This window comes from Notothenia rossii (assembly GCF_949606895.1).
Source record: "Notothenia rossii genome assembly, chromosome: 7".
In the NCBI taxonomy this organism is placed as follows: Eukaryota; Metazoa; Chordata; class Actinopteri; order Perciformes; family Nototheniidae; genus Notothenia; species Notothenia rossii.
In genome coordinates, this window is record NC_136905.1 from 7,021,695 (window position 1) to 7,073,092 (window position 51,398).

The 51,398-nt window shown below is 40.9% G+C and overlaps 1 protein-coding gene across 3 annotated transcripts; it reads left to right on the forward strand.

Annotated features, from left to right (window-relative positions):
- Positions 1–29,956: 29,956 nt before the first annotated feature.
- Positions 29,957–43,307, forward strand: tbx20 (T-box transcription factor 20). Of its 3 annotated transcripts, none has more exons than XM_079691477.1 (8): positions 29,957–30,366; positions 31,496–31,733; positions 32,885–33,049; positions 34,000–34,108; positions 35,927–36,085; positions 36,455–36,585; positions 38,799–38,911; positions 40,057–43,307. In XM_079691477.1, the coding sequence occupies exons 1-8, from the start codon at positions 30,237–30,239 to the stop codon at positions 40,365–40,367; spliced, it is 1,356 nt and encodes a 451-aa protein (XP_079547603.1). In that variant the 5' UTR covers positions 29,957–30,236; the 3' UTR covers positions 40,368–43,307. The 3 variants fall into 3 exon arrangements, with proteins under 3 accessions (XP_079547603.1, XP_079547604.1, XP_079547602.1); XM_079691478.1 differs by having other exon boundaries at positions 36,455–36,531; XM_079691476.1 differs by having other exon boundaries at positions 30,091–30,366; positions 36,455–36,530; positions 38,795–38,911.
- Positions 43,308–51,398: the final 8,091 nt, after the last annotated feature.

The following is a 51,398-nucleotide window of genomic DNA, read 5'->3' on the forward strand; positions in this document are numbered from 1 at the left end:
CAAGCCTTTTATTATTTTAATATTGCTGATTATGGCATACAGCTTAAGAAAACTCAAAAATCCTATCTCAAAAAATTAGAATAGTTCCTCAGACCAAGTAAAAAAAAAAGATTTATAACAGCAAAACACAATCAAACATTTGAAAATGTCCATTAATGCACTCAGTACTTGGTTGGGAATCCTTTTGCACGGATTACTGCATCAATGCGGCGTGGCATGGAGGCAATCAGCCTGTGGCATTGCTGAGGTGTTATGGATGCCCAGGATGCTTCAATAGCGGCCTTTAGCTCATTAGCATTGTTGGGTCTGGTGTCTTTCAGCTTCTTCTTCACAATACCCCACATATTCTCTATGGGGTTCAGGTCAGGGGAATTTGCAGGCCAATCGAGGACAGTAATGCCATGGTCAGTACACCAGTTACTGGTGGTTTTGGCACTGTGGGCAGGTGCCAGATCATGCTGGAAAATGAATTCCTCATCTCCATAGAGCTTTTCAGCAGACGGAAGCATGTAGTGCTCTAAAATCTCTTGGTACACAGCTGCATTTACTCTGGGCTTGATGAAACACAGTGGACCAACACCAGCAGCTGACATGGCTCCCCAAACCATCGCTGACTGTGGGAACTTCACACTGGATTTCAAGCAACTTGGATTTTGCTCCTCTCCAGCCTTTCTCCAGACTCTGGCGCCTTGACTTCCAAATGAAATACAAAACTTGCTTTCGTCTGAAAAGAGGACTTTGGACCACTGTGCAACTGTCCAGTGCTTCTTTTCCTTAGCCCAAGTCAGACGCCTCTTCCGTTGTCTTGAGTTCAGAAGTGGCTTGACCATGGGAATACGGCTATTGTAGCCCATTTCCCGGACACGTCTGTGAACAGTGACTTTTGATACCTGGACTCCAGCTTCAGTCCACTGTCTTTGAAGCTCCCCCAAATTCTGGAAGCGACTCTTCTTCACAATGCTGTTAAGGCTGCGGTCATCTCTCTTGGTTGTGCAGCGTTTCCTGCCACATTTCCCCCTTCCAACAGACTTTTTGTGGATGTGCTTTGAAACTGCACTCTGTGAACAGCTTGCTCTTTGAGAAATTTCTTTTTGTGTCTTACCCTCCTGATGGAGGGTGTCAATGACGGTCCTCTGGACAGCAGTCAGATCAGCAGTCTTCCCCATACTTGTGATTTAGTTTACTGAACCAAGCTGAGTGTTTTTCAAGGCTCAGGAAACCCTTGCAGGTGTTTCGAGTTAATTAGACGATTCAAGTGATTCGTTGAACACCCTACTAGTATACTTTTTCATGATATTCTAATATTTAGAGATAGGATATTTGAGTTTTCTTAAGCTGTATGCCATAATCAGCAATATTAAAATAATAAAAGGCTTGCAATATTTCAGTTGATTTGTAATGAATCCAGAATGTATGACATTTTTGTTTTTTTAATTGCATTACAGAAAATAAAGAACTTTATCACAATATTCTAATTTTCTGAGACAGTCCTGTATAATATATATAAAATAATGTATTATATTACATATTTGCCTCAGTATTGGAATATCATCAGATAGGGTGAAAACTTTATAATGAACTACATTTGAAAGCAGAAGTCTGGGGCAAATAATTGCAAGTCTTTTCAGTGAGCATGTCACAAAAAGAGATGCATTGTGGGACATGTAGTTTATTGGCAACGTGCTCATGTACCGTATAATAAACATATTGTATTCTTTGCAAGCTCTTCCGGGCCACATAAAATGAGGTTGCGGGCCGGATTTGGCCCACGGGCCTTGAGTTTGAAACCCCTGCCGTAGTCGATTTCAATATCGGAATATAAATTGTAAGGTTTTCCAAGTGTCTGAAAAAGTTGGACGTAGTTGATTGTTGGTGACAAGACCAAGACCTTTCCAGAGACCACTTGCTACAGCAGTAGCTCTAGTTGAAGTTAGAGCTATGATGGCAATATTATGAAATCACTAGACTCCATCCATTGATCAAATCCATTTCAATTATGTAAATAAAATGACCAACAGTGTTCATGTTTTACAAGAGGCACTGTGAGTTTCTGACAAACAGAGATGACATTGTTCTGTATTTTCTCGATACCAAGGAAATGTTTTGTTTGTTTGCGTTTCTTATTGTCAGCAGGATTATGGAAAAACGACTGGCTTTAAATGTATTACACTTTGTGGAACGATGTAGCATGGGCCAAGGAATAAACCATAATATTTCAGAGCAGATTTGTGAATCACAGACTTGGAAAACAACCATTGCAGAAGTATGGTTTACGCTGAAGGTCAACAGACATCAATTACTGCGGTAATAAGACAACAGGATTTTAAACAAGTGTCCCATCTTCTCTACTTCTTCTTCTTCTTGTAACAACAAATACAAGTTGGCGATAGAAACTATAGTGACATTCAGTATTCATTATATTTCCCCTTATCTGTGTTGTCTCATGTCTCTTATCTGGTCTGCTAATCACATCAGGACTGACAGCGCCATGACAATCTGCAGCGCTGCTCTCTGATTGGCTGATGAACAGGAAGTGATTTTTGCGTCTTCTAAAAAAACAACAACATTAAAGTACACAGCGGGGTTATTGGGTTGTGGCTCAGTAAGCATGTAACTGAGCAAAGGCAAGAAACACAGGGCTTACACCTTGAGTATGTGAACACACACACACACACACACACAATGTGAACACACACACACAATGTGAACACACACACACACACCATCCAGACGTGTCTCCTTATCTCTCAGCTCCTTGGCCACATCTTAACACACTAACCATGTACAAATATGGAGAGAGCAAAACACTGTCAACACCATCCCAGTATGGACCAGACAGACAGACAGACTCACACACACACACACACACACACACACACACACACACACACACACACACACACACACACACACACACACACACACACACACACACACACACACACACACACACACACACACACACACACACACACACACACACACACACACTCATCCAGTCTCCTCCTGCATGAAACACAGACTCAGTCGGGTTTACTCACTGCTTTCTCTTTCCTACTTAAATCCTCAGACACTTTCACTCTCACACACACACACACACACACACACACACACACACACACACACACACACACACACACACACACACACACACACACACACACACACACACACACACACACACACACACACACACACACACACACACAATCACCCCCCCTCCCTGGGAAAGGGCTGAGAGGACAGCAGGCCGTCACTGTTAGCGTTACACACCACTCACAGCGCTCTGATAAGACGAGTCCTTCAGACCCTCGACCAGATCCTGACTGTCTGCTGACAAGGAAGTTAAAAATATGAAGTATACTTGCACCACACACTAGAAAAGTCTCCATTTATTATTACTTGTCTGTTTCATAATACTTAACACCAATCCCTAATCAAAAGCCAGTAAAGACTCCCCTTCTCCTACTTCCTGCTGGTTTGAATAGTGTTCCTTTTTGATTCATCAGTCAAATTAGGAGCTTCACTGTAATGGCAAATCACTCTAAGAAGGAAATATAAAGCACCTACAAAATGAAGCATCTATAACTACTGGTAATCACTCCAATATCATCAAACCTTGTCTGGTGTTCTAGCTATTGCAACGTTTAAATTACTGTACATAGGGTTGGTTATTTAAAGCAGCATGGTTGATTATAATTTCCCCTTAAAAGCACTAAACTTCAATGTTGTAATTAATGCTTTTCGAAGTTATCCTGGTGCAGAAGAGCATGTATGGTGACAATCAGACACATATTAGAAAAGTATTGATCACTTTCCCAGATCTATACATTTGAGGAGAGGGTTTGGATTGGACAGTAATGACCTGAAAGAAGGAGACGTGTTGTGCTAACTTGTTCACTAATGTAAGCCGTTCTATAATTATGGTTCACTAATGGACTGTAAGGAGCCGCTATTAGGATGTGAGATAGTTTATCTATGAGCTGACCTGCACTGAATCACTGACATGACACAGACTCTGAAGTACTTTAAGTTTAATCTGAGGCTAATACTTTTGTACTTAGGTACGACTTTGAAAGGAGGAATTAAACTAAAATGAAGCATTTTCTGTCAGCTCAGATTTTATTTCTGCTTTTTTAAAGTTAAGTATGTGCTCATGTGTTTCAGTGTTGGTGTAGAGGCTACTGCTTGAATATGTTAATGAAAGGCAGGCTCTCCTATAAATAAAATCATTTGTGGTCCTAAATATCTTGGTTTCTTCTTTTCTAAGGTCACGTTGTTCTGTTGTCTGACATAATACACTCAGGTAAGAAACCCCTTATTGTTAACCCTCCTCACCTTGACCATTGCACACCAAAGCTAATGTGTTGTATGTGTTAACCTGCTTGGCATTGAACCTGATTGTGATGTCTTTGTGAGTGAATGCTGATGTGAGACTGAACAATGAGGTGGAGATGAAACATCAGACTGTTAAATCTGTGGTGCAGAGCTATGGGGGGTCAGCAGGTCACAGTGGGAGGCCTGAGGGTTCAGGGGCAGGCTGTCTGTCTGTGAGCTAATCCTGCAGCACACACACACACACACACACACACACACACACACACACACACACACACACACACACACACACACACACACACACACACACACACACACACACACACACACACACACACACACACACCACACACACACACCCTAACGAAATCGGCCGTTTTCGTTAGTCGGACGACGAAGCGTCCCCTGTCGCCCAAACTCAATTTGGTGTGTCCCGCACCGTTGGCCGTGACACGCCTTATTTGGCCTTTCATGGCCGACGCACGGCCGATTCAACATGTTGGCCACAGGCAGTCGGACAAAGAAATCACTCTGATTGGCCGTTCAGCTAGCGAATCAGTGCATGAGAGGCGAAACGGTTGCTTGAGAATGTCTTCCACAAGCAACACTCCAATGGCTGATAGCTCCAGTACCGCACGAAACATGTTTTCGATGGACGAGAGCAGTGGCGTTTTTACATGTACAAAAGTGGTGGGGCACAAAAAACATAGATGTCTATAAGCTTCTGCAGTGAGGTTCATGGCTGGTGAGGCACTGGCACTGACTCTTCAGGTTTACAAATATTATATTTTGACCTAGATCAAAATATAATATTATTTTCAAAAACTTTTTTTGTCTAATGCTTCAATTAATTTTAAACAGACAGTTCAACAAAAGGACACCCAAAAAATGTAATTTTATCATTTAAATATTTAATTGTTCTCTCTTAGTAAGATCCCATTTTCAATAAAATGGCGGTCTTACCTTGACTTAGTTTTTTACTTGAAGATGAAGTCTATTTGCCTATCCTTCTGGACAAAAATCTCTATTACTTTTTTGTAAAAGTCCTCCTTATCTTCTTGTAGTTTCAAAAGTCTATCATAAATCCAATCGATAGATTTATGATTAGAAAATTAGAAAAGTAGGGGAGACATGTTATATTATCCGTCTGAACAAAACGTGCATTTATCTAACAGGTACGTTTCCCACAGATCTTATTTTGAGCTATTTTCTAAAATCCTATATATGGAGAAATCTCATTGCTATTTGTGGAGGGAACCCATGCGCAGCTTACTTCCTGGTTTTAGGACGCGTCTCTCGTCTCCTCTTCACACACCACACTTTTCGCGGCACACGTACTTACAGCCAGTCAGCTCTGAATTATGTGAGATGACGTATGGTGGGGATGGCCCCTATAGAGCTCCTGCGGATGATGTCACATATGCTGGTCACGTGACGAGAAACGAAGGGGGCAGCCATTTTGGCAGTAATCGCGTCAGTAAATTCATTGGCAGGCACTGGCAGACTGTCGAGGATGGTGGATAACTGCTGTGCACCAGGTTGCACAAATAGGCGTGGGAAGAAGAAAGGTGTATCTTATTATCGCATTCCAAAAGACGCGGAGAGGAGGGAAAAGTGGATCGCAGCGATTAAAAGAGCCAGGAGCCGTCTGAACAAGACTGAAAGATGGGACCCCCCGGCCGTTTGCTTTCGCTTATGCAGTGATCACTTCATATCAGGTGGGTGAAGGAATACAGTACAATGCTAAAAAAAGTTTTCAAAAAGCAAAAATACAAACTAGTTTCAGACGCACTGCAGTAGCTATCCAAGCTAATAAACAAACATGCTAACGTGACACTGCCGTAGCTAGACAAGCTAATAAACAAACAATGCTAACGTGACACTGCCTATCAAACTGGAATAATTTAATACTTACCCTTGCAGTGATGATGCCGAAGTTTTTGGATGTAAGACTCCACAGTTGAATGTTGTTTACGAAGCCGGACTGACACCATTTGTAAGCCTCCAAGCTTTTGTAAGCTCTGAGGGAGTCTCCTGAGTACACTGATGGAAAGCTTACAAGATAGCTGTGGATGTCCGCGTAGCGCAAGTCGGGTACATCGTCTTCAGAGCAGGAGGTTATGCTCTTGAAAAGCACACCGGGTGCATTATATGGGTCGCTTATATTTAATCTTTCTAATTTTGTACTATAAAGCCGAATTTCACTTGAATTAAAATGAGATGTATACTCGCACGGTAGGAAAACGCTGGCGCCGGTCGTCATGTTTACTGCCAAAATGGTGGCTGATAACCAAAAGTCACGTGACCGCAGGAGCTCTATGGTCATTATTTTTTTGCTACACATAAATAGGACAATACTCTGAGCATGTGCAGTGTAGTTTTTACAGTCACGTTCACAGACAGTGAGAGGGAGGGCATGATCGGGTTTTGTCCCACATGGCTCTAAACAGCTCAATAGGCACACTGTAGACACTAATTAGAAGAACACAGACTAAAACAGCAATGTACAAACGAATCAGAAGATTAAAGATGATCTTAAAATATATTTTATTTATTTTAATTTTCTTTTTGTATTTTTTTGTAATCATTATTTTTAATACTTTCTGCTGACACTAGGTAGGGCTGTGAACGCACACGCTATCTTTTGTTTGTTTATATCACGTAGTCTCTTCTTCTTCTCTGTCTTCCGGTTGTTGCCTCTTTTGAATGACGAATACACACTACCGCCGCGTGCTGGTAAGGAGAGTTATTGCCACTCACACATGCGCAGTTCGTACGTCCTCGGCTGAAGTCTTTGCGGTGTGTTGGTTCCAGTGCGACGCTTGGCCGAGACGTAGGAGAACACGCCGACGCAACAGTCGGCATCGGCGAGTTCTCTGGTGACTGCTTGGTGTTTCAGGGCCTTTAGACCTCACCTGTCTTCCACCAAGAAGCATACTTGCCAACCTTTAGACCTCAGAAATCGGGAGCATTTCAAAATGCAACATTTGGGGGGGGGGGGGGGGGGGGGGGGGGTTGCTAGTGGATCGCCGGAGCTGTTAGATTAACATTAACATTAACTAGTAGACTAGTTGTCGATTCTTGTTCTGTTTTCTGTGAATATCTGCCTCACCCTCTCAGACTTTGAGTTGCGCGCGCTACTAAAGAGACGTGTTACCATGGAAACCAAACAATGGTGTAGCTGTATTAAAGTCCGAGTGGAAACAGTCGTGTGTAAATCTGATTTTGTCAGAAATCGGGAGATATGCGGGAGAAATGTGACCCCGGGAGGAAACCGGGAGAGGGAGTCTCCCGCGAAAATCGGGAGGGTTGACAAGTATGCCAAGAAGCCAAGTTTGTGTTTACATCTGTGTCTCAGTTTTGCATTCATCTGTCTTTGCATATGCTTGTAGCATCTTTGCTCTAACACACATATTGTACTGTGTGTGTGTGTGTGTGTGTGTGTGTGTGTGTGCGTGCGTGCGTGCGTGCGTGCGCGTTCGTGCGTGTGTGTGCGTTCGTGCGTGTGTGTGTGTGTGTGTGCGTGTGTGTGTGTGACAATGTCCGTGATCCACGGCCACAGACAGGGAGGCAGGGCAGGGGCCAGAGGTCGCTCAGAAACAGAAGTCTTGATCACATCCATCTCTCGTCACTCCGTCGTTCCTCAACTTGTTTTTCAGAGCTGTGCAGGAATTTTCAGCGATGAAGCAACAGAGCTATCAACACTTCATATATGGAGAAAATATATTTATGTTGATCTGTTTACATGTTATGTTACACAAGCTGAATTCCTTCAGTTTTGTATTTGTTTTATTCATCCGTCTTTTAATATTTGTAATATTTTGTTAGTGGCTCATATTATATATTATGGCTCATATTATGTACTGTTTCTCTATATGTCACAAAGGTAAGGTCCAAATATATATCAGGGGATAAGTATACGATTGTTTTTACGCGTGTGCATTTGCCTTTTTTAAAAATATTTGTGTAATTGGTGCAAATAAAAAACAGTATGGCTTTACAAGTGGTACAATAATGCCAAGAACAGGAGAGGAATAGAAGAAAATAAGAAGTAAAGTCTTAATTTGAATAATAATAAGCATATATTTGGCAAAAAATGTAACTGATCAGAACTTTTGACAAAAAAAAACATGTCCAGGTTCATATTGGTCTTTCAGGCAACGGGGGGAGTGTGTGGGAGAGAAACTTCTTCTGGAGGGAACACAGGGATTGTAGCCTCTGCAGACCATTTACATACACTAAAACGTATATATCACACACCAGGAGAGGGAAAACCCAAAAAGCCTATGGGCCTCTTTAAACTCAACACTGAAAAACAGATGTAGCCAGTCAATTGATCCGTACAGTCTGAGCTAAGTCACAGGTTCTAATGATGACGAAAGGCAGATTAGAAAAGTGTGAGTTAACACAATTTAAGAGATTAAAACAAACGCTTAGCCAGGAGTCAGTCATTTCAGTCATTTCATTTGAAAGTAGGATTTACTAATTTGATGGATTGATTTATCTAAAAATCTCCTCTCTTACACTCACAAGGCTCTGTATCTATAGAAGTGAAGCTGGAGAAATCCATCACGCGTGTTTTAAAACCTGATAAAACAAGACTCTTGTGTACGTGATTGATTTTCATTCCTCAGCTCGGAGAATGGACACAATTTTTATCTGTGTGCGGGGATGTGTGACAGTGTGTATGTGTCATGTGACAGACTCTAAGTGTGTGTGTGTGTGTGTGTGTGTGTGTGTGTGTGTGTGTGTGTGTGTGTGTGTGTGTGTGTGTGTGTGTGTGTGTGTGTGTGTGTGTGTGTGTGTGTGTGTGAGATCATTCAGAGGTGATACTGTGTATGTTCAGTCTTCCATAGGTTTTAGCAGCAGTGTGTCCACGGGGCATCGCTGCAATCTTTAGTGCGTTTCTCCGGAGGGTTGGAGACAAAGTGTGTGTACATGCATGTTCAGAACAGTGTGTACAGAGTGTGTCCCTCTGGACTGTTAGGATTTCTAGCGATTTATGAGCCTATCCAAAGAAGTGTGGGGTAAAAAAATAGACCCAATCCCGAGTACGCTTGACCTGAATAGACCCTTATAGAGACAAAGCGCCATGATAGATAAGAGCATCAATACAATAATGTTAACAAATATTTAGTTTGCATGCTTCAAAACGTCATATTTCTACCTGCTGTAGGTGCACCAACAACAGCAAACAAACTCTATCAACTGGATGATACACAGACAGGAAATAATAATTGTCTAAAAATATATTTTAATTCTGAAAAAGTTATTGTTATTTACTTAAAAGTTTCCCATGATATTTGGTTGGGGATCACAAGGGGAGACTTTTAACACCAGGCCTTATTTTGAGGTTACCTGCATTTCACTTTACTTTGCAACCGGCAAATACAATTCGGGAACTTGGGTTGACTTTTTGAGGAGCTGCAGCATTTATTTACTGACAATCAGGAGCTCACACTGTACATTTACAGTTGTTGGATTACTTTCTCTGCTTCAATCTTTTGCAATATAATCAAGATCAGTTTCATTCAGACCCAGTCGGTTAGTAATCATGTTAACACACAGACAATCATTCAACCTGTCATAATGTGGTGCAAAATGAAAAAGACCTTTGATCTCGATGCCAGGGAGCAACTTCAACATCAAATGTTTACATTCTGAATGTCTTTATTCCTCTGAGTCTGGAGAAATAGGACAAGCCCTGCAGAGCCTCCATTGCCTCCACAGTTGTGATTGATCCGGGATAACGGTCCCGACCTGAGGCTGTTTATCAAGCTTTAATGTTGCCATGTGGTGCAAGCAAACATGATCTGTGTTACTCCGGGTATTACACATTAGCAAACACGCTTAGAGTCAGTGGTCAAAATTATTCTGACATGCTGATTTTGTATTCATGACGTTGAGAGGCATCATGCATCATTTCATGACATTAACACAAACTGGAGAACCCAAATGCACGACCCACGAGACAGTCTTGAATGTAGCAAAACAATTATTTTTTATTTCAAGAAAACAGTAGGTACTGGATTTAACAAAAGGCGCTCACAAGGAGGCAAAAACAAGCGTAACAAAAAGAGAATTTAAGATTAACTTAATGGTGGGGTAGGTAATTTTGAGAAACCGACTCGAGATACACTTTTTGTTATATTCCATGGAATGCTCTTAACATCCCGATAGCAATGAATATCTGAAGTGCTTTGACAAAAAATCCATAAAAAAATGTAATCTGTGGAAGCCGTAGTACTATAAAAAGCACAACCAATCATTTTAGCCGGCCCGATCATGTGCACGTTCATGTGTGTTGGAGGAGGGGCTCTGTGAGGAAGTGGCAGATTTTTTCCAGCTGTGTATTTTCAAATTCTACCGCACTCAAGCTGGTTTCTCCAAAATTACCTACCCCACCTTTAAGTTTACAAAAATAACAAAATAACAAAACCTGACTAGACTGGAAACAATCCTCTCTTTGTTGAAGCCTGGCACGACCATCCATGGAAACAAACAAGACGAACTGACACAGGACAGGGGAAGACAGGACTATTTAAACATGAGGTGAGTGGGAACAGGTGGAAACAATCAGGGGTGGGGCAGACGCTGACGAGGGCGGGAAAACACACAAAGGAAGGAAGTAACAGGGCCTGAAATGAGACAAGAGGTAAGTACAAAATAAAACAGGAGTGGAAAACGAGACATGACATGAAACACAGGGATTTGACCAGAGATAAATGACATAAATAACAGACATGACATGACGTGAAATAACATGAAAACCTGACTAGACTTGGAATGACAGACATAATACATAAACAAAACACATTTGACGAGACACAACACATCAGTGGTGTCGAACACAACTCCCTAACTAGATAAAGGAAGGAGCGCACACAAGAGATTTGCCTAAAACTAAAGTAATGTATTAAAAGTGAACAGTTCAACTAATGTGGAATCATTAATGCATGGCCAGAGCTAATATAAACACATCTTACTGAGACCCGATTGATACGAGACCGCTCGACCCACTGGAGGCGCTGTAATACATATGCCGGGCCTGTAAGTGGCGCTGTACTTCCGCCACAAAATACACCAAAAGCAGCGAAGAAGACCCCGAGCATGGTTTCCATGGTTGCCTGGTTGTCCTTCTGTTTATTCTCCGCGGTGGATTTAGCAACATGTATTTCTCCATGTCCACTTGTTGCTGATGGTTGGGGTAGAGGAGCGGGGAGAGGCGGGGCTATGGCTTCATCGTTATCAGGAAAATGATCGTATAGGGCGTACACACGGAGCCGTTTGCCCCCCCAGAGCGTTCCGCCCGTAGATCTATCCACCTTGGGACCCATTATCGTTTGTGGGGTCCGTTTCCGCGGTTCCATTACGGCCTCGTGTGATCGAACGGGCTATACGAAATAGAAAAGTAGATACAACCTCTTTCGTTCGCGCGTAAACAGCACATGAGTCTGTAACTCAGCAAGATGCCATTAGTCCTCATCGATCAGTTGAGATTGGTGACATGATGTACGTTTTTGTCAGATAGGAACATGGTCCATTTTGATAAACAAGTTATATCTTATGAAATAAGCAGTAGAGAGAAATATGGTATTTATGTGTGTGGATTTTGATCGGCTCCAAAATGTAATGGCTTCCTCATTTGTCTATGCTCTTCAAAAACGTTTTCATAAAAATTGTTGCAGTAATTATTTTTCGTTTGAACCAAAACCAAACTTCCTTGGCAGAGTGAATAAAGACGTTTAGTTTGCAGGCCTTGGACAGTGTGCAGAACTTTTTGACTGTGTATACTTTTTTAAATTTGAAGTTCACATTTTTTGTCATTGCATTCATGTGTGTTTGCTTCTTACTCTAACACAAACACACGCACACACGGATTCTGGTCCACTCTCTTGGGCCCGCTGCACTTCTTAGCAGCTGCTCGGTGTTTATGTGACACCTTTTCAGGGGCGCTAATGCTGGAGAGCCGTTTAACAGCCGAGCGTCCGATGAGCTGCTGCAGGACTCAGTAATGGACGGTTGGCTAAAGGGGGTTAGAGGACAGGAAGAGGAGGAGGGTGAAGAAGGGTGAGGGAAGATGTTGTTATGAAGGGGTGTTTCTTATCCCGATCCCATGGCGGCTCCCCTGCTGCGCTGGATGAAAGCTCCCCGACCAGCCGTCGTCGCAGTAACTAATTTGCTGAGATTTTCTGCTCGACTGGAGGCACGAGGAAGAGCCCCCCCTCCTCTTCCTCCTCTTCCCTCCCTCAACACTCACAATCTTTCCATCTCCCTCACACAGGAAGACCTTCAACTTCAGAAATCTTAATTAGGATCATGACTGTGCAGCAAAAAGGGTTCAGAACAAATAATAACTGCATGTTTTTTCAATATAATAAAAATGAAACGGTCCTCTAACAGTTTAGTTTTAGTGCACAGAAACAAATAAAAGGGTTAAACCTGACTAAACCTTTTGTAGGAGAAGTAAGAAGCTAAAAATGGCTTACGGTGATTCATCATTAGTCATACTTTTAAGGAAAAAGGATTAAAAAAAACATTGATTGTATAATTTATTATATTTTTGAGACTGAGAGATAGATATTGATATGCACTGCAATGAAATTCACTTCCTTCAATAATTATAAATCTTTGCTAATTAAAAAATGTTTCAGATAAACCACATTAGGCACAGATAACACACTGTAGGAGAGCCGGTTTTGTTTATTGTTGTGTTGACAATAGTTGTTGAGACTTTTCCGTCTTAATCTCATGGTGGCGCTAGAGGAAAAGTCACCAAAGTCTGTAGGATTCATTGTCTGGGTAACATCAACGTTTGTTTGAAGTTTCAAAGCAATCTGTGATGTAGTTTTTGAGATATTTCCGTCTGAAACAATGTCTGTCCAACTTTGCCATCCATCCAAGTGCACACAGCTACTCACACACCCTGGGTGTTTCTCAATGTCGAGGATGCTTGCTTGATAGCACACGTCTTCCGAGCTACTTGCTTCAGAAGCGAGGCAAGAATACTTCCTGGCATTCGGAAAACAAAGAGTGGAACAGGCGAGCAAGTGTGCGTCATAAGAGAGGCCCCGCCTTACATTTTCCTCCACAGATTTGGGGAAATTGGTCCGTGGGCAAAGCATTGTGGGGATTTTAAAACCGCGGAGTCTACACCATGGATGTATAATAAGGTCTACACATGTGCAGCCTCGAAATTTCTCCAAACGCAGTACGCCGGGCTCGGTAGAATTCCAAGTATGCTGGACATTTGAACAGTCCTTCGGCGGCACTCGAAGGCGTAGTATGACAGGGCGGTGGTGAAGTCAATAGGGAGTTGGCTTGGCAACTGGAAGGTGACCAGTTCAAGACCAAGTGCTACCGAGGTGTCCCTGAGCAAGGCATCGTTCCCTACACTGCTCCCCGGGCACCGTTCAAAATGGCAGCACACTGCTCCTAACACTAGGATGGGTCAAATGCAGAGAAACAATTTCCCCACGAGGGATTAATAAAATTCCATCAAAAAACTATGCTTAAAATAGTGGCTCTGGAGCAGCTTTACTCGACATCGAGAAACACCCCCTCTCTCCCCGAGCCATGTCCGATAATATTTCCTGTGGCACCCTTGAGGGTTCAAACGGGTTATTGGCAAGAAGCCATAATCCTCTTCTTGAACTCTGGCCCGCGACGGCCATTTTAATGGGGTCAAATACTGAAAGCGGATAACATCACATCCTGACCAGCGGCAAAAACTCTGACGCTGCCGGAGGTGAGAGGACGACTTTCGGGAACACAGCAATGTACCTGGAGCAGCTGATAAACATGGGGATTAAAGGCTGGAGGATCGATAATATTGATGGGTGGTTCATGAGCAGGGAGGCAACATCTGTGTGTGTGTCTGTCTGTCTGTCTGTCTGTCTGTCTGTCTGTCTGTGTGTGTGTGTGCGTGTGCGTGTGTGTGTGTATGGATTATCAACAAACGCATAGGAACATGTGTGAAATCGGTAAAAGTAGCTATTTAATGCGAGGCTACTTTGCATTATGGTGTAACTAAGCGCAGGTAATTCCATGCAATAACAACGCATGGACAACAATAGACCTTTTCTTGGGGCTTTCTGGCTCTTTTCCAGCTTCCTCTGTGTTATTTTTGCAGCGACGCTAATCCCGCTTCTAGCAGCGCTCACATCCAGACAAACACTGGCCATGAGTCTGCAAGATTACGGCTTATAGTGTTTCTTTTTTATCCCACACCTAGTCTATGAGTGTGTGTGTATGGGAGAGTCTTACAGAAGGTGAGAGTTCGTGGATTTGCATGATTACATTTCTATAGTTGGAGATTTAGTTATAAGGAAAGAGAAAAGTACTTAATTGTCTCTCGATTTATCCCTCTAAACATCTTTGACTTTCTGGATTAGATTGAACATTTTATTGATTATCTTAAAGTATTATTTATTTCCCAACTATACAGGTGTTTTGATATTTTTGGCTGGTTATTGAATGCTTGATTAGCATCTTCCCTACTCACCTGTAAATGCAAGGCACACTGCACTGACTATAAAGTCTCATTGCATCGTATCGTGACGTATTGTTTGATATCACATAGAAGCGTATCTTATCTTTTAATATACTGATCGTATGATAAGGTATCGTGTGTTATCGTAACGTTTGTTATTATGTCGTATCGGATCACGATGTATCTTATCGTAACTTATCGTTTCCTATTGTAAGGTTTCTGATTTTATCATATCATATTGTATCATATCTGGTCTTGACTTCTAAGCTCAACTGGACCTCTTAGGTTGCACCAAATGTATGGTTTAATATAAGAAAAATTGCAAAGTGGGTTAGGGTGAGGGGTGCTCTGGGTTGTCGGGGTCTTTAAGTGAATAAAGGTTGAAGTCAGTTCTACTAACAGGAGCTCTTTGCACATACACTCCACCAGCTGTTAGCACCCTGCATCCCTCTGCTCTACCCCCACTAACACGCACACACACACACACACACACACACACACACACACACACACACACACACACACACACACACACACACACACACACACATACACACACACACACACACACACACACACACATACACACACAAGACATACATGACTCACATACACACAGATTTGTTTACACAAATCTTAAATGTATGAGCAGTAGCCGACATAAATCTGAGGATAGTGGGTGGGTTCACTTGATGAAATAAATTCAAATGAGCTATTATAACAAATAATTTAAAGACGTAACTACCCAGAAATATTTTGCAATATCAACCTTGACGAAAACATTTGAATAACTAAGATTAGAGGAAACTGAAGAGACTAAAATATTTCATGTTAATGGGTTTAAATGTCTGCTCCGAATTGAAAATGTTTCCTTTTATTGTCCGGGGAACTTATTTTAGCTCATGGTTACCTCAAATATTGGAAATGAAACCCCGGTCCCGTCCAGACTAAATATACCTAGACATATCATAATCATTCAGAAAACACTGCTTTCATCCACATTTAAAGAGTTCAGCTTATCTCAGGATATTAAATAACTCTGGTGGCGTTCCAATCATTATGTATTGAGCTTACTGGAAATAGAAATGTCCCTTTTGGTATAAATACTGTAACTTAATACAACTTTTATCTTTCAGAGTTTTGCTCTTGTAATAGACTTGATGCAATATGTCTCCGTACTGCGTAGTGACAGTTGATGAATCTCATTAAATCGCACCGAATATTACCTCACTGCTCTTTCATTTCCAACACAAAACTTGGTTATTAACCTTGAATTCACCTGCATATTAGTAAGAAATTAAATCAACAACAATTTTGTGAAAAACATTGGTAGATCTAAAATGGAGGTAAAAATCTAAACTAAAGAAGTTGTTTCAAATTATTTTATTATTATGGATTTCTTCCCATCAAAACTGTAGTAAACAATGTAACATGCATAATATGACATTTTCAAATATTCAGGCCTAACTGCCTAACCTTGAGGGGGCAAAGAAAGCGATGAAAAAATACTTTCTCCAACTTTACAGGTCGTAAAATGACATTGACTTTGACTTTCACTTCCTCAGAGTGAAGCGTCCTCTTCCTGCAGACCTCCTTCTCTCTCCTTTCCAAAGTGAAAATCTGTGGAGCTGAAGTGTGGAGTTCTGAAGTTGAGGTCAAACTAATAGAAGGACATGGAGGTGAAGTCCACAGTCTAACTCCCCTCTCTGGCCATATTTAGAGATGTGACTCTTGGCACCTCTCACAGAAACAGCGTCCCCAGGGGTCAAAGAGGTCGATGCGGTCTGCAGAATCACAACACAATTACAGCACTCCTCCTTAAAGAGATGTCTGAGGAGGCTGCAGGGTGGAGGGGTGTGCTTTTTAAACAACCCTCTGTTGGCTTTTAGCACCACCCCCTGCCGCTAAAATCTTCTGGTTGTCCGTGCTATGCTGCAAAAAGCGTTTGGGTGTCGCAGCGAGCGTGTTGTGATCCTCTCGCTGTCGGAGTCTGTCACGCTCAGCCTGTAGATGTGCATTCATCTGCCTCTTTTAACCACCGGGCTGCTCAATTATTCAGCAGCAGTGTGGAGTCAAACATTCCCATTTAAAGATCTAACACTTGTTTGACCAGCTGAATGTCCGATAGTCGTGTAGAGACAGACAGGAAAGAGGCTGGGTGAGGGGCGAGGACACCAAACACTTTCAGGCCAAAGACACGGCAAAAAGGAGAGTGAATAATCCCATGGAATAAAGACTTTAATCTAGAAACCTTTTAAGCATTTAGTCTATTTCGGACAAAATAAGGCATATACACTGCAGCTTAATTAAAGGGGCCCTTTTATGCTAATTTTAAGGTTCATGTTTTTTCTTTTACTGGGACATGTCTCCATGCTTTAAAGGGGACCTATCATGCAAAATGCACTTTGTGATGTCTTTTATACATAAATATGTGTCCCCGGTGCGTCGGGGAACTCACGCAGCGTCAGAAAATAAATCCATCTCTCTTTTCCTCCGTACCCAAATCTTTTAAAAACGGGTATACAACGAGCGGATACAGATTTCCATCAGCTGTGAAGTAATAGCGGACGCGGACCCACAGAGAGTTGCTATCAGAAACAATGCCTGACGTGTTTTGGATGTAATCTCGTCTTTGTTAACATTAGCAAGCCTCGCTAACACTCAGAGCTAACCTGTACTGGAGAGCACATGTGTTTAAAAAGCAGGAAATAAAATAACTCACCTTGTGGTAAACCCGCAGGAGAAAGAGCATTTGAGCTCCACACTGTTTCAGAAATAATCCTTGACATGGTTTAGAACAGGATGGCGTTTTATCACAGCAGAATTTAACTTTATCTCCGGTAGAATTCTGATCAGGCATTAGCTCCGCCTCCTCTTTTTCTTTTTTTAAGCTAAGGACGCAAAATCTGCGTTTCTCTAACAGGGCTGCAAAAGAGGGGTATGGGCAGTATGTGGGATGGCTACAATGGGTGAACGGTTTGGTATTTTAAGCAAAAAACTTCACAGACATGTTTTATATAGGTATGGCCCGACAATATATTTTTCCAATATAGCATGATAGGTCCACTTTAATGTTCACAAAGCTCTTTATTCTTCTCACACTGCCTGTGCTGCAGCACCTCTTTCCACACTCTGTCTGAAACCAGACCCCAGTCTGCTCTGATTGGTTGCTCAGCCGGATCTGTTGTGATTGGTCAACCGATTAGAGATGTCCCGCCCCTTAGCCTATCACGTACAATGTTTTAAAGCGCTAGCCAATAGAAGCGCGAGTGTTACATAGTGATGACATGAGAAGAAAACCAAGGCGTTCTACTTTCTAATGGAATAAATCCTACATTACATTACTTATTATACCAACAACTGAATATACAAGAATTTTCATATTGGACAATTCTGCAAAACCTTCAATTATGTCCACTGTCTTTATTCTCCATCTATTAAGATCAAACAAATCCATCTTTAACCTGTACTTTTGATAAAAACAGCAGGCGGTTTTGAGTATCCTTCAAAGATAAAGTGCTTGAAGGGTTAATGACGCCTCCTCTCTTAACTTTCTCCCTGATCTCACAGTATCACAGTGTTTGAGGCTCATCAGTCCCCTGATCCATCACATCCTCGCCCCCTTCCTCGCCCCCCCCCCCCCCCCCCCCCACACCCCACCCCCTCTTTCTTTTCCTTTGACCTATCCTTCACCAAGGCCCAGGGTAATCCCATTGAGTTTGGGCAAAACAGAGTTTAAGGGGGAAGGAGGGGTGAGGCGAGAGGCAAGAGGGAGGTTAAGGAAATCGGTTTTAAGCTTCAAACATCACAGACTTCACCTGCAGCTACAGTGTGTGTGTTCACTGAAAACAAAGATATGTAACTTTTTTCTTTTGTTGCATGAGTGTAACTTCAGTCCTGAAATGCTGGCTCATTCACTGTTAACACATGACTGGAATTAGAGGTTTTCAATGACAGCAAAAATGTCATCCTTGAATTTAAAGGCTAGTCAGACAGGAAGCACTGAAGAGACGTTCATACTTCTCTAAAATTTGATTTTACGTCTCCGAAAAGGCCTGTCAGCATTAAGTTGGATGATTCTTTGACACAATCGCTTGGTAAAAAGTACAATTTCTCGACTGTTCTCGTTACATTTGCACATGTTTGAATGGCCTAACCTGATTACGTTGCATTGCAGCAAAAGATAAGCTGGAGTCACCACTCTTCGAGTCCGAGTCCAAGTCCGAGTCACCCAAGGAGAGTCCGCGTCCAGGACTTGAGTATCTCTGGAACCCACCCACTATCCTCTAACTTAATATTATTGCTTTCAACTAACCAAATAGAGTTATGTGAAATATGTTGACATAATAATGCATTGTTACTGTTAATAAAGTCGACGTTTCAGTTTTGTCAGTACAAACAATGTTTGCTAATACAAAATATCCACATTAACACACCTGCTCTGTTTTAAAAAGTGTTACTAAAGGTTGAAGTTGCTCATGAATCTGTATATAAGCTATCAGAGAAAATAAAAAATAAAATAAAAAATAATCTGGAAAGCACTTGAGTTTCCATGCTCAGTCTTTAGCTTCTCTGTAAATCGTTTTCTGACAAATCAGTTTGTTAAAGCTTTTAAAGGAAAGTGTAGAGGTGAAGGGTTAGTCGGGGGAGGGGGGGGAGAGAGAGAGAGAGGGGGTGAGTGGAGACGTCGGCCCTGCATTTGAACTTAACCTGGCTGTGGCCCGGGACTGACGCAGCAATTAGCACCAGGGATCAGCTTCAAACGGAACGGCACAGTGTGAAGCTGGTCTAATTAGTCATATGAACGGAGGCAACAGACCGACCACTGCATGCCTGAAGCTCCTGGGGCGGGGGGAGGGTGTGTGTGTGTGTGTGTGTGTTTGTGTGTGTGTGTGTGTGTGTGTGTGTGTGTGTGTGTGTGTGTGTGTGTGTGTGTGTGTGTGTGTGTGTGTGTGTGTGTGTGTGTGTGTGTGTGTGTGTGTGTGTGTGTGTGTGTGTGTGTGTGTGTGTGTGTGTGTGTGTGTGTGTGTGAGGCTGATTCACTCTGGTCAACAGCAGGTGAATGAGAGTCCACGTTGGTGAAGATATGCTTCAGATCAAAGCGTTGTCATGTCTGCTATCGTGTGATCTTACATGATCTGTTACTGAAATAAGAAGAAAACATCCCCACTGATTCTCTGCAGGAACATCGGCTTATTAGCAAACATCCGAGCTGTAGCTGATCCCAATAACAAGAATGTATACCGGACACGTTGAGTGGAAGCATGTAGCATGAAGCAAGGGGAAAAAAGGTTTATTGATGCCTATCTTAGGGCATGTCCACACTTATAAGGGTACATTACTATTACTAATATTTCCCTTTTGATTTGGAACTTCTTGAATACTGGCACAGCCAATCATGTGGTTACTTTATGTTTGCTTTGAATCCTGAAAAGAGATTAACCCTAACTTAAGAGACAGACAGTAAAATCTAGTTTTCCCACTTAATGCAAACTCAAAATGTCCTCCATGTTTACCATAAACTTAGTATTATGAATAGTTTCTCTAACAGTAACTCTGTGAGCATTCACCAAGACTTATGCTAAGCTAACGTGAGCTCAACACTTCACAGAGATGTTCAATGTATGTTAGCAGCCCCGTTATTTGTAACCTTTAAATGTGAACAACTTGTACTATGATAATGCTAAGATGCGAGTGTTTAGCAGTTATAACGTTAAGCACATTCACCATCTCAGTTAAGCGTGCTAAGAAGAAGTACAGCAGAGGTGCAACTAAACTGTTTTGCTCCTAAAAAATATATTGGAGAAACAAAGTTGAACCTCTTATGGATTGATTAAATCCATAGTTGTTGAGATATTCAAGTAAAAACCTCATGATTCAGGAAAGGTCAGTGGAATTATGAATGAAAGTACAGAATGACGTAGACATTTTTAAAAAGACATGTGATGAATTTGACCAGTAGGTGGCAAAATGAGCCGTCAGCGAATCACAAAAAGTCTTACAAATTCCTTCCCTGAGAACTAGGCATATCAATATCTGCTTAGTCTTTTTTTTCCAACCTTTTATGTGGGAATATCGATAGTCTTACATATTAATTTTCAAACTAATTGCAGATATAAACCAGTTTTTCCAACATATCATAATGTCTACTGATATTGCAATGTCCCACTGACCGATGCAGACATGAAATACAATGCTACACATTCATGGGCAAATTAAGAAAACTACTTCAACTTGCGAAACATGCAACTTTTATGAATAAGTATTATACCAATGCCTATATTAAACTTTAAAGCCTTTATTGCGCAATACCAATGACGTGCTGATATCATCGTGTATCCCTAACGACAACCGTGAATATTTGAAGAAAATGTCATTGTGAACTATCCAATACATGTTGGTAAACTCCAGTCTGAAGCAAAGACATTTCCATTGCATTAGCAGCTATTGTGGCTCAACACCAGATTTAAAGATCGTATATTATCATCCTGTCTAACTCCTTCTCCTCAGATATCAGCCCTCTGTGCCCCCCCCCCCCCCCCCCCCCCGGCCCCGCAGGTGAACGCTGACATGTAATATGCACAAGTATCTGTGATAATGGGGATTTACATTGACAAAACAAACCTATGCACATATATTAAATGTAGGCAAATATAGTCGCCTGCTCTGTAATCGGGTAAAAAATCGTGGCTGAGGTGAAAGGGTCGGGTCACAACAACAAGCCATTTCATTACTGTGGCTCAAATGTCCCAGGATGCAATTCAATCACGGAGCGATTATTTTTCCTCAGATTCCACTCTGAGGGGAATTGGCTGTCGTTTGTTGCTGACCTTTTCACGCCGCGGCCATTTATCCCGGGGAATAATTGTTGGGATGCTTTCCTGGTCATATCCCTGAGTGCTGCAGCACATATCCTGTTATCTGCCACTGCTCACAAATACTGATGTGTTCAGGAGCCGCAGCACACTCTGCCAAATACATATCTATTGATTCAAGCCATTCCAGTGTCAGGTTTTTCCATATTTTCAGATACTGTATGTAAGCGATAAGGCGGTCATTATTGAAAAAACAACACCTGCCTTCTTCTGGTGATTTCTCTGGTGTCTAATGTTGTCTTTTAACCCCTTTCTTCCCTTCATTGATCCTCCATACCAACATCCAACGGCCATTAACTTGCTATAAGGAGCGGTTGGTTATGGAGTATTAATAACCTCTCAAATGTCCGAATTGACCAATCGGAATCGAGTATTCAACTAAGTGTAATAAAACCGTTTAACAGTGATATGTTTGGCAGGTCTTACATTCATTTCAGCAAAACTACGCTGGGTAGGCAACAATAATGGTCTGGAATGATATCTTTTCACCCAGAATGTAAGTATATCTTCTTTTAGGGAATATCCCAATTGATTATGGTGCCTTTTTCTGATGTTCTGAGTCTCTTGACTGAAACATAGGCTGTATTGTACTGGTACTTCTTAAAATGTTCCAGGTATAAACAGTACAACTCTCACAGTTTCTCTGGCACCGGCAAGAAATGAACTCAAAAGCACCACAACACAAAAAAAAGTTTAAGTTAAAGTCTCAAATAAAATAAAAAGCCGAAAGTGGTGGAAAACAAACCAGGAGGGGAGGGGGTAACACAGGGCCAGGATGTGGAAAAAATAATAATTATGTAACTTTTAACAGTTCTGTAATGTGTTTTGAGTAATACTTATTCATATATATTTTTAATACTTCCTTTATGTTGGGAATCTGGCCGCCTCTTTTTTAGAAATCCTGGCAGCTTCATACTTAAATACTAACAATAATAATATACATTTTTACTATCTAGCGCTTTCCTGGGCACTCAAAATCACTTCACAAAACATTTCACACAACAGACAGAGATGCAAAATAGAACAATGTAATAAAAAACAAATAAAGTATAGAATAAAATCACTGTGAACTTATGACGTTTAGCAAAAAGGCGGAGTTTGAAGAGATGTGTTTTGACGGTTTGTATTTCATGTATTTTCTAACTTATCATGTGCTGAAATAATGATACCATGGCATGTGGGAAAGGAATATTAACCATGATTTTACCTTTTAAAGGCATAAAAAAAGTGCATGTATAGGCCAACTTATTCAACATATCTTTCAAAAAACATTTGTAAGATATGTCAAATGTCGGCTATAAACCGTCAACAATAAATCAAACACCATAATAAGAACACATCCTTTTATATCTCTGTTAGATCCGTCCTGTTCTGTATTCAGCTCTCCTCTCTCTCAGCACCATCTGTTTCCTCGGCTCTGTTTCTTTAAGGCTGCACTGGCCCCTCAAAGTGTGAATAATATTCAGTAAGGGGGTAACGCTTAAGTGGGAAAGCTTTTAGCACATTATCCACTGGCAATTGCAACCGTAATCGAGTTTGCCGGCGCAGGTCTCTTATTAAATATCTGCAGCAGCAGGATTTGCATTCAGGAGTCGCCTAATAGGGTTTATGTGAGCCTCCATCTCACAGAGAGGAGAGGGAGTGACATTGAGGAGACACACACACACACACACACACACACACACACACACACACACACACACACTGACACCTAGAAGAAATCTGAAGTCAGCGTTTTGGTATCATGTTGCCTTCAGGTGCTTCTCGTTCTTCTGTAACAATAAAATCAGTCTTATAGTATTTTTATTTTGTATTTATGTTTATATTGTTTATATTTGATATAATATATAATAATATTGTTAATTCTCTTTTCACTTTTTAAAGTATTTTAAAGGTCCCATGTCATGGCCATTTCTACAGATCATATTTCCATTGTTAAGGTCTACTAGAATACATTTATACTGTTCAATGTTCCAAACTCACATTGGTATCTCATACAGCATCTCTGTATAGCATGTGTATTCACTCTCTGTCCTAAACGGCTTGTTGGAGCTCCTGCCCCCCCCCCCTCCTGTGAGTCCAGTGGCCGTCTGCGAGACAGCGAGACACAGCTAAACCCAGCCTGAACACACACCCGCAGGCTGGCTGGGAGTTTGTGTGTGTGCTCACACACCGACTCACAGCCTCGCCGCGTCCCACCGTCTCAGGGAGAATAAATCATCGGAGCTGCGGCTGAGAAAAGATTGAGTGAGTGTGTGAGGAAGTCCGCCGATTGGTCCATTTGGACCAATGGGTCCATTTGGGCATGGGCCCGTCACTATACCCAAGAAGAAAACAATGGAAAAAGAGAAATCTCCAATGAGGCGTTCTGGGGCAGCATAGACAGGTCTTATCAGTGTTAGAGTTTTACTCCCTACAGGGTGTACTTTGAGGGTTTGTGACTCTGCAGACCGTTTACATTCAGAAAAACCTTCATAACACACAAGGGGACGGGTAATAACCGGAAAAGCATGACATTTAAGTATTTGTATTTTAAATGTCTGAACACATTTGTGCTTCTGTAACGAAATAAGTTCCCAAATTGGGATCAATAAAGTATCTATCTACCTATCTATCCATCTATCTATCTATCTATCTATCTATCTATCCATCTATCTATCTATCTATCTCTCTATCTATCTATCTATCTATCGATCTCTCTATCTATCTACCTATCTATCTATCTCTCTATCTATCCATCTATCAATCTACCTATCTATCTATCTATCTATCTATCTTTCTTTTATTTTTTAATAATGGACAATGCACATTAAATAACATGAGCACTTTCTGCTGTCAATGTGCCAGATCTATCCATAAACGCTTGGCATGGTGTGAATATTGTCAAACTTATTATAAAAATGATGCTATATGTATATTTAACTTTAAAATATACGCTTTGCTAACACGTCTACATCACTAACAAATATAAATCCTACATGATGTTTACAGATATGACTTACATTGATCAAGTTCATGTTATTTTTTTATTATGCAAAGAAATCTGTGAAAAATACATAGATACTAAACTAAAATAAATAAAATATAGAATGAATGTAAACAGCAGTGTACTTAATGTGCAAACGGTGGTAAAACAGTATATAATAAAAGATAAAGTGACAATATACAGAAGTGTCGTGTGACTCAGTGTAACACCTACTTCCTGTATCCCTAATCTTTTTCTTAATCTTTGCATTGTGTGTAGTCGTTAACACTTTGTATGTTGCTGTTACATTAAATATATTTTACTTGTACATACACACAGCTATTTTTTACCTACTTGCATGTACATAATAGTTCTTTGTTCACCTATATTTGCTCAGAATGGTATTCCTTGTTTTCAGCTCTGTCCATATCTAGCTTTCCGTAAATAGTCAAAATAACGCAACTTAAAACTACAGTCAAATTCCTTTTAAGTGCAGACATAGTGTCCAATGAAGCTGATCCTGACTCTGATTGGTTGTTGTAAAGCAGGGGGGTCAAACTCAATTTCATGGCGGGCCACATCAGCATTATGGTTGCACTCAAAGGGCCGGTTGTAACTATATGAATATACATATATAAATATATGATATATATATAAAATGATGTATTATATTACATTATTGCCTCTGAATTGGATTATTATCGGAGAGGGTATAATGACTTCATAATTAACTACGTCTGAAAGCAGAAGTCTGGGGAAAATAATTGCAACTAATTGCAAGTCTCTTCAGTGCGCATGTCACAAAATGAGATGCATTGTGGGACATATAACTGTATAATAAACGTATTCTATTATTTGCAAGCTCTTGAGGGCCCCATGAAATGAAGTTGCGGGCCGTATTTGGCCCCCGGGCCTTGAGTTTGACACCCCTGTTCTAAAGCAAGCATTTCCTATCAGTGTGTTGTGGAAATAAAAACACATATCGTCTCGATAAAGACAAAGACTCCAATTCTCTTTAGGTGACGTCTAGACCGGATTCAGTCCCTATCAAGTTAAAAGCAAAGTAAGGAAGTTCTTTAATCCGTTTTGAAGGCTTTCTTCTTCGATTGAAGTCATACGATGATAACAGTGTGATAAACTATACTGCAAGCCGCTCAGAGACACCATTAAACCAACTGTCTGATAGTGAGAGAGTTATTAATGGCCTTATAGAAGTTATGTGCATTTCCTGTTGCGTGACGACTGTGTGTGTGTGTGTGTGTGTGTGTGTGTGTGTGTGTGTGTGTGTGTGTGTGTGTGTGTGTGTGTGTGTGTGTGTGTGTGTGTGTGTGTGTGTGTGTGTGTGTGTGTGTGTGTGTGTGTGTGTGTGTGTGTGTGAATGTGTTAAAGATTAGGGGCTCACTGGTGTGTGTCGTAGAACAGATTAACCCAAGACTGCTTCTCCTGCACTCAATAAGGTTTTCTGTGTGTGTGTCTGTGTGTGTGTGTGTGTGTGTGTGTGTGTGTGTGTGTGTGTGTGTGTGTGTGTGTGTGTGTGTGCGTGCGTGCGTGTGTGCGTGCGTGCGTGTGTGCGTGCGTGCGTGCGTGTGTGTGTGTGTGTAAGAGTGTGTTGTAAAGGCATTTCTCACAGTTGCTGAGGGTCTCACACACCACATAACGAGGGCAAAAGGCAGATTTTTTTTCACTGTATGAATGAAGAAGGAAACTGTACAAAAACTAATTATGTGACAAAAACTAACCAACGTTTAGGACCATAAAAGAGACAGAGAAGTTAACATACATATTCACAAATATTTACACGTATGAAAATTGAACAACTTAGCGTTAAGGTACCTCCAACAGAAGCCGTCCCCAGTCTCTCCTACATGAAATACCACAAAGCCACAGAAATGTAACACAACACACATAGGCCTATTCCCGGGACTTTAAATCTGTGTTTGTTTCCCCGGGGACTCTTTTGTTCATTATACATTATACGTTGACTTAAAGGTGGGGCATGTAATTTTGGAGAAACCAGCTTGAGTGCGCTAGAATTTGAAAGTAAACAACCGGAAAAAATCTGCCTCTTCCTTCAGACTTCCTTACAGAGCCCCTCCTCCAACACACACGAACGCACACATGACCAATGAGGGCACAAGATAATTTTGTGCACAGATGGAAGGCTGACAGGCAGGTACATAGATATATATAAACACTAGATGACTCACCCGCGTTGCTGGCCAATGGAGAGCGACGTTACCACATGGCGGCCATCTTGCCACAGGCAGCTCGCTCATTCATAACATTACGTCTATGGTGCACTATTGAAATAACTGTAGATTGCTCAATTTCAACCAATTTTCAAACGGTTTGGTTTGTTATAAACATCAAAGATGTAGTTATGATACTGCATACTTATAATTATAATCATGAACTTTTTTTTTCAAGATGTGTTGTTGTCTCCTGTGTCATAGCCATGCTAATAATGTTGATAATAAACCAAACCGTTTGTAAATCAGTCAAGATTTCAGAGAGTTAAGAGTATTTTTGTGCAGCTCCCTCACCTTACAACAGCTGTAGCAGTAGTTTTTGACTGTGGCAAGATGGCCGCCGGTGAGCTACGCTGGCGACTCCGCCTTCAGCCATGTAGTGTTTATATCTATGGGCAGGTAGGCCATCCAGTTATAGAGAGGTGAAGTCACGCCCATCTACTCCCGCCCCATGGGACCTTATTTCGGAAAAATTATGTATTGAAGTCAATGGAGAGAGAAAACTTATCTTTCGATCCCGCTTGAATTGTGCCACGAATTACACATATGATGTTTGTCAATCTTAAAAAATCATTTCCATGTAAAAAAAGTTACAGTTTGTCGTAAAACTGTTGAAATATAAGACTATGAAAAATACGCAACTAGAAAGACTACAAATCCCAGAATCCCGGTCCCGCATGCTGGCTCTCACGGAACAGACTAACTCCCCTTGTGTGTGTGTACAGCTCTCAACATGCCCAGACTTGGAGTGATTTTCACCTCTTTCCGCCTCATTCTGAAAGAAAGAAGTGAAATGTGCCAATGTGACGGCCGTCTTGGTGTGTGGTGCGGGAGATGTAGTTCATTGAGCGGTTTCACACAACAAAAAGTGTTACTTCATAGTTTTACGACACATTTTTATTTTTTTGACTTGCAAAATTATCTTTTAAATTGACAAACATCATCTGTGTAATTTGTGGCACAATTCAAACGGGATTGAAAGATAATCTTTCTCTCTCCATTGACTTCAATACATACTTTTTCCCTAATAAGGTCCCATGGAGCTCCCCCGGAAAGGGAGGGACTTCACCTCTCCGGCTAAAATGATTGGTTGTACTTTTTACAGCGCTACGGCTTCCGCATATGAATTTGTTTTATGTATTTATTGTCAAAGCATTTAATGTATTCATTGCTATCGGGATGTTAAGAGCATTCCATGGAATATAATAAAAAGTGTTTCTTGAAATAGATTACATACCCACCTTTAATATGTATGTACCTTTACAATAACGCTCTCAAAGCTGTATCATGGACGCTCCTGTTGTTTGACGGAGACACAGAAAAAGTTGTTGTTCCTTGTTGTTTTTTAAAAATGTAACACGTGCTTGTCTCATTATTCTACTATTAATATGACATTGTTTTCCTGTGCAAAACATCTAACAAGCCTTACTGTGTCGACTCTGCAAAACATACCCTGGGAAAAAAACAGCCAATCAGAAAGGCCTCTGTGATTACCGAGGTTTGTTGCCAAGTAGGTTAACTCATAGGAGGAATTTGTCTTGGTGTTTTTGGTGCATATACATAAACATGCATACATAAAAATAAAAACAATGATAAAAACATATTTTAGGGAATAACATTAAACTAAGGCAACATTTACATTGAATACTGATGGAATAGGCATATGTGCATTTTACTTTATCAGGCTATTTTTCTAAAACAGTTTCTAAAAAGTACAATATTTAAACAAACATAACACTAAGAATAACATTAGTACATTAGATGTATTGTATAAGCAACAATGTTTAACATATAATGACTGTTGCCCATACTGCTGGCCAAGTTCCCATAAATACAATCTAAATCTTAAGCCTGATCTGCACTGTATTTGAAAAAAAAAAGGCTATTATTTGCATTAATAAACAGAACAGGACACGCTAAAGCACTATTGTATATTGGGCATCATTGCAGTAAGAAAGTTGTTGGTTGAAAGGTAAAATCCTCCAGACTATAGTGACTCAAATGTTTTTATTTCTAAACAAAACTGTTTTTTTCCCACATTATTTGGTGACACTCAGAGTAGAGGGTTTCTGGTTTTAGTTCATATTTAATCTTATTCTAAAAAATTAAATGTGTGTTTTAATGAGAGTGTGAAGCTGTCAGCATCACTTCATGCTGCCATTAATTATCAAATAGCTCCATCTTGGGCAAACATCTCTGCTGTTGACATTTTGGGTTAGTGACTCTCAACATGAGGTCTGGGGCCCTCCAGGGGTCCACCAGAGGGCTACAAACATGACGTCAATTCCACTTGTTATTTCCCTCTTTTATTGTCCAAATTAATATGTTTTCCTCACCATCATTTCCCCATATAAAGAAGACACATTATTCTCACTCAAAGTTCAAATAAAATAGTGCAAGATAATGGTGCAAGACTAATGTGCAAGTATGAAAGAAATGAAATATATATACATTTAAAATAGTTAAAAATAGAATGTAATGAACATGCCATCACTTGTTACTTCCCTCTTTTATATTGTCCGAATAAATATATTGTTCTTACCATAAGTCATTTCCCCTCTGTCATCACCCCATATGAAGTCATTATTCTTAAACCACTCTCTGTGATTCTCTGCAACATTAAGCATATTGTACTATTTTTTTTTAAAATTACATTGATATAGTTCACTTCTTCTGCATTACTACATTGGTCTTGCAACATTATTTTTGCACAATTGTGTTTCTTGTCTGTTTCTTCTTGCACTATTTTCTATTGTTTTTTTGCGTATGTCTCATGTTGCATTGTTTGAGGAGCATGGGACTTAAGATGTTCATTGCATTATCCACACTGTCTGTAGCAGCTGTGCATATGACAATAAAACTTTTGAATCTTGAATTTGACATGTATAAAAAGCCCCTGACAGCTTCAGGATTTGTAATTGGCTGCTGCTGTGGGACAGTGGGAGTGTGACGTGGAAACAGACGCAGTGATTGGAGGGAGGCCGGGAATTATAAGGGGAGGCTGCCTCGGACTGAAGCTTCCCAAAGAGCAGCAGCTTCAGATCAGGCACCTCAGGACAGAGTTAGTGGAGTCAGAGCCTCTTCCTCCACCATGCAGCCGACAACTCGACTCACAACCCGGCAGTAACAAGTGTTTCCAAAGCGGCGAATATTTACGCGAGAAGAGTGTGCGTAAAGAGCGAGGACAAACTGTGCGTAATTTTCCCTTTTTTCTCTCTTGGAGTGAAAAAGCAGGCGGGGTTAAGCTTTCCCTGGAGGATTTATTTATTTATTTTTCATTTAAAGGGGAGTATTTTGGTCACAGACTTATCACCGATATGGAGTACACGTCGTCCCCGAAACCGCAGCTCTCGTCCCGGGCAAATGCTTTCTCCATAGCCGCCCTGATGTCCAGTGGGAAGCCCAATAAGGACAAGGAGACGGAGGAGAACACCATCAAGCCTCTGGGTGAGCATGGAAGAGGGCTTGCGGAATTAAATATAAAGTACATTTGAGCCAAAATCAGATGATTTTATGCGTACAATTATAACTGTTAAAGGAAGTATTTAAGTGGAGACATGCAGCCAATGTAACAACAGAGAGGAACAAATACCAAACTGCAATCAATTCTCTATTTAAATAATCTACAAGTGTGATAACACTTGTAGATTCATAAGACAGCTAAATAAATATATATACTTTAAGCGAATAAAGTAATGCATTGTGCTAAAAAAAAAACGTTGCAAAAAGGGAACAGTCAAGGCTTCAGACAAGTAAATAAATAAATCCTGATAATTTCACACAAAAATATATAGCTTGTTATATTTACAAGGGAGTGTGTTTTTCATTATTTCGATTAAAGAAATTGCATTTTTTTCTGTTCTTTCAGTCATTAGTTATGATTTAAAACACGAAGGGGGAATGTGATTAGAATTGTGTGGTTCATTTGAATTTTTACAAAAAATAAATAGTGATATTTTAGGCCCATATATCTCACTGGGTTTTGGAGCAGATCTCGGCAAACATTAAATACAATGTGAATGTCTTTTCATATTAATTGAAGTCTTATATGGAACAATATGTGTTATTGAAGCGCAAAGTGTGCCGGATTTCATCAAAGTAAATTAAGCGATGCGCAAAATGTTTTATAGATGAATAAAACAACGGCGTTTATTATTTGCATCACGTGGTTCATTACCCTTAATGACGAACATTAAAGCTGTAGCCTAAATACCAAACATAAAATGTTATTCCCTTTTTTTTTACCATTACCCAGGGCACAGCACATGGATCATCTAGAAATAACAATGTGCTAAATACATGAGACTATAGACCTTTTATTAGATATACTCTCTTGTATCTGATTAAACAGAGCTTCAGATTCAGCATACTAAATATTAAATTAACATAGAGTGGAAATGTGTCTTGGGCACTGGCAAATAAAATAAAATAACACTCATCATATACATTATACAAAAGACAACAACTCACACACACAAAATATAAATTGCATCAAGTATCAGAGCTTCATGTTGGCAATAAATCCCCCAAAATCCTCCTCACACTTCTGCTTATTTTCTTTTTCTAAAAAAAAAAGAACAATTTGTGGAGAAGTCTTCCTGCACGCAGCAGTCCCTCGCGGACCTGTCCTCGCTGGAGGGGCACGGGGACTACAGCGGGAGCGTGCCCGCGGTGTGCACGGAGCCGCTCATCCCAACCAACCCCGGGGTCCCGAGCGAGGAGATGGCGAAGATCTCGTGCTGCCTCGAGACCAAAGAGCTGTGGGACAAATTCCACGACCTCGGCACCGAGATGATCATCACCAAGTCCGGAAGGTAGACCAATCAAATGTCTGTGTACAGATGTGATTCATTCTTATAAAAGGTCATTTTCATTTTACTTGACTGACTTTTGTGAATATTTTGTTACTTTATTATATATCCAAGAGTCTGCAAGATACAAATGTATAATAAAATAATAATAATAATAATAATAATTGTCCCCCCTTTTTGATTTGTATGTTTACTTATTTTATGGCTTGTGCGTTGAGCTGTGTGATGTTCGTATTTTATATACAGCACTTTAGTCTAGAGGTTTTAAAGTGCTTTACAAATACATCTTTATTGTATGATGCAGTCTTATAAAAGTGAATTGTTCCTGTTACTTAAAGGGCCGAAACCTTTATGCAGATTTTTTCGTTAAATGGGGAATGAATGCTTTAATGCAAAAACAACGCACACAAATATGTAGCCTGCTCTCTTCTTGAGGTGTCCAGGTTCTTTGTCACAATCCTCAGCTTTGGAAATATATTAAATTAGAAGAATCCTGCAGCTCTCTGACAGCAGATCTGTGAACAGTGGACACACTGCAGAGTTCACGTGCTGATAAACACCTTAATCTACCTAACGTCCTGAGAGAAACAACGAGCTATGGGACCATATAAAGCCTTATTCAACCAGTGTGCACTTATGAGTGAATTCATACATGTAATAGAAAGCCGAAGCCAGATGTATATTTGTATTCTTTTCAAAAAGTATAACATTAGGTCTGTATTTCTGCACGTGTAAAAGCAAGAGTGTTTTGTTATAAATAATGTCATGCAGTTTTAGCAACGAAAAGGGGTGTGTGCATTCAGTTAGAATAAATACACATGGTAGTTAATTTATTGGATCCTCACTGTGTTTTTTTATTTTACATTTCTAATTAATTTCAAGGCAACAACATAACAAAAATAGACAAAGATTTTAGAAGGGGCTTTTTCCTCCACCGATTTTATTCGGGCTTGGAAATAACATTTAGGAAATAAAAAACATTGAATAAGAAATAAATGAAAATCAAAGAAACCAAAAATATTCTTTGTGGCTATTGTATTCTCCGGGAGAGGAAATGGGGGCAATTGGATGTTTTTCAGTAGTTTCAAGTAAGCAACATGACCATATAGCCTACATCACAATAATACAAATAACACCTGTCTCCTCTCCATCAGGAGGATGTTCCCCACCATCCGGGTGTCTTTCTCCGGGGTGGACCAGGACTCCAAGTACATCGTGTTGATGGACATCGTCCCGGTGGACAACAAGCGGTACCGGTACGCTTACCACCGGTCCTCCTGGCTGGTGGCCGGCAAGGCCGACCCTCCTCTGCCCGCCAGGTACACCCTCTCACCGGGACACAAACTGGGACACCTGTCATGGCCCACCGTAGAAAATACAGACTGTGAACATCAATGACTGTTTTTAAAGTGTCAAGGTTATATCATCTTTTAATTTAGTTTATGTACCTGACAGATAGACACGCTAGTCATCGTTTTTATTGAACAACATGTGGGCCATATAGAAAACTGGAGAGCAAAGAGCTAATGGAGACCGATGAAATAATGTAATTGTTTACCAGGAAGCATCTGGGAACATTCATGCCATGCTGATTGATGTCATGAAGATGTCAATTCAACAATAGGCCAGATGAAGTCGTATTTGCTATTAATCCAGGCAATGACAGTGAGGTCATGTCCTCGGTATTTTCTTCGGATCATTTGCAGGTTTTAGAGTCAATAGGATTCTCAAATTCGACCATTTTAAGCCTAGCAAAAATAAGTTAGGCCTACTATATACATTTGAAATTTGAAATGATTCCAGTTTTGTGTCTTGGGTTATATTGAGGGACGTGATGTCCAAATATATAAGACTGAGAAGTTATTAAATTAGGCAACTATTAAAAGGGTTATTTTTAATACATTATTTAATACATTTCTGGGGAAAAGCGGATTTATGATTGAGTGTAGACTAATAATTACGGTCTAATGCTTATTTTGAATTTACATTTATATACGCTAATTCTTTAATTTGTAAATCATAACAAAATATGTTGATTTGTCCTGCAGCCATGCAATGTAACCTATAACCAATAACCTCGAAAATAATTTAAAACTATAAATTAAATATTTCTCCAATATTTAACGATCATATGGAACGCGGTTGCTGGGTGAATTATACTTTTCTTACTAGCCTTTTTTCCCAGCTGTGCGTTGATTGGTTAGCGAACACCGCTCAGCCAATCACAGTTGAGAATGTGACGGGGTTTTTTCTTATTCTCACTCCTCAGGTTGTACGTGCACCCGGACTCCCCGTTCACCGGAGAGCAGCTCGTGAAGCAAATGGTTTCCTTCGAGAAAGTGAAACTGACGAACAACGAGCTGGACCAACACGGACATGTGAGCGCGTGTTACTCTTTACTCTGTCTTTGTTAACACACTAACGCACACGATCTAAATCAGTCAGTCAGTCGCCATTCAAGTAATAAATCCGCGTCACGTAGGCTGTAAAACCAATGCATATGTTTTTACAATAGGCCTATATTACTGTCTGTAATTATGCCAGTGCTTTAAGTCCTGAATTCAAAATCTTACTTCAGTAAAAGTACAAAATCAGCAAATTGTTCTTAAAGTATAAAAAGTAATCATGCAGAAAAATGGCTTTGATGTGTGTGTATAATTACATTCATACTATATGTGACATGTAGGCTATAGATAATGTTTCATCAATAATCTTTTTATTAACAAAGTTCTGATTTCATTTTTGTAAAATATTTAAATAATTTGACTATTTTGTGGAGTTAGTCAACTAGTTTTTTATAGATGCATTTAGCTAACGCTGTGTAATAAATGTAGTGGAGTAAAATTACATTATTTCCCATATTAATGTAGTAGAGTAGAAGTACAAAGTAGCATTAAATGGAAATACTCAAGTACCTCAAAATTGGGTACTACAGTACTATTTCCCACCTCTGGAAACATTGTGAAAATACATTAAGATGGCTGCATTATACCAGAAAGGCAATACCTTGTGCCTGCTTATATTTGAGCTTTGTATACAACTGTACTTAAAATGACTATTAGTTTTATTTGTGTTTAGGACTTCAAACGTTTTTGTTTCAATTTCTGACTTACTAAAATATGTCAGTTGAATTCTGGATATCGACCAAATTGCTTGTGAAAACATTTTTTTAAAGTATCTTACAGAAATAGAGTTTCCATTGCAAAGCTTTGTCTCTGTGTCAGGTTCAAAGCCCTCGGGACTTTATAATTACTCGCCTGTCAAGACCAAGTCGCTCCTCTAATCCTCCTTTCCCTGAAGGCACCACGCCAAGCACAAGCAGGGAGCAGGAAAACATTTCAGAACCAAAAACATCTGAAGTTTATCCATGAATTAGCCGTTAGACACAGCCTGAAAAACAAGGTGATTATTATCTTAAAGAGTTTTATAACCAGTCCAAAAATAGCTCCTGATGTTCACAGGGAAGAAACCAAAACAAACAAAGAGCACATCGAACAAAAAAAGGCTTTACTGTAAATCCCTTATCCAGATAGTGAATATTCATATTTAATAAAGTCAATATTTTACTTAAGCTGCTTGTTTGAACAAACACATTTTTATACCAAAAATAAATTCATATAAAATGTGAAATATAAAATTAAAAAAACCAGAACAACATTTTTTAACGTTAATTAATATGGGTGCAAGGGGCATTCTGGTGCTTCTGATCACATCCCATGATCTTCATCAGCAGCTTGAGTTCGCCCAGTTTTCATTAAAACGTTGGCATTCAAATCAACAATATTAAGCAGCACTTTAAAGACTTCTTAAACTAAATGGTGGCTTTTAAATGTGTTTAAATAATCAAATATGCACTTTATCCTTTTAATGTTGTTGGATAATGTCTGAACAATCCTTGAGTAAAGCCTTCAGATTGTTTGTATGTCAACAGGATGAATTCTCATGTATTGTCTCAACATGTTTTCCATTGTTTAGTGAGTCTATAAAACGGTGAAAACAACCTTCCTTTTCCCCCAAAGCCCAGTGGGATGCCTTCAAGCTAATTACGTAACAATGATACATGTGTCATAACCAAAACGTGATGAACACAGGATTCATGCCACCTTTTTCTACACCTTGACCCTCACCTTCGCTGTTGACCCGTCCACGTTTCCCATTGACCGTCATTCATTCTTGCCCCGCTTGTCCTCCTGCAGATCATCCTGAACTCCATGCACAAGTACCAGCCTCGGGTCCACATCATCAAGAAGAAGGACCACACCGCCTCGCTACTCAACCTCAAGTCGGAGGAGTTTCGCACCTTCGTCTTCACGGAGACCGTCTTCACCGCCGTCACGGCCTATCAGAACCAGCTGGTGAGTGATGGGAAGGGCAATGCCTTCTCTTCTTCTTTGGATCAACTTGTAAACACTGCTTTCGTTTCCCATTTAAAAGGAGAAGCTTCAAGACACGTAGAGTAGCTTTTAATTATATCAAAGTAATTGGGTCAAGTATTTAAAAAGTTCAATATAGGCTTTGAAAATGTTGTAGAGTATTGAGAAGTCAATGGAAATACAAAAAGGACAGTAAGTATCAAAGTTAATACATATCTTTAAACCCTGAGCTCTGTTGTGTTTGTAAAGAGAGCCGAGCTGCAGGGAGCAGCGTGTTGGGGCGGGAGAAAACTCAGAAACAGAATGTTTTTTGAAATAAAGGCGACACATTTACGCTCCGGTGTTTCCCAGATCACCAAACTGAAGATCGACAGCAACCCGTTCGCCAAAGGTTTCCGGGACTCCTCGCGGCTGACGGACATGGAGAGGTACAGGGGATTCTGGGTCCTGCGCCGTGTGTTTACTCACGATAAGATACAAGAGTGTGTGTGTGTGTGTGAGACCGCTGCTTTACAGAAGCTACCGTGTTTATGTGTCTTTCTTTCCTTCTTTCCTCAATAGTCATTTTTTCTTTTACATTCTTCGTTTTTTTTTACCTCTTTCCATATTTTCTATCTTTTGTATCTTGTTTCTTTCCTTTTATTTCTGTTCCTGCTTTCCTTTCTTCTCTTTCCCCCGGCCTGTCCTTCCTCCCTCTGTCTTTGACTCTTGCCATTCCTTCTGACCCGGTCGTCTCCCTCATTCTTCCTTTTTTTATTTATTCTTTTGTCCTTTACATTTTTCTTGTCTTGTTTTGAGTGTTTTCTTTCTCTCTAGTTTTATCCAAACGTTTACCTTCTTCGATATGTTTTTTATTTTTCCTCTCTTCCGGTCTTCAACTTCTTTATTTTGTGTTTTTTCCTTATCTTCATCCCATCCTCCTGTATCATATATGATGTCTTCCCTTCTCCTTCTTTCTTTCCTTTCTTATCTTTCCTCCACGTCAGCTCTCCATCTTGTATATCTCTTCTACTTCACTTTATTGAATCACCCTTGTCTTTGTCTTTTCTTTGTCTCTCCATTTATTCTCTATTAAGTTCATGCTGTTTTACGTACTGTACCGTATTGTGCATAACAAATCGATGCCACACACACACACACACACACACACACACACACACACACACACACACACACACCATGTATACATCACTTCAGGGGACATTACATTGACTTACATGCATTTCCTGGAGACTTGTCCTAACCCTTAACCCTAACCAACACATATAACCCTAACCCTAAACCTAACCAAGTCTTCACCCTAAAATTAATGATTCCCCTCATGGGGACCTCCAATTTGTCCCCATAAGGGAAGCGAGTCCCCACCCGTGACTGTGTAAACAGATTTAGGTCCCCACAAGTATAGTAATGCGAGGCCACACACACACACACACACACACACACACACACACACACACACACACACACACACACACACACACACACACAGTTACAAATCCCCGTCCAAAGGATTTTTATTGACGCTGCCAAAACACACACTTCTCGTAATTCCTGATTCCGGCACTACGGCCAAAATCAGCTGACAAAATCAAACCATCTGCTCATTTCCCTCAATCGAACAATTTGAAGCAGAGACGTCCAAATCTGAGATCCAGACACCCCCCCCCCCCCCCCTCCTCTTCCTCCCACCCCCTCCTCTTCTTCTTCTTCTTCTGTGTCTTTCTCTTTTTGAGGGCTGTGAATTAGACCTGATCAATTGATCTTCGGGGAGCTGCAGAAATCACATTAGTCTGGAGTCGGCCACTGCACTAAAACACACTGTAACTCAATTGGCTGCAGTGACTGATAGAAACCAGCATGCAGCCCCCCCTCTTCCTCTCCCCTCGCCCCTTGTGCATTGTGGGAGTTCGCTGTGGCCTCTGTGCCGGAGGGGCCCGACGCTGATAAAAACACACACATTTGTACTCCTCTGCTGACAGATATTGCACTTTCCTAACCTAATTGGAGCTGCAGAGGGAGGGGGGGCTGCTAATGTGGACGCATGGCTCTTATGACGCAGACCACTTGCCTGTCACACACTCACACACACACACGTGCCCACTGCCTCCCCCAACAATTTGTGTCACTGTGTTTGAGAAGTGCTATCTGACAAGACTCAAATGAGCTAATGGACTTTGTGGGGATAGTACACACACACACACACACACACACACACACACACACACACACACACACACACACACACACACACACACACACACACACACACACACACACACACACACACACACAGTCTGTACAAATATGACAACAACTACACACAGCATGGACACACACATATCAGACAACTAAAAATGTGCAAACACAGACGAAGTTGGTAAACGTTATTTTTATTGTGGCTCGGATGTTTTAAAGCTAAATTAATTGATAATTAAAGGTACAAATAATGAAGAAAATTGTAATGCTGGAACTGCAAGACAATAATTGTATTCAAATTTAATTCTCGTAGCAAATATTTGTATACACATTTTAGAAGTAAAAATGCAGGTGCTCATGTCGAATTCATATTCCACAATTATCTGCTGTGAAAATCCTCATGAACAAGAATATGTGTTATTTGTTTTGGGGTGCATGAATCCCTACAACAGAAGCAAAGAGATTTATTTTGGGGCTCTCTCTTCGGCTTTTGCTGCAGGGAAAGTGTTGAGAATCTGATCCACAAGCACTCGTACGCCCGGTCGCCGATCAGGACCTACGCCGGAGACGAGGAGAACATGAGTGAGGACGGACTGAGCATACACAACAGAGGTAAGAGCGCACACACACACACACACACACACACACACACACACACACACACACACACACACACACACACACACACACACACACACACACACACACACACACACACATACCATGTATACATCACTTCAGAAGTAATTACATTGACTTACATGCATTTCCTGGAGACTTATCCTTACCTTAACCATAACCAACACATATAACCCTAACCCTAACCCTAACCAAGTCTTCAGCCTAAAATTAATAATTCCTCTCATGGGAACCTCCAATTTGTCCCCATAAGGGAGGAGAGTCCCCACACGTGACTGTGTAAACAGATTTAGGTCCCCACAAGTATAGTAATGCTAGGCCACACAGCACACCTTGTTGGAACTTTTGATAATGATTTGAATATTAACCAGATCGATTTTGAGTTCAATTCAGTTTTTAGTCATAGAGTTTTTATTTAAAGAGACCCTATTATGCTTTTTTGGGGTTTCCCTTTCATGTATTGTTATATAGGTTTGTGTGCATGTAAATGGTCTGCACGGGCTAAAATCTCAAAGTTCCCTCCAGAAGGAGCTTCTCTCCCCCCCCCCTGCCTGAAACGCTCCCATTAGACTCCTTTGTTTGCGTTTGTAAAATAGTGACATCACTATGCAAAACTCGCACTTCTATTGGCTACTGCTCCAACACATTGTAAGCGATGGGCTAAGGGGCGGGACATATCTAAGCGGTTGTCCAATCAGAACAGAGCTGGCCAGCTAATCAGCAGACTGGGCTCTGGTTTCAGACAGAGGGTGAAAAGAGGCAGTATGAGAAAAATAAAGAGCTTTTTGAACATTAAAGCACGGAGACATGTCCCATTAGAGACACTAAATATACCACCTGAAAATGAGCAGAATGTGTCCTCTTAAAAGTCAAAGTCAACTTTATTGTCAATCTTTCAGTTTGTGTGTACAGACAGAGAGATCGAAATACCGTTTCCCACAATACCGAATACAAAAATACAAATATGTAATTCCTATATATACACAATCAACATTTATACATATGCACATATTAAAACAAAAGCACAACAATCAATATATACAGGGTTAGGGTCACTTCAATATCTTTAAAAGCCTTCAGTTAGCCACTTCCACCCTAATACCTGTCTCCTCCTGCAGGCTCAGCGTTCTCCGCCTCAGACAACCTCTCCCTGAGCTCCTGGGTCACCTCTGCCTCTGGTTTCTCCGGCTTCCAGCACCCACAGTCTCTGTCGGCCATGGGCTCCGGCTCCCTGCCGCACCCCATCCAGGGCTCCCTCCCCCCCTACAGCCGGCTGGGCATGCCCCTGACCCCCGGCGCTCTGCAGGGCAGCGGGCCCTCCTTCCCCTCCTTCCACATGCCCCGCTACCACCACTACTTCCAGCAGGGGCCGTACGCCGCCATCCAGGGGCTGCGGCACCCCTCCACCGTCATGACGCCCTTCGTATGACTCCGTCCTGGGGGAGGAGACGACCCATCTTCACCTCAACACCCCAGAGAAAGCAGTTATCCCTCCACTCACCACTCCTCATCCTGTTTGTACCTTTCCCCCTGGTCTGTGTAAATAGTTTAGCGAGCGAGAGGAAGGGGATTTGGCGTTCTGATGATGAAAGAAAAAAAAAGGGCCGTGGCGCCTCGTGTTTCTACGAACGCTTTACTGACATTGTACAAACGACCTCAAAACAACCTAAGACTGTACAGTGGGGCGTGTTTGGTTTTGGCCCGTGAAGAACAGAAAGTGGATGCTCACCTTGAAACTCAATTGAACAATATTTAGAAGACCCTCTGAAGGGTCCACGAGGCTTTACAGACGAAAAGGAGAAGACAAACTAATCCCTCAAAGGACATTTATTAAGCTGTGTGATCCTGTAATAAAGCAACCTAAGAAGAGGACTTGTTGCAGTTTGTTGGACACTGAGGACATTTCAGCGTCGCAGACTCTCAGCTTTTCTCTGTTTTATAGAAAGCCAGCCATATGTACAGCTCCTCGCTCAGTTGAAAATAATGTCTGTTCAAATGCATTAATGCAACATTTACTCGTAGGGAAATCCTCTCTGTAGATTGCTAAAAGAAAATATTCAAAGGACGCATGCTGACCGCAGTAGAAACACGCTGGGGGACTTTATATGGAATATTATGGGATGAATAAGCTCTAACCTGCAACAGGGTGAAGGCTCTTTGTGTGCTTTAAAGGCTCGGTCACACCACAATTAAAAAAAACGACATCAAAATCTATTAATTTATATCAAATCTGTGGATGATTCAGAATGATTTTCCTGCAGTTATTCCTCAGAACACGTTGACAATGACCGATGGCAAACTGTCCCCACAATGGCGATGTTACTGAAGCTACAAGAGACGGATAAATCAAAAACCTTGGAGACTATAGTATAACTTATTTATTTATATGAAAAACAAATGGTTCAAGAAGTGGCTCTGATATGTCAAACAACTTCCATAAAATCATGTATTTATATTATTTTCCCCCGTCAAAATGCTCTAATGGCCCTCACGCCACATGCGTTTGCTGTGGGAGTTACTGCTGGTGTGACTGGGCCTTAATTAAGATGGAGTCAACTACACAATGTGTTTTTAAATCATCAGGTTTCAAGAAGTCCGATTTAACTTCCGGGGCCATAAATGTGTTTCCTCTGGGCTTTAGGAAAACAAAAAGGCTTTAATTCATCCTGACTGAAATCTCTTTTAATGTGCATAAACATTTGAAGGGTAACAGCAGCGTGACTTGATGTTTTTATTGCAAACAGACAGCAGCATGAGTGTGAAACATCCCAGTGTTTCTGTAGCCATGTGTGGCCTCAGCCTGTTAGCGCTCGCTGTTAGCGCTCGCGCTCGCTGTTAGCGCTCTGATTCATGGCTGCAGCACAGCGAGGACAGAGCGTCTGCACCTGGAAGTAATGGCTCTCTTCTCTCATTTAAAACATGCAGGCTACTAAAGGCAAGTGGTGACACTCATTACCGGTGCAGGTGCATACAAACGGCAGCTCACTGGGGGGAGTCATTTATTTAAGAGATATGAAGAAATACAAGTTACACCATGTGAAGCACCACATTTTAAATCAAGTAGCTCATGATCAAAAACTCTACATCTCTTCGTCTCACTGTCTATAAATGAATCCTAAAAACTAGAGACGGATATATCTGTGTTTGTCGGCTGATAAATGACAACAATTTGCAGAGATGTTATTCATAAAAACACTGTCCATGTTGCCACTTTTGTCCCACTTCACTTATTATTCCTCTGGTGCTTTTCTGATTAGAGTCTGTCACATATCAGAAAATAGCATGTCCAGATGATAACATCCAAGAAGTTAAGGTGGCAAATTTCTATTGAATGTATGATCATCTGTCTAAACCCCCACAATATCAGTTTTCTGTCAGACATCAAGTTTTATTCCAGGACTTTTGCTAGAAAATGACAATATAGATTTCAAAACAACTTCCAATAATGTTCCTACAGGGGAAAATCTCACTTTGACGGACAAAATATTAGACAAGATATCTGGTTCTGGTGCAGATTTTTGGCCGTGAAAAAAATCCAAAGAAACAAATCCATACATATTTGGGCTTGTTGCATCCTGGAAGCATCAGGAATGGGACGTCGTGTTGATTTATGACTGCTTTATGGACGATGAAGACCTTTCTCTGTGCTGGGTTATAACTAATGTATACATTTGGGTTTCACAAACACTGTTAATGTCACAGTTTGCCACATTTCTCACATCATATGAAGCCAGAAGTTGAATATGGACATATATGCTCTTCTGACCCCTTGCATAATCACTCATGTGCAAGCAGCTCGTTTTATCCAATCTGTTCATTGAGGACGTCTCCTAATTTATCTTTTACCTGAGCTTTGTGTGACAGAACCGAGTGTTAATATCATCAGTGTAACCATAAGCCCCTCCCCCTCCCCCTTCACCACTGAGAATAATCTCCCTTTTTTGTTTTTACATGAAAACGTTTTATTTTGTATGCCATGATATGACACCGAACGAGATTGTGTTTTGATGATTTTTAAGTGCAATATATTTATTTTGCTCTCTGAAAAAAAAATTGTAATGTACTATGCCGCATTTAAAAAAAACATAGTTATTTGTAAACATTGAGAAATATATATCACCACCCAAAACATTTGAGTTTTTGTTTTCACTTGTCCACTTTTCTCTCTCCATGAATCACAGTGTCATTAATAAATTAAATTATGAGATCATTTAAAAACTGCAAAAGGTATTTATTAAGGGTTCAGGGATGATTTTTTGATTTAGAAAAGGCAGCATTTTTGGGGATTTCTTTCTGTTTTTCCAGCTACTTACCCTTTTAAATTATTTTGTATCTTTCAGTTTGTATGCAAAATATTAAACGTTGAGATGCCAGATTGGACAGCAGTAGCCACGTTACGCTCCACTGAGAACAACTGCAACAAATCTTCTTTCTTGAACTTCACCATGATATAAAGACACAAACAGCTCTTATGACTACATTTTTAGGGCAAATACGATACGATATTACGATATTACTTCATTTGTCAGATCAAGTCTGAAATTTGACTTGCGTCACAGCAGCTCCATGTCCAACATCAACAGACAAGTATCCAGACACAATACATGAAACACAAACAACAAACATTTAACATAACAGCACAATCAGTGAGAGAAAAGCTGCTCAAAGATTGAAAAGGAGAAATATTGAAATATTTCTCCTTTGTCATATTTCTAAGCCATTTAAAGAATGTAATATTATCCAGTTTGAAGTTGGGATTACATATAAAACATTAAGAAGCCAACATTAGTTATCTAGAACTTTTATATCCCTGAGAAAAACAACAAAAACTGATATGAGTATCTCTAACTGGTCCGACACCGCCACCTAGTGGTCAGCTGTTGTATTGCCTTGTTCCTCAACAGGTTCAACTTTCAGATGTTTTCAGGCCTCTACTTCACATTAGCAGGAGTGATTTAAAATGGGCCATCTGATGAAACACAAGTCAGAATAATACAGACAAAAATACTAGCTGCAGATAACCTTGCAGTCAGGGCTCAGTCTGTAGGGACTTGGTCTTTGAACTGAAGGGTTGCCGGTTCACATCCTTATCGAGAATAAACAAAAAGACATGACGACATGAGAGTTAAATCCTGACCAAAGATAATGACTGCTGCAGTCACTTGATTAGTGGAGATCATATGTTGCACTTTTGGAGGAGCCTGTGACCTACGTGTTTCATTGACATATCTACACTATGTTCGAATGACAATAAAGCCTTGAATCTTGAATCAGGAACACCTGATCACGCTCAGCAGAGGCGGAGCCAGGAGCTGATCAGGTGTTCCTGAGCAGTGAGGAGAAGGAGAACAAAAGGGGGTGGCTTATTCATAATCTGTACTAACTGTAGAGTCCACTGAGACAAATGTAATATGTGTGATATTAGACTATAAATAAACTTTGATTGATTGGTTGAGGGGGGAACGAGTAACAAAGCCATTAAAGTTAAGAATCAGTACACAGAACATCACAGACTCGCAAAGTGAAGAAAATATTACATCAGCTTTCTCATACTTTATGAAACTGAACATCAGTATTGAACAAAACATTTGCTCATTGTATTTTTAAATACATAAAGCTCAACAGATAGGTTGACAGTAGGGGGTCTTAGCCTCTATCCAGAACACACCCCATCCTGCTCCCAGAAATACTCACTTGCAGACCAAATTTGGACCAATCTGCCGTAGAAAATAGTCCCCAACTTATTCTCTCACACACACACACACACACACACACACACACACACACACACACACACACACACACACACACACACACACACACACACACACACACACACACACACACACACACACACACACACACACTCCACTGAATCCAATGATGCCTCCATCAAACAGATAGTTCGAAGTTAAACGCCTTTTGGTGAGAGCGGCTCTCCTAATTTCTTTGGATAAAGAGCTGCAGACAGGAGAGGCCTAAATCCAATCCAATCTGTTTCTTCTCACTTCCCGCTTTGTTCACATGGAGGTCGGAGAGGCCTGATTGGAATTGGGCCGTATGTTAGTGATAGACGCAGAGAGCGACCGTGGTTAGACTTTATGTTTAAATGAACTAGATTGTCTTTGCGGCTAAAATAACTGGATGGCCTACCTGCCTGTCAGCCTTCCATCTGTGCACAAACTTATCTCGTGCCCTCATTGGTCATGTGCGCGTTCGTGTGTGTTGGAGGAGGGGCTCTGGAAGGAAATCTGAAGGAAGGGGCAGATTTTTTTCGGCAGCGTACTTTCAAATTCTAGCGCACTCGAGCTGGTTTCTCCATTGTTACAAACCCTACCTTTAAGGTGTTTGCACTCCATTTTTAAAAACTAACTACGACCTCACAATCTCGTTTGCAGCAACTCCAAAACTTTTGCAACGTTTTCAGACCAGGTTGAGTTTCCTGCATGTTGTGTCTGAAGATGTCTCCTGCACAAAAAGTTTAAGAAGGTTAAATTAGAGGGTGTGTTACCCTGCCAAAAACAAAATGAATGATGGACTAAATGAGACCAACAACATCCACTCAGAAACTCTGAGGAGTTAAATAATTGAAGCCATTACTGAGATCATAAATCCTAATGTACTGCAGAGCTAAAAGACCTGGAACTGAAATGCATAACAAAATACATCTTCCAATGAGAGAAGTGTTGTGGATTTACATTTTAGGCATTTTGCCGAATGCTTTTACGATCATAGACATTACAGAAAAGCAGAAGCACTTAATGGGAAGGTTTGAAAGGGTCCAAAAATGTTTAATACGAATACAATTAAAACAATAAAACATCAATCAGCTCAAACTAATGTTAAAAGGCCTCATGTGTTCACATTAAATCACTATCCTTCAATCATAAACACAACCATATTTGCACTATTGACTCCAGTAGGCTCCATAAACTAAACACTCTTATCTATACACACACACACACACACACACACACACACACACACACACACACACACACACACACACACACACCCACACACACCCACACACACCCACACACTCAAACACGTCTATCACCAGAAGCATCACCCTCCACCGCAGACGAACTGACGGATCGATGGCTGGACGTTAGTCACCGTTTCACCAGGAAGAAGGCCCCACTTCTGCCCTGATAAGAATCGGTTACATCCTTCGAAAATAAATAAATAAACAAATAAATAACATCCAGTGTGGCCGTGATTGGATTAAAGAGAGAGGGGAAGGACAAGACGAGCCACCGTGAGGTATGGCCTCACAAATTGGAGCCAACAGTCGGGCCAGAGAGTCCATTTTGGGGCATAATTTACACAGTGAGGAGCATGAGCTGAATCTAATGTAATTTCCATTAATTTTGCATTTTGGCCCTTTTTTGCCTCCCCCCTCCCTCCCTCACCGGGCTTTTAGCGGTCGTTTGAATGGTCTGGCGGAAGACAGCCAGCGAGCATTACGATGTCTTGGACGTCATTTAGCACGGCAGCAGAGTGAGAGGTGGTTCTTTATGGCGTGATGACTGCTGCACAATGGCAGCAAGTGCATCCATTGCTGCAGACCATCCAGCTAATGGCTAACAATATGCTAATAGGGTAAGAGCCCAGAATCGGCCCAGACAAGCCACTTAATGGATGTTTTATCTGCAGGTCGAGAGTCTCATCAGCCGCGGTCTGTCCTGACAAGATGTGCCAAGTCAAATTTAGCGATAAAGCGCTTTTAACAAACAGAGTGCTTCAGGGAAGACAAAGGACCCAAACACACGGGAGGGTTTGTGCTGAAATGTGAAACCTGTTGGCAAACAATGGAACATCGTTTTAGAGGAAATACACCTTGAAAGCAAAGTTGCCCGAGGACAAAGAGAGACGACAGGACTCCCTGATGGAGATCCAACTAAATTCACTTCCTGCCCACAAACCATTGGGATTCTGCTGGAGAACAAATCCTTTTACCCCAGGTTTCAACTGAGTGTGACATTAAGGCTGCTGTCAGATTACTTCTGACACTTATGGGACTCTAAAGTATTTATTTATTTATTTAATGACTTTGAGAAATAACCCAAAATCAGAGCGGGAACATTGTAGTTTTGCACAATATTTTTAAAATGTTGAGGTACTTTAATTCTGTTGTGTATTTACAATGTATACAACACAAATATGAACAACTTTTGCTCCTATTTTTCACAAGTTAAATAACTTCTGCTATTCACACATTTACACTGACTGGGCTTTTATTTTGAAGAGTCCAACCCACCTGTGTAATGGTGCTGTTTATCAGCATCTTCATGTGCCGCACATGTGTCAGGTGATCGGCTTATCTCTTAGAGAAGTGTTCACAGACGTATATTTTAATAAATGTAGAGAGAAATAATCCTTTCTGTCGTACAAATACTCAGAGAGACAGACAGCGTAGGTACAACTCTCTGCACTGCAAACAAGTCTAATTCAAGGTTAAGCTAATGAAGAAAACCCAAGCTGCTTTGATACGGAAGCAGTTACGTTTGGTAATCATTTGAATAACAAGATTTACGTTACATTTCTCAAACATTTTCTACGTTTTCGACAGTAATGAGTCGGAGGATCACGTCGACCAAAAGATCAGAGAAGTATTTTTCCTTTTAGTGTCAGAGCCAGCCAAGAAACTCCACTTTACATGTTATTAAATATCACCTACAAGCTACACTGGATTTTTAGAGTAGATGTGTTTTCTTTAGCTTGAATGATCGCTATATATACACAGAGAGTCTTTTACAAAGTTAGCCATGTTGCACGGCCATGTTTCTACAGTAGCTCAGAAGGGACACAAATCTAGAGAGGGCTTTTCACGTTTACGTTACCAGTGGCCCAGCAGCATCTTCAACCCTTTCACACCAACGCGTTTTCAGCTCCGGCTCGGAAAAGTACCGTTTTTTCCTGTTCACACCGCAGCGGCGCCGCCTCTTAGCTCCGGAATCCGGTTCACTTCCAGCTCCAAAAAATTGTCGGTCTAGAGGCAAGAGCTTCGGAGCTAAGAGGCGGCGTCGCTTAAGTCGAGGCGTGCAGGAAACTAAACCCACCTCCCCTGAACATGGGTCGACTGAAGAGTCTCGTCATGCCTGCCTACAAGCAGTAGTGCTGAGCAAAGTGACTAGAAGGCAACCACACACTTATAAAAAGAAACACACTTTATAAAGTCAGGCAACACTAACCAGGCTTCGTGTGATTCTGTTTATTTGTACCTTACTTTGACCATCGTTCACTGTTATTGATCATTGTGGAGAGAGGCAGACGTTTTGTTTTGTATTATAGCAGCTATCGGATGGAATCAATACATGGGCTGCACAGGTTGTCGTGTCCGACTATCACAAGTAGAATCATAATGAAAAATACGCCGGTAAAATGTGCCTGTAGAAAACGGCTTATGCCACAATAGGATAGCAATAGCTAGTAGTCAGCTTACCTTCGGTTGCTATGCTAACATCACCCATTTTATACCAGAGACACTTTCATAACAGCGTTTTGATGCCAAACAGCATCAATTCAGACTGACACACATACTTAAGGGGAATTGGGGATATGTATCAGCTGCTTGTGTGACAGTCAGACAGTGAATACTTTAGAGAGGCCGCTCTAAGGTATTAGCTAACCCGGAGCTAACGGGAGAATAAACTCCCGTGGATGAGCAGCCAGCACTGCAGCGGTCGGTCAATGCCGCTGAGACACATTAATAAACAATGAACCACGGCACTCTGGAGAAAAGTATTAGCTTGGAGAAGTCGTTATTTTATTTAATCTGACTTTGTGTGATTAAAAGCAACACGATCATCGACCCGACGCAGTCCCCCGTTGTTGTTGTTGTTGTTGTTGTTGTTGTTGTTGTTGTTGTTGTTGTAAACCGGAGCTGAAGTGAAAGCCGCAGAGAAGAAGTGAGTGGAGGGGTGTTCAGTGGGTCGTAATCTGTAACCTCACCACTAGATGACGCTAAACCTTATCTGGTAGTTTATTTTGAAGAATAAAAACTTCTCTTATTTTCTATAATTTAGTATTTTATACACTAATAGGCTACATTGAATGTATGAGGGTTGAGAAAATAGTAGAGAAACAAAATATCACAGAAACGTCAACAAAAACAAAGTGAAATGGAAACAAACTTGAATGAAACAATAAGATTAAGATTCAACTCTACAGGTGGAAATACTTGCATAAAGCTCTTCGTATGGAAAGAGTGGTGCTAGACAGAAACATCTTCAACACACGTGTAATCAAACCGCTGACCCTCTGATTGGTAGACAGTGATTTCCCCCCTGAGCCAGAGCAGTCACCCCAGATGGGACTCGAACCCACAATCCCTGGCTTAGGAGGCCAGTGCCTTATCCATTGGGCCACTGGGGCACCATTTCTGTATTTATCCACATCCTTTCAGCTCAGATATTGTGGAAAAATAGCCAAACGTATCTGCGAGTGCATCTTGTTTTCATCTAAACATGACGGTGTGTCTGCTCAGTGAGGGGACCCTTACTGAAAGCAGGTGCTCCAGTGCATCAGCATCTCGTCCTTTCAGGTGTCACACTCTGCCCCCCCCCCCCCTTCTTTCCTCCCCCAATTCACTTAATAAAGTCAGTGTATCTCCGTGGCATGTGTCCAGCCCAACTGCTGCCTCTCCAAAGACAACGAGGCCTGATAGCAGGGAAACAGTCTGCATAACAAGGACTTATTAAGATGATGAAATGTCCTACAAGGCCCCAAACACCCTCTTAAAGAAATCTCCCCCTCCGATAAGGGAAAAAAGAGAGAGAGAGGGGGGGGTCCTAACCTGATTGGATCGGCGGCTCGGAGGGGGCGAGCGTAACGAAATCAAATGGCCGTCAAGCCGCTGTCATGCATAATTAATTGGGCCTTCTACGAACAACTACACAAAAATCCATGGTCATTTGATTAGGGGGTTTGGAGGACTCTGAAGTGCATCGCTGTCTGAGATGCTCCTCCACTCACCTCTGTGGGAGTGTCAGCCTGAGCATGTTGCGCTGTAACATGCAACAGAGATCTAACTCTCATTAAGGCTCCTTTAAAACCCAAGGGTATAGTACACCTACTTCTCAAATTCTGTACAAAATGTGTGACTGTTTGGATGAAGGTCAACACAGAAAAGAAAATGATACATGACAGTTATCTGCAGGCAGGGGCGCCACCAGGGATTTTGGGCCCCATGAAAATATATCACATTGGGCCCCACCACCAGACACAAGCCACGCAAACCAAGCACAATTGCTGTAACAACACCTCCAGAACCCAACCGACTCATTTATGCTTTAAATAACTCTACCTGCACAGGCTTGCATCTACCTTGTAGTCCAATACTGACTGCACAGTATTTACTGACACTGAGCGGTGAACATATAACACTGTGCAGACGTGCAACATTCTGCTGCAGTATAATTCACTATTTTATATAACACTAACACTCCTGACAACAGACCTCAATAGTCATCTTTTAGGATGTACATGCCTTTTTAATAACATTTTTGAATGGAACATTCATAAATCAAAAAGAAATATAACTTAAATATACATGACCACTTAAATTAAAATAAAGTGAACATTAACACCAATATTATCATTTATAAAAATGCTATCACAAAAAAATAACATAAGCAGCAGATTTTCTAATTAAATATACAAACCAACTACAAAATAAGCGGGTATTAAAGTGTGAATGGACAACAAAACGGAAATGGAAATGAAAAGGCCTGATGGTGGTGCTAAATCAGAGCAAAACTGGGTGACATACTGTCACTCTCTCTTGTCTTTCTCTCCTTTCTTTTCTTTTTTGAAAGCCTGACTTTGTTAGTCGTTGAGACATCGTACACACGTAAGTACTCGCATCCCTGCCTCACATGCTCTCACTCTGCTAGAAAGAGCGGTGCCGCACAGCGTTTGGAGACAGGACCAAACCATTACATGTAAATAGAGGGGGGTATACAGAGGCTTTGGATAATTAACTTTTCGAACAAAAAAAGTGAAATGAATCGTGAGTTTAGTGAGTATATTATCAATATAATGTTATGTTAATGTTAATTATTGATGATTGATGAAAGGTTACTTAAACATTTTTTCTTAATGTTCTACAATTTTTGGGGCCCCTGTCAGTCACGGGCCCTTAGAATCGTCCTAACTTTTCACCCCCTTACGGCGCCCCTGTCTGCAGGTGAAGTCAATACAAGAAGTGGAGACAAGAAACAGTGTTGACTAGGTTGAGATTAACTGTGCACTAAATAAAACATTAAAACTGATAGGAAACCGTCATTTTTGTGAGGAATGTCAGGAGGAGGAGTCAGTAAAGCATATAGTGCTGAGATGTAGAAAATAACACAGAGAGAGAGAGAGAGAGAGAGAGAGAGAGAGAGAGAGAGAGAGAGAGAGAGAGAGATATTTAGGAATCATTTTAAGGAGTTAGGCAGGATCTCAACTTAAA

Bases quoted from the DNA above. Each gene is read 5' to 3' on its own strand.
- tbx20 (XM_079691477.1), top strand. From the start codon at position 30,237: ATGGAGTACACGTCGTCCCCGAAACCGCAGCTCTCGTCCCGGGCAAAT. The intron at 36,086-36,454 runs GTGAGTGATGGG...GGTGTTTCCCAG, and splicing joins CGGCCTATCAGAACCAGCTG to ATCACCAAACTGAAGATCGA. The intron at 38,912-40,056 runs GTAAGAGCGCAC...CTCCTCCTGCAG, and splicing joins ACTGAGCATACACAACAGAG to GCTCAGCGTTCTCCGCCTCA.